General features: G+C 47.1%; 2 protein-coding genes and 2 long non-coding RNA genes across 4 annotated transcripts; all 4 read left to right on the top strand.

Annotated features, from left to right (window-relative positions):
• The first annotated feature begins 6,602 nt into the window (after positions 1-6,602).
• On the top strand, positions 6,603-10,283 carry LOC142560904 (sodium/iodide cotransporter-like). Its single transcript, XM_075673440.1, has 2 exons — positions 6,603-6,935; positions 10,263-10,283. The coding sequence occupies exons 1-2, from the start codon at positions 6,603-6,605 to the stop codon at positions 10,281-10,283; spliced, it is 354 nt and encodes a 117-aa protein (XP_075529555.1).
• A 2,628-nt stretch (positions 10,284-12,911) lies between these two features.
• LOC142570332 (uncharacterized) lies at positions 12,912-14,287 on the top strand. Its single transcript, XR_012825664.1, has 3 exons — positions 12,912-12,982; positions 13,927-14,084; positions 14,158-14,287. It is a non-coding gene; the product is annotated as an uncharacterized LOC142570332 (long non-coding RNA).
• A 3,312-nt stretch (positions 14,288-17,599) lies between these two features.
• Positions 17,600-24,969, top strand: LOC142570326 (uncharacterized). The gene is made up of 3 exons (XR_012825663.1): positions 17,600-17,707; positions 17,798-17,886; positions 24,866-24,969. It is a non-coding gene; the product is annotated as an uncharacterized LOC142570326 (long non-coding RNA).
• Positions 24,970-29,125: 4,156 nt separating this feature from the next.
• Positions 29,126-70,184, top strand: LOC142570317 (sodium-dependent multivitamin transporter-like). The gene is made up of 6 exons (XM_075678711.1): positions 29,126-29,189; positions 32,320-32,406; positions 33,297-33,457; positions 47,540-47,646; positions 68,522-68,616; positions 69,862-70,184. The coding sequence occupies exons 1-6, from the start codon at positions 29,142-29,144 to the stop codon at positions 69,940-69,942; spliced, it is 579 nt and encodes a 192-aa protein (XP_075534826.1). The 5' UTR covers positions 29,126-29,141; the 3' UTR covers positions 69,943-70,184.
• Positions 70,185-72,089: the final 1,905 nt, after the last annotated feature.

Here is a 72,089-nt window from a genome sequence, read left to right as displayed (position 1 = left end):
CATAAATACATGGCCTACTAGAGGCAATCGCCGCGGATGACAGATATAGGCTTTCAAGCGGATCTGTAGTGCAGTTGTGTTGCAAAAATGTATCATCATCACCACCACTATCATCATCATCAGCAGCAGCAGCAGCAGCAGAAGCAGCAGCATCATCATCATCATCAGCAGCAGCAGCCATTTTTATGTCCACTGTAGGACGAAAGCCTCTCCCTGCTATCTCCAGTTACTCCTGTCCTGCGCCAACGGATTCCAACTAGCGCCCGCGAATTTCCTAATTTCATCGCCCCACCTAGTCTTCGGCTGACCTCGACAGCGCTTCCCTTCTTTTGACACTCTTTCTGTAGCCCTAATGGCCCGCCGATTGTAATAATTAAATACCCGAATACAATAAAATGCCCCTACTTGCGCACGATGTCAAACATAAGTTGTCTCAAGAGTCGTTTCCTTCGCCGCCTAATGTATTCGTAATATGTGTCTAGTTATCTTTGTGAACTCCTCAATAGTGAAAGGAACTTCGCTAATATAACTTCTTGCTCCTTTGCTTAGACAACGGTAGTTCAGCTTAAATATTAATATTTTACTAAAGAAGCGGCTCGTTAGTCGCCAGAGCAGCGCTACGATTTTGCGTTTTTCGATGGTTGCACTATACCACTTGGCAGCATTTTAAAGCAAACCTTTCTTTTTTTTTTGCACGACCTCACGGACTTTCCTCGCCGTGGCTGGGTGCTGCTGTTTTGCCGAATAGCTCGCACGCAGGACCAAACTACCATCTTTACTACTCTTGCAGGTGTCCTGGCTGCTGCCCTTGGCTTTCACGGGTTTACTCAGCGATAAATGATACCGAACTATCCTTGTTGCATCAAATATAAGTCATCGAGAGCGCATGTACTTTAATAAAGCAAACTGTTCTTTATGCCAGCTTTCCTAGCATTACGGGTTTGGCACATCTGCTTGGCCTGTTTTTCGCGCAGTGAAGTGCAGTTCAATGTTGCGTTATCTCCAGGATCGGCCCACTGCAGTCGGCGCGGCGACCCCGGACACAGTGGCGTAGCGTAAGGGCCAATTCCGGAGAGAACATAATGCACGTCCACGTGGGTCACCAGAGGGGGGGGGGGGGGGGGGGTATCTCTGCGTCTTGCCCTCTTCACTGGCAGGCAAGTAACCTCTTGTGTGCGAAACGCGGTGTCTCATACAGGGTGTCCCAGCTAACTTTATCCAGATATTAAAAATATGCAAATGCCACGTAGCTGGACCGAACCATGTTTGCCGTGGCTTGGAGATACTCAAACTATCTTTTTCATACCACCTAATTAGATAATTCGTCTTAATTAATTATTCAGCCTCTGAAATATTATAATTAGATGAAAAGTGTCAATGAAAAAATTGTAGAGCAACCTAAGAAACTCCGGACACAGCTTTCCGTTGCTCAATAAGTGCTACAGAAGAGTGTTTTTCCGAGCGTGAAAGAATCCCGCAAATACATGCAAAATTGCCGCGCGACTGGCCGCTCGAGGCATTTTGGGCGTATTCGTGGGCTTTTACGCTCGGAAAAACACTGTTCTCTAGCACGTATTGAGCAACGGAAAGCTGTGTCCGGAGTTTTTCATGTTGCTCTACAATTTTTTCATTGACACTTTTCATCTAAATGTTATATTTCAGAAGTTGAATTACGACTGGTTATGTAATTAGGCGGAACATAAAAAATATTCTCAGTATCTCCAAGCGATGGCAAACAACATTACTCTGGTCCTGTCCAGCTACATGGCATTTGCATATTTTTAAACTCTGGCTAAAGTCAGTTGGGACACCCTGTATAATCAGTTGCATTGCATTTATTTAGCCATTTCGCTTCTCAAATTCCAACAGTTGGGTCGAATCTCCGTATTCTTCCTTCTCTGCATTCGAATGTACACGACGGTTTAGTCGCTAATATTGTCCACCTACGACCAAAAAGAAATCGTGTGAGGTTGCAGGAACGAGAAGATAACGTTTGAATGTTGCACAAAGTATCATGCGGGGATTTTTTTGCGATGCCATATCCCTTTCTCTGGTACCAACAAGTTCACTCGCAACTTGAATTTTTTACCCCAAAATTTTTTTATCTCAGCCACAAGAACACGGTTGATTCAGTTTCCATTTTATTATTATTTTCGAAATATTGTACATCGTCATTGGTGGGAAACCTATGTCCCACTGCCAACTCACAGCCCAGTGCGAAGTGGGACACCATCTGTCCCGTTCCCTAAGCAGACCGAAATGCGCAGGACCATGCCCACCTTACTTTGGCGCAATTGTGGCTGTGACAAAGACCGAAACGCTAGTACCCTGCAGGCCCAAAGGCTCACTGTAGCTGCTACATAAGTACTTTATACGCGCTTCGGTGCTCTTCGAAGGGAACCTGGCACCTTCTTAGACGTCTTGAAACCAGACCGATCTACAAGGCTCAAAAATAGGTCCTGTGCCTCTTCATTTGTTGCCCAATTTTTGCAAGCGGGACAATGCAAGCGAACGGCTGCTCGTTGCAACAAAAATGGGAGCGTGTACTGGGAGTGTGTACCTATCGGTCCCCGCTGAGCCCAACAAATTTTGCCGTGCATGCAAGTTATGAGTAATAAAAATACAGACTTCGCTGCCACAAGCGACAATTAGGTATAACAAATTCCTGGTACATTATTAAACGCCGGCAGTATGACTGCGAACTTACCAAATGTAGCAGAATAATCAAAGTCCTGTTAAGAACTGAGTTAGAAGATTCCCATTCCATGCACTGAAACAGTCACCCGGAGAAAACAACTCGTCAGTACTGTACAGTGACACCAAATTGCTAAAATAATACTGAAGCATTTTTCTGTGATCGTCGTAGACGGCGCTACAGTACAAAGTGGGACCACTAAAGTGTTACAATGAACCTAAAAAAATGACTTAAAATTTCGGTCCATTCCGGTGGGACATATCTATCCCACTGTCCAAAAAAAGGGATATCACCTTAGCCTTTTCACAAACACTCAAAAGCAGACTTCTGAAAAGGAAAGAGCTCTGTAAAAGGCATATATCCCTGATCTTATTTTGCGTTTGACATGTTGATTTCTGTCTCGTTGTCTCTCTTTGTATCCAGTCCTGTTTTACGTATGTATTCTTCTTCGGTTGCTACGGTGTCCCTCCGTCTCGGCTAAGTCGTTCGGGTATTCGGAGGCAGTAATCGAGCAAACTTTGGTTGTGAATGAGTTCATGCGTGCGGAGTTTAACTATGCGACGCGTTGCAGGGAGAGGCAGCAGAAGGCGTTCGCCCCCCTCGGTTTGCGCTCTTCCCCAAGCCACCGTTGCGACAGCGTATGCGCGGTCATCCAGTCAGATCGGTTACTGCTTGCCTGTGTGCCCTTGACACCATAATTGCTAATTTCACTAGTACGCGAATGTTTACTGCAATTATACGGCAGATAGAACTACGAACCTTACTTCGCATGTTTAACACTCCGCAATCGCTATCAATGCTTCCCCTTTCAGGCGAAGTTGCGACATTTATTGTGCCCTCGGGGCTGAAGCATTACAGAGGGGAGTGGCTTAGGAGAAATAAATCAATTGCATCGGACTCGTATAATACGCAATATAATAAATTGATACAACCTCTTAAAAAAGGCAGTGAATCCGGAAAGCATATAGGCGAAGAAAGTGAAACAAAGTAAAATGCAACAAGATGAGTGAACCAAGCAAAAACTTGAAGCTGTTAAGTAGAGTTAGTTCGCTTCAAACGTTGGCAGTCTTGAATGTCCGTTGTGAACGCAGGAAGGTGGCTCATCTCTCCAGGGTCGGAATACACAAAGCTTTTCGTTCGTAAGTGGTATTTGCCATTGGCTGTCGGCCTTCGCTTGTAATACGTCGAGCATTAGGAGGAGCTGGAATTTGCTCTTAGGAACCATTCTATAATAAGAAATTTTTGTGAATGCAGGCCCAGGGTCTGTATTGAGTCCAATGTGGGAATTGAGGCTAATGTGTTGTTTAAAATGTTTCTTTTATATTTTTTCATGGCGGCAACATACTCAGCAGAGACTTGTTCCTATGCTACCCAGTGGCCGTCTCCTAACTTTTATATTGTTAAACTTTAGACACGCTTTCTATTGTTGGACAATTCTTTAATGCTATCGTTTATTACGGTGGTACCATTTCCCGTTACTATTGGGAAATACAGCGCAAGTAAGTATGTCTTTACTTGTTAGTTTTCTGACTTTGGGTGAAAGTAAATATCAATTTGATTGCACGGTGATTTTTTCAAAATAACCGAGATAGCTGTCAATGAAAGTACAGTCGCTGCTACTGCTAGCGGGAGCACGGGAGCCATGCCATCGCTTTGCAGAGAGCCCCACCATCGGCGCCACATGAAGTCTTGCGCCGAAAGCGCAATTAAAGTGATTGGCGGAAAGTTGGCGAGTTGTGTACTATTGTGAGTCGTCTGCCAAGCCTTCATGAGGCGCACTTGATGGCACTCCGCGGAGGGCTGCTACGAGCTCCTGTGCTTCCGCTAGCAGTGGCCGCTCCTGTACAATGACCATTATTGACTGTCTCAATGTTGGCATTTTATACTCTCTAGGTTTCGTTGTGTTTTTGAATTTCGTTAGAGAAACATTAATGCGAATGACAGTGTAGAGTGGTTGCTTACACCAGGCTGGTGTGACGTTGGACACATATTTGGGGCGTCTTGTTGGTGCTAATATTTTGTGAACGTTCGGAAGAAACAGACATTCACCACTAAAGGTAAGGACGGTGGTCCCGGGATTGCTGAGGGCTTTTTTAATGGCTGCCCGCAACAAATGCTTGTCGTTGGCATACGAGCAAGGCGACTCTGAGGTTACCTTGCTGTTGATTAATGGCTGCCCAGCAAAAAAGGCGTCTTCAAGTGGACGGAAAGCTACGCTTGCGAGAAGAATGGGAGATTGATTTCCCAAATACGAAGCGCTGAAGTTTTGAAGCGAAAATAATTTTAGTGGAGATATTGCCAGGAATGTTGTGACGAAAGGAAAAGGCAAGATTTCCTTCACCCTTTCCGGCATACATTATCGAGCGTCACCCCAAGCGTGCAGCAACTGATAGTGCCTATTTCTCAATTGACTGGCAAAACATACCCTTTGAGATAGCACTGCAATTTCGACATCCCAGATACCTTCAAGATCGGGCTAATCAGCAAACGCAACCAACCTCAAGTTATTGCGCCGTGAACACCTTTATTGCCGGAACAGGCTGCTTATCTCGTCAGGTAACTTCAGAAACGCTGACAGGGTGCTCCTGGTGCTTTTAGCGCGTTTCTGCATTTTTTTCCCGGAAATATTTACTGCGTGCCTACTATAAACCATGTAGCCCTTATCACCCACGTCGTTCTGCTGTTTCCGTTCAGCCTTTCTCACATAAAACATGAGGTCACCAAACTCGTCTTGCAATCTTTTTTTTTTTCACAAGACAAACCATCCAATGCATGCGTCTTTGGTTTACGTCTTATACGAGGGGTCCACATACACAAAGTTGTTTTTGATCGTGAGCGCTCTTCGCCATCAGGCGTTCGCCTTCACTACGTACGATATCACGAAGTGTTCTAGCATTAATTAAAATTATGGGGTTTTACGTGCCAAAACCACTTTCTGATTATGAGGCACGTCGTATTGGAGGACTCCGGAAAATTCGACCATCTGGGGTTCTTTAACGTGCACCTAAATCTAAGTAAACGGGTGTTTTGGCATTTCGCCCCCACCGAAATGCGGCCGCTGTGGCCGAGATTCGATCCCACGACCTCGAGCTCAGCAGCCCAACACCATAGCCACTGAGCAATCACGGCGGGTAAAGCGTTCTAGCGTAAGAACTTGTTTTTGAACACTGGCCCAATTCTCCAGGCGTCAGGAGCACACTTAGGAATATTGCACAGAGGAACTCTCAGACGATATTTTGCACATCCTGTACTTATTCCAGAATGTGCGGCGACAGTGAGGTGCGAAAAAATTTCGCAGAATGGGAAATTGATATTCTTAGCAAAGGTACATTTTGCATCCATGTGGAATTCTACATGGCAGTCAATGCAGTTTGAATAAAGACACGAGTTGTCTCAGTGAAAATGCATTTAGTTTATTCCTGGGCATCTCGCTCTCTCTCTTTCTCCCTCTCTCTCCGCCTAACTTATCATATGGGATTTCAATTCAAATGGGTCTCGTTCCATGGACAAGCGCTGGTCCCAAAAAGAAAAAAACAAAAAACTGCCTTTCCACAGAGCACAAGCCCAACAGCAAAACAAAGCAAAATGAACAAATGCAAAAGATAAGCGTGAGCGAATTGATGATGGGGGTCGGGCTCTAGCGACGAAAGCTTTTGGACGGACGACGGACAGCTGTTGTCCTTCTGTCGCGTACAACCGCGTAATCCAGACACCGGAGTCACAGTTGGCGTTTTCCTTGATTCATCCTTCCGCTTTGTGGACAGAACTGCTCTCTCGTCGCGGCGTCTATACGCGGAGCTTCGCAGTGCCGCACATCACTCGTCGCACCTTCGTGCGCGGCCCTTTACTCAGCGACCTCTCCCAGAGAAAGCGCCACGCGCCGACTGACCAACCGGCCTAAAGAAGGATGGACACCGCCTGGGCCGAGTATGGGGTGTTCGCGACCCTCATGGTGGCCAACTTCAGCCTGGGTCTCTACTTCTCCTTCCGACGGCGGAGCCTCAAGTCGACTGCCGACGAGGTGTTCCTCGGCAGCCGGTCGCTGCACTCGCTGCCGCTAGCGGTGTCCGCGCTCGCTTCCATAATGTCGTCCATCGGCATCATAGGCATATCTGCGCACGTGTACGCCTACGGCACTCACATGTTCTGGAATCAAGTGCTGGCGCCCCTCAATGCGCTCATCGTGGCTCATGTCGTGGTACCCGTCCTCTACCGTCTCAGGGTTACCTCCGTATTCGAGGTAAGCCAATGCCTCGGAGAGGGAATACTAAGCATCGAGTCTACTTCCTTTCTGCAGTGTGTCCGCGTCTTAGGTGCGCTTAAATCTAACTCGAATATGAAGTGAAGAAAAACGCACGAGCCGTTCTCGTTGACAGTAAACTCTGAGCCATATGTGTTCCAGAACCACGGGAAAATAAAGTACGAAATAACCATTTACGAGCCACGTCTGTCGCTTCTGAAAGGGCGAGTTTCCTGCAACGAATGAGACGTGACGCTTAGAAGACACTCATTCGGCATCCGTCTACTTGCTGTATGATAGGGATATGCGGCGTTAGATTATGGGGTTTTACGTGCCAAAACCACTTTCTGATTGTGAGGCACGCCGTGGTGGAGGACTCGGGAAATTTCGACCACCTGGGGTTCTTTAACGTGCACCTAAATCTAGGCACACGGGTGTTTTCGCTTTTCGCCCCCCATCGAAATGCGGCCGCCGTGGCCGGTATTCCATCCCGCGACCTCGTGCACAGCAGCCCAACACCATAGCCACTGAGCAACCACGGCGGGTACATCTGGCGTTCATGGTTCGAAGCAATCTAATCAAATATGTGAATGGGTTAGAAAGCACCATTGAAACAGCATCGATAGAGCAGGCCTTATTTGTACGCAAGGCTGGCGCAACGCATTCTTTAGGGGTAATTGATGTGGTCAGTTCTTTAAAGACCATTCAAGGATGACTACAGTTGGTTGGTGACGTACGTTAATCAATTACGGAGACAGCTCACGGTGTTTTATTAATATTTTGCTTTAGTACGTACTGGCATCCCATTTAACTTTTTCACGCCACAGAGCATGCGCCAAGAGCTGTCTCCAGGATATAAAGCGGGGCTCATGCTGCATTAATCGCAATATCAATCTCGAAGGCAAATGGACTTGTGTTTCTTATAATCTAGAGCTTTGCAGTATTACTACTGATACAGAAGCCCCACAATACCTGATAGGAAAAGAATGGCTACAAAAACAATATCACCGCAAATATTTCGGGCACGCGCCCTGTCACAATTTTCTTTCTGCGATGGTCTCCTTTAAACATTAGCTACTTGATAATCGAACGTGCTTTACCCATAATTGCGCTGACAAAGTCCCGCGCACTGCTTCTTGAATTTGGTTTGCAAAATTAGACAAAGATAACGAACAATTGCGCATCGGACGCGTGTGTACAGTTCTGACACCAGGAATGACGAAAAGTATGACTTGTATTTGTGACACCACTCCTAATAGTAGGGTTTTTTTAATTTTTTGATTAACCAATGCACGTATGAAGAGATCCTGAAAGTACTGGTGATACGGTAGTTGATACGAACAAAACAAAAGTAGCAAGTGTCGGGTGTTTTCTTTTTCTTTCCCCAAACAAAACCGAAAAGAAAGCCTCATGCAATGATAAAAGCAACACACTACAAATTTCTGTTAAAGATTACTTCACCATAAACATTTTAAGGCCTATAATATGCTCTGCTAATGTGTAACCAAGAGGAGTCAGATTCGCCTAATTATCGCTTGGAAGAAGCCTTGGATCTAGATTTCACATAAATGGTAAATCCGTATCCTGAGTCTTCTGCGAGAGCCAAGATCGGCACTTGCCGTTTGGATGGACGCTCGATATGTAGGCCGGGAAGGGGGACAGAAACCTTGCCTTTTCCTTCCGTCACAAATTTCGTCGCCATACCCAGTGACGAAAGTTGTCTACTAGCTTGAGACACCAGGTGTGTGCTGGCAGCTGTCTCGCCCCGCTCAGACAACATAAGTCACTGAGCATGGGACCGAATAGGCAACTTGTTGCTGGCTTGCTATCTGACCATGTAGACAACTTGGGTCACTGGTTATGCGATATTGCGACGTGCCCTTTTCGTCCTATCCCCCAGAATGGATGTGCCAAGGTGGCGCAAGTATTATGTAGCCTTAAATATACCGGGTGTCCAACCACGTAACTTGAGCCAAACTTTGAAAATATGCAAATACCACGTAGCTGGACCGAACCAAGGCAATGTTCGCCGTCGTTTGGAGATGTTCAGATTAATTTTTTTTGCATTGAGTCTAAATTCATAATTAGTAATAATTAATCATTTCTCAAATATTATAATTAGATGAAAAGTGTCAATGATAATATTGTAGAGCAACATGAAAAACTCCCGATAGAGACTTCGGTTGCTCAATACGTGCTGCATAAAAATGTTTTTCCAAGCATGAAAGAAGCCCGCGAATACATGAAAAGTTGCCGCGGGACTGGCCGCTCGAGGTACATTGGCTCAAGCTACGTGGGACACCCTATATGTTAAAGTGATGGCGCCCCATTCGCAACAGACACTTCCGCGTCGAACGTGGCTGTGTGATGCAAGACCATAGTAACGAAGTCGTATTCAGGAGACTAGTGACAGGTCGTGTTTCTGCGGCGTTTCAATGGGGGGGGGGGGGGGGGGGCGGGGAGGCAGGGGTTACAACAAGATTACTGTGTCGTGGTGTTATTCGGCTTTGTGGTTGGCAGCGAGATTTTCACTTCGTGTGTCTGCTGATGTGGCCATAAGGGTTCGTGATTCACGGGTATTACAATAATCATAGTGATCAGCATAACATATAAAACATATTGCGGTGTTGTCAGAAACCCCGCGGCCAAAGTTACTGCTAAACAGGAACATTACCCAGGACGGCTTTTTTCTTCCTCTGCTTCGTTTTATTTTAAATCACGATATACAGGGTGTCTCACGTAACTTGAGCCGAACATTAAATGTATGCAAATGTCACGTAGCTGGACAGAACCAATGTAATGTTATTTGCCTTCGCTTGGAGATACTCAGATTATTTTTTTCATTCCGTCTAATGGAGATAAATAGTCTTAATTAATTAATCGCTAATCAAATATTAGAGTTATATTAAAAGTGTCAATGAGAAAATTGTACAGCAACATGAAAAGCTTTCCATGGAGCTTTCTGTTGCTCAATACGTGCTGCATAAGTGTTATTCTGAGTGTGAAAGCATCCCGCAAATATACGCAAAATTGCCGCGCCACTCGCCAATCGAGGCACTTTGCCTATATTCGTGGGCTTCTTGGTGGGCATGTGCACTATGCACACGCCCATTAAAGCAGGTGGCAGCAGGATGCATAGTTGAAAATAACCAGAATTATCATCGTATAATAAGCAGGAAGAGGCAAAAGTCATGGTTCTAGAGAATTATTACGTTAGATTACAGATTTCCGCAGTTTACTGCGCAACATTTTCTGAAGCTCTAATATTCACCTCTCTAACGTTTGCAAAACGTGCTCCTTACTTTTCCTGATTTTTTATTTTTACAGAACACATTGGTGGCGCTTTGATGGACTCGTGTTACTATTTAATTATTTATTTGTTTGTTTTCAGTACTGCTGCTCTCAATTGAGAGCATTGCAGGATAAGGCATGCAACAATATAAAAGGCAAAACGATGTGTCACAAATAGTTAACATAGAGTCAAATCAAGTCGACAGAAGAAAAGCAAAAAGAAAAAAGTCTCAATGGTGGTTATTGGACAAATTTTGCAACAAGTAAAGATTAGTTCCATAAGTAAGGACAATACACTTCTACGCAAATACATTTTGGCACTCTACACTTGCACTTACAAAAGTCCGGTGGGCATACAATGATTTGAAAACGCAAGACACTGGCACATGAGGCGGTTACATACAATGAAATTATGCCCAATTAGCGAAATGTAAAAAATAAAAAAAGCTTGAAACGCTTGTTATTAGCCAGATGCATCTACTGACATACATTGTACAGGCTCTGATCTTGGAAATTCAAATTGCTCCAAATTCAAATTCGACGCAGGTTGAATTGATTTTTTATATCTTTTTAAACCACGCAAAATATTTTCCTGGGCGTGTTTTTGCAGGCCTACTTCAAGATCGCGTCGTTCAATTTCCTTGTCACTGTCATTTCTACGGACGCCACTCAAAGTCTAGAGAAGCCAAGTTCGCAACTTTTCTATTCAGCTTGAGTGGCCCTTTGCTATCCGTCTGCCTAAATACACGCCGATCTTTCTCGCAAAATTTCTCGCAATTAACTCGGCTATCGGAAAGGTGGGTCTCCTGCGATTAACGCAAGGGTTATTACAGATGCTCCTCCGGTCTGTTGCCATAACTTCTGCTGAGTGGTCGCTCCTGATGCGTATATTTTGGGCACCTATGCGAGAAATCTATGGGAAGTACAGGACACTCTGGCGTCTTCCTAAACGAATCCACCGATTCTCTCGCGTGGTTCTCACTTAATGAACCGGTTTTAAAGGTTCCTGCTAAATTTTATTTGATTACATTTGATTATTTGATTACAAGAGCCTTTTTATACCTAAAAAGCACAGAATTGTCATCTCTAATTTTCTCTGATGATTCGAAGCAGCGAAAATTCGCGTGGAACACGACAATGCGACAATGCGAAGTGGCCTTATCAAGCTTCCACCGCTGCCTAAATATTTACTCTCACAGGTCTGGTTTTTCTTTGACTATACTTTGTTCTGTTTGTAATCAAACTCAAACAGTGGGTCAGTTTCTTTTTTTCTGCCACAACTTGTCATCCTTCCGTAGAACATTCCATCTGTATCCGACTAGAAATCTAGGCCTACGTCAATCGACATCAAACCTGTGGTCCTTTGGTGCCTGTCAGTCGGGCACAGGCCCCAGCTCCATGACGACAGCTCTATATGTGCTCGTTGAGGCGTCCGCAAGGTTATGGTGCTCGGGGTGCCAACTGTCACATATTTACAACTTTATTATAAAAAAATTGTAGTCCTGATGTCATGCAATGCTCCTTTTTTGTTGTATTTTTTCTTGTTTTTTTGCTATGTGTACTCATTACCTCCAGTGTGATCGGCCCCCTCGTGGGTATGAGCCATGTTTCGAGGCCACAACAACAACAAGTATACGTAAAGATTTTCTCTCGCCTAAATTCATGTAAAAAAATTTTAGGTTGTTACCTCCATTTTCTGAACACTTAAGCAAAGTCTGCCCGACTCTTGGCCAATCCCCGCGAGTGGGTAAGCGCCAAACTCATCAAGGACATCATCATCATCATCATCATCATCGTCAATGGCTTCAAGTGAACAGTGATGTTCGTCGCGCCGATGCGTCGATTCTGTTCTGCAGCTGATGCCTTTCTAAACACTGTGAGTCTGATTGCACGTAAGGTTGAGCGACCTTATTTATTACCGCGGCCGCGATACATATCACTCAAGGTGCCATTACCGCGACTAGAAACAAACATACTAGCTGTCATTGTACCAGCCGCTGCTGCTGCTGCAGTGGCAGCTTAGGCAAATGTTCTGCAATGCCAAGGGCCTCTCCCAGAGACCTCAGACTACCCATATAGTGCGAGAAGCGGTTCCATCGTACTATTCGTAACTTTCAGGATCTCAACAGCCCATTTACTATTTTATGGTCTATTAAATTTTTGCTCACTTAAGCTACATTTTATTGTAAGTTAAATATAGTCAAGTATACAAGAAGAGAAAGGTCGATGTGACAAAGTTTTTGTGCACAGTGAGACAACTCAACGAAATGTAAAAAAAAGTGTAATTGAGATTCTTTGTCGCAAGAACTAATATTCCAATTGCTTCTTGCAGTACCTTAGGATGCGTTATGGGAACAAAGTCGGACTCACCTCATGCGTCCTGTACTTCTTTTTAAGTGTGAGTAATGCTTTCTATTTCTCTACAGGCATTAGTTTTGGAAAACTGACACGGAGTAGTTTCAGGTACATCCTTTTTTTTTGTATTCTGCAGCAAACCATGGGCGCCGTAGCGATATTTCCGGCAGCGGCAGCTGTTGCGACAAGCAAGTACACGCAAACAATATTGCTTAATTGCTACTTAGCAATGCTCCGTGACACCGCTGCAGCAAATGCGGACAAACTGATTTGCCTGCAGCAAACGAGTTTAATGAATGCTTCATGGTGAGCAACATCTTCCTCTTCTTTCAGTTTTCGGCGTCTCGGCGAACTGGTGCAGCTTTACTATCGGCTTAGCAGGCTGCGTTTACACTGCTCTGGTGAGCTATTACTTATATCATATTGCTCTACATTTATATTTAATGATATAGTCTTCTATATTTAATATTCTTATTGTTCCATTTCGCGAAAGATCCAGGTATCTTGCTTAAAAATGATTTGTTTGAGCGCATCTCCATGGCCAGTGGGTAGGCGTGACTATCTGCACGGGGGTGTAATACACTAAACGTAAACGTGTGGTTATCAGCACGCCAGTCTTTCTTGGCACAGTACAGCGCTTTCATGATGCAACGATTCCCTTCTCTCGATTCTATTCTCTTCCTGTTATCCACCGCTCGTGACCAGCCGATTCCGGTGATGACGTAGGTGAAGCGGCACTCTGACCATTGGCGAAGGCCAATAAGGAGCAGCATTGAAATAGGATCGTTACATCATTCCAGCCAGTATTCCCAAGAAAAGTTTCTTTGGAATAGCGTTTGTAAAATCGTTCGTAAGAGCCTGATGCGAGCCGATCGTGGCGTCTGACACATTATTATCGAAGGTGGCCGACCAATGGCGAACGGATTTTAAGAGCAAAAAGCTTCGTGAATTCGGCCCCATGTTAGCACATACAGAAGGGCACATGTAGAAAGTGCCAATGTGTGTAATCCATAGTTACGGTCAAGGTACAAACATTAGCTAGCGTAAGTACCACAGCTAAGTGCAACTATACTCTGTACAAGGAGCAATCCTTAGCATAAAAAGAAATCCACATGTATACCTATTCTCATGGTACATTATACGCTTGCACTTACCCTTTATATATCAACGCTTCTTCAATTGCAGGTTTTCGTACCATCAGCTCTACCACGTAAAGTACTCTATGCAGTTTGAGGGGCGTTTTATCATGCTAACCGTTGCCGCGGCTTTAAAATTGCACTACAACAGAACATGAACGTTTGTCTCTCTGAAGGAAATATCCTGATAGCTGCGTTCTGTTTTGCAGGGCGGTCTGAGGGGCGTTGTATGGACTGACTGCGCGCAGGCTGGGATAGTGTTGCTGGCTCCAGCAACTATTATGATCAAGATTGCTTACGACGCTCATATGAAGGACTTGAACCTACGGCCATTCAGTGACTTCGCTGTCACAACTTTCATGTTTGAGTAAGCACTCGTTGTTTTTAAGTGCTCATTCTGTTCGAAAATGTGGAAAAGCGTTCTTTTTTTTCATTTTCAGAAGCAGCTTTGATTTCACAAAGGATGAAAATGTCTGGGCGTGCCTTATAGGTCTGTCAACAATGTACATCTACAGAGGAGGTGTTGATCAAATGATAGTGCAAAGATTTCTCGCTTCGAGAAACCTCAAGGAAGCACAAAGGTAATTTATGGGGAAGGCGTGCTGTTCCATTAACCTTTTAGCTAGGCACTCGTATCCAGGAGTAATTAATGTCTGTCCACAAATTTTAGCTGTGCTGTTAGACCAAACAAAGCAATTGTAAAAAATAATTTCCACACCAGTAATGAGGAGATTATCATTGAAAATTATACTGAAAATAACCAGTCATATCCATCACGTCAACATCGCGTAGTGAACTGAGGATTCTTTAAATTGACACTTTTCTTAACTGGCAGGTTTATTAACTTACGTGGTATCCACTGTCCATGTAGTGGTGACATTGCTCAATACTCAATTTATGAACTGCGGACCGCGCATGTGCTAGCGATTATATGTAGAGTAGTACGATGCACGGTGGCAAACTACACAAAAACTTACTTGCAAGTGATCCCAATCCCCTTCACACTCAACTTTTATTCCTCAAGCTCTGGGACTGAATTCACAAATATTTTATTTCTTAAGTACCGTTCAACCAGTTCCTTCAGCAGTCGGCCAGTCGCCTTCACTGATAATATGTTCAACATTGCGAATGGCTGGAGTTTGGTTTTGGAAGAGTCCAAAAGTTCACATTTATTGGCAGTATGGGCCCTGGTTGCCGCAGGTTTGCCAAACTGCTTGAAGCTTATAAGTGAGGAGTAATCGTTGCTTAAAATTCGGCAAGAAATTATCGAAGATGCTTGTTAACGTCAGTAATCGCTTAACCTATTATCCTGTTGTGATCTTTTTCTCGGACCGTCGGGACCTTCGTACTCCTATATGCGTGAAATCACCACCTGCACCAACCAATCACGCTCCTCCTTCTCTCCTGCCCCTCTTCCTCTGTGCATGTGCTTCCCTCTACGCTCTTTACTCTCGTCACCCTGCTGACTCTCTATTTCGTTTGATCGCTGTCTGCCAAAATAAAAACCCGGGGAAGCAACTAAAGAAACCTATCTCTTTAAAAGTGCATTACTTGTACCTCCCTCGCAGGGACGGTATAATATAAGGATTCATATCGCTCGATTCTATGCTTTTCTTATCTTCCACTGTTCACGGTATTCGCGGGGTCTTGATAATACCGTGGGCGTAGTGCTGCTCCCACCACTGAGGAAGTAGGAAAACGAGTAGCACTGGAATGCAATCGTTGCAGTGTCCCCTCGTTGCTCATACCTGTACACGATGCGAACCCGATGAAAGACTTTAGCTCTGCGCTCATCCTTCGGTAAACGTGCCTATATAACCGCGCAATATGCTGGCTTGTCAAGTTGTTGGAACGTTTTAGTGACTATTTGGTCTGCAATCACTTAGAAGGGGCAGACACATCGTGCTAATTTAAAGAAGCATAATTCTCTTCAGTTTCTTTTTCATGCGTATAAATTTAGGACGGTTTCGACGGAGAGACGCTACATGCTTTTCGCAAATACCAAGACATGCCGGCAAGGAAGAAAGATTAGGTCGAGGAATTAGGTCCTAGGTCAGGAACTAGGTCGGAACTAGGTCCGGACTAGGTCAGGAACTAGGTCGACCAGGAATTAGGTCGAAGGAATACATAACCACGCGCTCAGCGGTGTGGTTTCATGCGACACAAGTCTTTTCTTTTTCTCAAACACACGCATTGGTTTAACTATGTGGGTCTGTGGAAATAGCAAAAAAATAAAATAGAATTGTGGCGTTTCAAGTCCCAAAGCAACATACGGTGTATTAGGAACGCCGTAGTGCAGGGCTCTTCACTAAATTCTACTACGCGGGGTTCTTTATGGCGTATCTAAATCTAGGTGCACGAAATATTTTTGGATTTCAACCCCTTCGCAATGTGGGCTCCGTGACCGTTAATCGAACCCGCGACCTCGCGCTCAGCAATAGAAAGCCAAAGCCACTGAACGCAACGGGCTGTAGAAATGTTCGAATTTTCTTCAGAAAAGAAAAAGATAGTTCGCCAATTGTATACGCCATGGCACTGCGCGCGAAGGGAAATCGAGAAATGATTGCTTCACCAACAACGTAAGAATTTGACCAAAATAATTTTCCAGAACATAGTCACAAAAATATAGTGCAAGTGTATAGGTACTATCGTGAGCAATATGAGCGGGACCGCTCGAACGCGTGGCAAATAGCCTCGAAACCGAGTTGGGTCTATACGGGGATGGCGCTGTCTAAAACAGAGGGGAAAGGGGGACGCTCTTCCGCTAACTGTTGGCACTCCCACCGCGCCTGCGTTTGCCGAAAACGGCAGCTTACGGTACTTTACTGGCCACCGATAGCCGATAAGACGGTTACGTGCACAGGAACTTACAGCGAGAAATTCTGTTAGTCACGCTTATTTTTTATAGCGCAGCTCTAGGCACCGGCTCCTGCGTTCAGCGTAATGTATCTTCAGTATACCCCCATAGGACTTCATGTATATCTTATGGAGCGCATTTTGTCACGCGTTCCAGAAAGACGGACAGATTCCCAAGGGAAGTAGCTCTCAAATGTTTACGCTTCAAAACAGTGCTGCTACTGGCCGCGTTTCAGTGCACAAAGTTATCAGTAACTGCAATATCAAACAGCTTTACCAATGTTCGCTGGCGATGGGAAGTTCCGCAGTTTATATAAAGAGATGTATGGGGGGGGGGAGGGAGTGCTAACAGTTACTATAACAGCGTCCTGCTTTCCACTTTGTTTCGATGGCGGCCGCCACATATCGCACATACCAGGGTTCGAGGCTATCTGACACGCGCTCCTGTGTTCCCGCTCGTATTGCTCACGGTAGTACATGCATTCGCTAAAGAACCGGCACGGCCGTATACGAACGGTGGCGAGCGTTTGCGGCATCAGCCAATCAGATTTTGCGGTGATTAGAAACTGAGGAGGCTGGTTTGATTTAAACTCGTGTGTGTCGCGCGGATTTGTTTTCTGTTATGTCCCTAGTGATTCCAGTCGTTTCACCTATTCGTTGCATAAATTGGGTACGCCATGGCACTGTTCATATCACAGCAGAAAAAGAAAGGAAAGAAAGAAAATTGAATATCGGTGTTGAAATTTGAAATTGAATAGCGTTGATGGTTGCGGTGCGCCGCGTGGTGGGCAATGTAAATAAGGAACGGTATAATTTAATGATTCCTTTCGCCTGATTTTATTTTTTATTCCTTGTCATACACCGCTCAGGAACTGTCAGTTCTGGTGACAACTAAGGAGGAGCACGCAAAGTTATATGGACATGTCTACTTAATTACCTTGTGTAACCTGTGTAATCTTGTGTAATAACATGTGTACTGTTATTCCCTTGCTTTACGCACTCAGGACCGCGGTTGTCGGAACAGTTCTCGTGCTGATCTACTACGGAGTTGCTTCTAGTCTCGGTGTTTCGCTCATCTACTGGTTTCGCGATTGTGATCCAATGCTGACCGGTGCGATCAAATCCTACGACCAGGTGACTTCTAAACAGCGATGTACTGTTTACGAAATGCCGATAAGCGCTCCATGAGTGTTCACACTTTGTGTCTCTTGCGTATCTTTTCAGATTGTTCCCTATTATGTGAAGAAAAACCTCAACGAATTTCCTTGCTTCTCAGGATTGTTTCTCGCCGGCGTAGTGAGTGCCGCAACAAGGTAAAATTATGTATGCTTTCTACACTGCTTTCACAAATCGCTCATGTAAGTTTCGTGCAACGTGTAAGCGCCATTGAAATAAAGAAGGAATATGACATCTTTCAGCAAGATATCATTAATTCACGAGGAAAGCACGACTAAACAGATACCTAATTTTCGCACAACTGTAAATAAAGCCTAAAGTCAGAGGTCAAAATTACAAAGTTTCCTGTTTGTAAGCACTCTCTGCCATTTACCGGTGACCTTCGGTACTAGTTTGCCCAGCATCACGATTGGCTGACATCTGCTCTTACGAAGAAGTTTAACGTAAGAATGTTTTTATGAACACGTGCTCAGTTAATACTCTCGTTTAAGAAGGATTGTTCCTATGCAGGAGCCTACTGTTATGTCGCGACGCGTTACCAGCGTTCTAGAGCTTAGGGAAGGGAACCTTGCACCTTCATCGAAATACGGTCTAATTATACTGAACATCACAATGATGCACTGTTCTTTATGAAGTAATATACTTTATATCTAGCGGTTATGCAAAGTGGAACACTGCTTGGACCACCGGCGAAGCACACAAAAAAATACAGAAAAACATTGGAATAGAGTCGTTATGTCAAACGGACTATGGTTTTTAGCACGACGGTGACAAGCGGAAATAAAACTCACCCAGAAAGAATAGGACGACCAACTAGATCACTGAATTCTGAACAAAATTTTGAAAAGGAAACAAGCATGTATATACAGTCACCGTCAAAAGTTTACGGACCACTGGATCTGATGAAATGTCGAATTTCCGAGCGGGTTGTGACCGTAGTCAGTAAAACCGTACAAATCTATGTTTTTCGGATATGTGAGTGCAAGCTAAAAATTCGAATACCGGACTCTGTGTCCCGGTAGTAAATATTCAGCTTATTCACAGATCGCGTAGTCCGTAAGCTTGTGACGATGGCTGCACACATAGGTTTTCATATAGCCTGTCCGAAGCACAATGCGTTGGCGGGCTAGTTGGTGCGAATCCATGAATACTTTGTTTAGCGCAAAACAACACACACAAGAAAGACGACCCCCCCCCCCCCCCAGGACAAGGCGCTACTCTCAACTGACATCATTTTATTGCGTCACTCTTTTATAGAGCAGCTGAAACTAGAGGAACATGCGCAGTGAGCACCAAGCGGTGGAGCTACCAACATCCGATCCCAAGAGCGCACTCATGCGACAGAATCCAAAAAACCAAATTCAGCGCTGTACAAGGTTAAGGAAGGCACACTAATGCACTGTGATCCCAATGACTGAATGAAGAATGCTTCCGATAACTCTTGGGCGGTGGTGTCACGGCTCTTTTTCAAAATCGTGGTATCACGAAACATGGGTTTGCACTTGCATATTTTACAATGCTGAGCCAAATGGGAACCTGTGCCTGTTGGTATGGATCGCTCATGTTCTCTAAGGCGCTCGTTAACACAGCGGCCTGACTGCCCTACATACACTTTGCCACATGACAAGGGAATCTTATAAATCACACCGACGCTGCAATCTACAAACTTCGCGTGGTTCTTTTCACAATCTGGTTTTTTACTTGTTTTACAAATACGGCTGCACAACATTGACAGTCTCTGTGGAACGCAAAACACTACCGGAATTTTGTATCTAGTGGCAACATTCTTTAGATTGTGAGCCACTCTGTAGCAACACGGCACAACTTCAGGCCTCTTCTTTTGAGTGATGCATTTACTTTTGTGCCGCTTCCCTTTGAGTTTCTGAAGCAATACCGCTGAGACTGACGACACCACCACACTTGGGTAACCAGAAGCCTGCAGCCTATTTAACTGTGCAATGAAACTCAGGTTCGCAGAGTGATGACAAGATTTCATTAACGAAGATTCTAGACACATCAAAGCAATGGCGCGTTTCACAGTCTTTGACTGCGCAGACGCGTAAGGTAATAGTTCCTTACGTGCACGTGGCGAATACATCCAACAGGCGTGGCCTGTTTGTAAGGATAGCTGCAAATCTAAAAAACTGGAGTTCACCGTCCCTAGATAGCTCATGTGTGAAAGTTAAACCTTTGCCATTGTCATTGAACAGAGTTAAAATGTCAGCTACCGTAACGGAGCATTAGTTGTTAGTCTGTTTTATCACAACAATAAAATCGTCAACATATCTAAAAATTTGAACTGAGTCATTGTTTTAGACACTCTTAAGAACGCGGTCGACAAACGATAAAAAGATATTACAAAGAGCAGGCGCCACACATGAACCAATACACACACACTTTTTTGTGATAGCTCCGTCTGCGGTCTTCAACAAAAAAGCCATTCAGGCTGTCAACAGGAACTTCATTCTGGCAAATGAGAAAGCTCAGAAGGTAAAACGCAAAGCCATTTCTTTGTTGGAAAATATAGGCCTCACCAAGATTGTGAAAGATGTAAAACAATGTAAGGTACTTGCTCTAGAAGTTTTTTTCACTGCAGAAACGCAGAAACCGGATGTGCCTTTCCGTACAATAGTCAGTGAAAACAACTGTTGGCGGGTTTTGGTTAGCCGCTTCTTGCAAAAACAGTTGAAGCGCTTAACTATTGACGATCCTTATGGCATAAAGGATTCTTTCGATGTTGTTTCCTTTCTGGAAGACAGCCATTCAGTAGCCGACATCTTTTCTGTTGACGTCGAAGATCTTTACTATTCAATACCGCATGATGAGCTATTTCGCAGTGTGATGACGTGCATAGAAGAAAGTGGCGAGGTAGATTTTCGCAATGCGACCGGTTTGTTTTCGGAAAGTTTCATGTCCCTTCTTGAATTTTATTTAAGTGCAACTTTTATCCGGTTCGAAAATAACCTTTTTATCCAGAGAAATGGTGTGTGTATTGGTTCATGTGTGGCGCCTGCTCTTTGTAATATCTTTTTATCGTTTGTCGCGACCGCGTTCCTAAGAGTGTCTAAAACAATGACTCAGTTCAAATTTTTAGATATGTTGACGATTTTATTGTTGTGATAAAACAGACTAACAACTAATGCTCCGTTACGGTAGCTGACATTTTAACTCTGTTCAATGACAATGGCAAAGGTTTAACTTTCACACATGAGCTATCTAGGGACGGTGAACTCCAGTTTTTTTAGATTTGCAGCTATCCTTACAAACAGGCCACGCCTGTTGGATGTATTCGCCACGTGCACGTAAGGAACTATTACCTTACGCGTCTGCGCAGTCAAAGACTGTGAAACGCGCCATTGCTTTGATGTGTCTAGAATCTTCGTTAATGAAATCTTGTCATCACTCTGCGAACCTGAGTTTCATTGCACAGTTAAATAGGCTGCAGGCTGCTGGTTACCCAAGTGTGGTGGTGACGTCAGTCTCAGGGGTATTGCTTCAGAAACTCAAAGGGAAGCGGCACAAAAGTAAATGCATCACTCAAAAGAAGAGGCCTGAAGTTGTGCCGTGTTGCTACAGAGTGGCTCACAATCTAAAGAATGTTGCCACTAGATACAAAATTCCGGTAGTGTTTTGCGTTCCACAGAGACTGTCAATGTTGTGCAGCCGTATTTGTAAAACAAGTAAAAAACCAGATTGTGAAAAGAACCACGCGAAGTTTGTAGATTGCAGCGTCGGTGTGATTTATAAGATTCCCTTGTCATGTGGCAAAGTGTATGTAGGGCAGTCAGGCCGCTGTGTTAACGAGCGCCTTAGAGAACATGAGCGATCCATACCAACAGGCACAGGTTCCCATTTGGCTGAGCATTGTAAAATATGCAAGTGCAAACCCATGTTTAGTGATACCACGATTTTGAAAAAGAGCCGTGACACCACCGCCCGAGAGTTATCGGAAGCATTCTTCATTCAGTCATTGGGATCACAGTGCATTAGTGTGCCTTCCTTAACCTTGTACAGCGCTGAATTTGGTTTTTTGGATTCTGTCGCATGAGTGCGCTCTTGGGATCGGATGTTGGTAGCTCCACCGCCTGGTGCCCACTGGGCATGTTCCTCTAGTTTCAGCTGTTCTATAAAAGTGACACCATAAAATGATGTCAGTTGAGAGTAGCGCCTTGTCCTGGGGGGAGGGGGGGTCGTCTTTCCTGTGTGTGTTGTTTTGCGTTAAACAACGTATTTTTGGATTCCTGTCCGAAGCAATCATATTACGAAAAAAAAATGCGGATCTATCAGACCAAAAACACGGAAAACAAAAAACTAATAACAACGGCGAAATAATGGGGAAATAAAAAGAAACATCACCTTTAAACATCGAGCTTCCGCAAATCAGTCAGGTTACTTGTCAAGGTGAAGATTTCTCATGCGACATTATTAAGAACAAGCTGGTTCATTTTCCCCACAAAAGTTTGTGTGCAGAATACTGCTATTCTACTTCGCCTTCATATTTTCTTTTCGATAAAAATTCATTGTCTCTTCAAAAACGCTTGACTCCCGCACACCTTGTCAACTCAACGAAATTCGATGTCTTCTTTATTTTTCAAAGTTAGCGCATGCTATCGCAACATTTCGTTTACACGACGTCTGTTTTGTCCAACATGTGCACTTCCTCACGTCGACATGTGACGATCAACCATAGTAGTTCCGCAGGAACTGTACAAAGAGTTGTGTTTCATCCTTCATGTTTTCGTTTTCGTGCAACTCTTTCTACTCTCTTGTTGATTTAAAAAAAACCAAACTGCACAATTTCAAGAGCATTCAGCGTATGGGGTGGAAGCTTTCATGTGCAATTAAATTGGTTGAAAGCTGTACGGTATAGGATTCTGTAATTACCATTTGCAATAGAAAACTTGTTCGAACATGTAAACCGCGGCATTCACTAAATTGTCTTGAAGAGCAAGGTGAATTTCAAGAAAGGCCTGTTCAAATTCTTCACATGCATGCTGTTTACATTTCAAATGGGGTAAAAAAAAAGTAAATGAAAGCGTTAATGTTCGTTTTGTATTCTCAGTGTCGCACAAGGTTGAAAACATGTGCAGTTGGCAACAATTCACGCACCTGCATTCAAGTGTCAGGCACATACAGGGTGTCTAACCTAAGCTCACGCAAGCTTTAATAATATGCAGATGTGCTCTTGCAGGACGCGACCGAATGCATACCATTGGTGTTATATGGAGCAAGTCACGCTACGTTTTCTGCTCTGCTTAATTGCACAATTTGTCGAGCGTAATTAACAAACTTCGCAGGTATTCACTTCGCGTTATAATTAACATCTAAGTCAGCAGCTTCTGACATTCCGTTTGTCACGTCGTCATTTCTGCGTCCCAATGAAAGCGCGCGAATTATGAAAAAAGAAAGGGGGAAGGCAATTCAACCTCCAGTTGAAGTCGGTGGAAGCAAACTCTTCCTGAGCTAGTTGGGAAGGAGATAGGGGCGTAGTCACTGCGTACCAAACTTTATCGCGTCACTCCTCGCGTGAAGGGAGTAGGACGAGCGTCTGACTCAAATTATTTCACTGCACCATCTTGTGGTTCGGCGCACATTTAACGTATGACGACGCGTTAATTATTTTAAGTATATTCTGGAATTTAACATGTTAAAACTACGATCCGATTATGAGGGACGACGTTAAAGGGGGAAAAGTGCCCGTGGCGTAATAGAGCATTGGGCTTCTGTGCCAGAGGTCCTCTGTTCGAGCCCAGTCGTTGGATGATTTTACTCGTTTATTTATTTAAAAATCGTAACTACGCCGCACGCGCGAAACAATGAATGCAATATCAACATGTTAGAATGTTCCCCGAACTAAGGCTCGCAGCTTTGGTGGCACTGTGAACTGCGGCGAACATAAGCTGGCTGTATAAACACGTGTGGAATGACGTGCGCAGACACACATTAATGGAAAAGAACTCGATGACCGCGAGCAGATTCGGTTAGAAGTACAGGATCTTGGCGGCGTCGTCGCCTTGCGCCGGCCTCTTGTACTGCGGCCCGCTCAAGGCGGTCGCGCTTTTGAACTACACGGTCTCGTAGGAGTGGTGGACTTAGCCTCGGCCTCCCGTTAGCATGGCTGAAATGGAAATCGCAGCGTTAATGTGAGTAATGTTCTTCGTAATACGGATTAAAACTAAAAAAGAAGTCTGTATTTTTATGCGTAATTATTAGCGGCAGCGAAAGATGGCGTCGAGCGTTTGTATTGAGATAAAACGCACTAAGCCCCTCAACGCCCTGTCTTGCAAGCCGTAAATGCTTATATGCATGTTTCATTACAACTGCTGAGGCTTGCTGGCGTCACGGTTAGGGAGTCGGGCTGATGGGCTCGTTGTTCTATGTTGGAATGCTGCCGCCGGGCAATTTTATGTATGCTTATTTAGTACATGCAACATATATATATATATATATATATATATATATATATATATATATATATATATATATATATATATATATATATATATAGGACATCACGGCGACCTATATCGACGCAGGCGTTGACTGCGCATGCGTGATTTACGTCAGGGATGTGCCGGACCAGATTAGGCAGTACACCGAGCTAAATGCGCTGTTGGTTCGCACGCGGCACATTTGACAGCACTGCAATCGAAGTGCACAAGCGGGCGTGCCATGTGCTTTTTCACTGTTTTCTTAAAATATGGCTGGTTTTTTTTAGGGCGCAGAAAAAAATGATTACTTACCATGTAAGAACTTAGAACCTGCTGAATTACATGTTTCTTAGAACGCTCGAGAACTTTCTCGTTGCCAGTTTTGCCCTTAATTTAGTATTTCAAAATTGATTAATATCGTGTCATTATCTAATTAGGCAGGATACAAAAATAGTGTGACTTCTCCATACAATAGCAAAGAATACTTTCGGTTGCGTCTTCCTTCACAACTCCGGCTTAATTACATAACCTTCGCTAAGTGCACCCTGTATTTATAATATGTTTCACTATTCATGCATCTTTCTTTAGATTTGTCCTGCATGAATCTGCAAAGTTGCTATTTAATAACGGCTGTTGATCATTCATCGTCCTACGTGCTATTCATAACAGCGTATGCGTTTCGCAGCACAATTTCGTCACTGATCAACTCTCAATCAGCAATCATTTACGTCGATATCGGAGCACGATACTTTAACGTGGACGAGAAGCACTCGGCTGCAGTCACAAAAGGAATAGGTAAGTTTATTGTTGATACTACTTGGCGGAAACAAAAATATTTCAGTTTAAACAAGGGGGACGTACCGTGTCTGATGAGATGCGGTGGCATTTCACAGGCTGGAGAATACGCACGCACGTCACAGATTTTCGGCAGCGCCAGTGAGGCGTGCGCCATCTTTCCTATCTGTAATAACATGACGTTTGTGTATCCGACATCCCGCTTAACCACCAAAAGACCGAACTTTCATTCCACATGAAGCAAAAATAAATCAAGTTCTTCATCTTTAGCTCTTGCCATGGAAAGTACATTCCTACAACAAAACAATAATATGTTGATTTAGTAAAAAAAAATTATTAATTGCAGTAAATTATTAATTGGCTTTGTGAAGTATCTGCAAGTGAAAACTCGCTGCAGCGTATCAAGAACGCTACTATGTGGTTTCTGTTACGTTTCCCGCGAACAAATACAAATTTTCGGGTTTCATGTTCAGAGTAAAGTAAAAAATTATATGTTGGGTCTTGTGGGGCTAAAATATGCGCCGTGCATTATCTTATGTTGTAGACAAAGTCTGACAACACCGCAATATATTTGTTTAATTCACTCAACTCGAACATCACGTGTCTCAACTGCATAAAAAAAAAGTCACCTTTACACTGTGTACAAATATTTTAGGAAAGCTGTAAAAGGAGTTGCACGTCTCTACGCGCCTAAGGCGCCACAGTAAACATCAGGCCACCATCCCTGATTTTTATGCGAATGTGTTCCCTCATTGCCGCTATGCGAGCGAGGGTTGAGAGGCAGTCAATGAATAACAAGCACGAAAACGGGCTAACTATAGCAAAAGCTATAAACTAGGAGCGTTCAGTAGATGTGGATATTTGTAACGCGCGTTTGCAGTTACCAGAAGCAGGATGACAATTGCTTCACGGACAAACTAAAACCCGTTCTTAAAGATCACTTTCGACTTGTCCTTCATAAGTCGTTAATTACGTTATTAAACAACAGAACTATCCACGTGCAAGAACTCGGTACACCTGCGTTAGCTTTGGCGCTCCAAGTCCATCGAAAATTCAAAATTAACCCTGATGGCGCATAAAGGGGCGTATGTTAGCGTGACGAACAATCTGTTATTTCAGCATGAACAGCAAAACAGTATAACACCCCACGCGGTGGAATATTGGAGCCAGTCAAGTCACCTTGACTCAATCTCGGTGTGCTCTCTCCGCTTGTCCACACTGATTAGCGATGGCCCATGTCAGAGCTTAGCCTGATGATAGAGTTTATATATTTGCGCTACAGATTTTAAAGGGACACTAAAGGTTACTATGAAGTCAAATTAAAATGATAAAGCAATGCTCTAGAACGTCTAAGGCGTCAATATAATCGCGAACAGAGCTTTAGTAACCGAGAAATTGAGGTAAATGCATGATACGATTTGAGAACCCCCAGCGACATTCCCGTACTAGCCCGATGACGAAGGCACTCCTCATCATAATTAATGTCACTAGTAGTCAACTACTCGTATTAAAAAGATCATTGCATTAGGTTATAGGAAAGAAGAAAATGCTACTTGTCTACTTCTGTTCGATTCTAAGAAAAAATAACGTTTTAACGTTACCCTTCAGTAGTACGGGTGATCGATTGGTTTCGTTTTCGCTCGACTCTGCGCGCTCAACTCTGCGACGCGCGCGCTTTAGATTTTAAGTTGTTTCGTTATCGCGTCGTGCTGCGCTGGTTCTGCTGGGTCGCGAAACTTGCATTTGGAACAAGCAGCGAGCATGCCACGTCCATGTGCTGTCGTGGGATGCGCGAATGATCCGCGGAACTTGACGAAGCGCAGTTGCAGCGGCGAATCCAACGTTACTTATCACTGTGTGCCAACAAGTGAACCTCTTCGTTCGAAGTGGTTAAGCGCCGTACCTCTGCCACAGCGCGTTGGCAAAGTGTGCTCGCTGCTCTTTCGTTCAGAGGATGACGAGTTCAACGCCGACTTACTGAAGTCGTGTGGACATTTAAAGCAATGCTTTCCCGTAGCGCTGTTCCGTCGGTCTTGCCTGCATTCTCCGAAGCGCAAGTGCGGCATTTAGTTTTCTCGAAGGAAAAGCTACAATGGGAGAATATGTACAGCCATTACATACAGTTGCCCTCGTAGTAGTACGCAACGACGCCGGCAGCGCGAGCCCTCAGCAGCAAGTCACGTTCATCAGTGCTTAAATCGCTGAAGTCGAGCCCAGCATCGCGAGCCAATGTGTAGTTGTCAGGGTTGTCCATTGCAACGAGCGTCAAAGTTGGCGTGATAAAATAAAGAACCAGCTGATCGTCTCGCGCTTTCCCTTCCGCTAGCCACCATAGTTCCGCTTTCGCGCTGCTGTCGGCTCTGTCTTGGCTCTGTTTCTGGCCGCGCGTTTGCGTTTTGGGCAGAAAAGCCGCAGCGCTGTCTGCGGGCGCCGTTTTACTCACCGACGGCGCAACGTCACCATGAGACCATGACGTCACCATTCCTCGATCGGAGGGCGGGCGATTTGAACTGGGCTAGAGGTACGCGCACGCTTCAGAACGCATTATCTCTTAAAATAAGTCTCTTCTTCGCATGAAACAAGTGTTTAGATGTTTCTGGGATGGTATTTCAACAGTTCACGTTTACTTAATGTTAACCTTTAGCGTCCCTTTAAGAGCCTGTTATTGGGTTACACAGTTCGTCGCAGTGTTCACGCGAAGTAAGAATGCTGTCTTTAGTCTATGCCGACAACGCAAGAACGTTAGGCCGGTGTCTGAAAATTGTTTGACAACACACAAACAATCTAGCACATCACATGCGTAATTCCGATGTGGTTAGTCATAAAACGACGTTCAAACTGCGAATTTGCTCTTGCAAAGGTTTGTACCGCCAAACGCAAAAGCTTACGGGACGCAGGATCTGCTAAGAAGCTGAATTCTGGCCAAGAGTCGCCACAAAACCCTGAATTAAATGTTCCAACATATAGTAGCCTTCGCCACCTACACAATGATTCCTTAAATTAGAAGTAGCATGCCTTAAGAGTGCAGGAATTCACATTTGCATGGCAAACCTCATCCCGTAAACTTTTGCTGTTGACTGTAGGCAGTGCGTAACTTTTTCTGCCACTGACGTCTCACCCGCAATGGCATAAAAGTGACAAAAACAGCAAGTTTTGAACAACTTCTTGTAGGTGCCGAGGCGTCTTGTTGCAGCAACTTGAAAGCTGCGCCTTTGAACTTACAGAAAAACCAGAATGGAGAGGGGGGGGGGGGGGGGAGGGGAGTAATATGGTTTGCACAGTGAATAGTTCGAAATTTTTTGTTTCTTAAGAGATGGCTAGAATGTTTGACAATCCTAGACTACTATGGCCCAAGCTTGCCATGCAATTCGAAACAAGTTTCTGACCAAGGGACCTACTACCGTTAATGCTTGATGTACCGGCTAGAACCTCGTAGATTCTATTTCTTACGGATATTTTCGGTTAGTGGCCTCTGCGATTATTCATATGTAAAAAAAAGGCACTCTTCTACAAAAACTCAGCTTTTTGCCCGCTCGAAGCCACTATAAGAAGCGTCTTTGATGGTGAATTTGGGTACCGCTGATGTACAGCCGCAATCAGACTAAACCCAGACGACCAAGACAAATGTACAGCTACCCAAGCTCAGCAAACGCAGGCTAGGAAGAGCAAACGTCGAATGCTTTCAAGGGCAGACGCACGAAGCTATAGCTCTTTCAGGGCCCGCCAAGCAGAAAACTCCAGCGCCAGCCGCAGGAGAACCCGAAAGGCACGTAAGGCGTGTTCGCGTCAAGTATGACGGAGACTTTGCAATCCTCGGCCAGTGTAGTGTACGGCCAACTCACCGTGTGGCGAAAGCTGACCCAGAACACTCTTTCGGATCTCCTCAGATTGCCCATTCAGCATCCCGTGTCGCGACAGAAGAATGGCAACGCAGATGCTTCGTTGTCCAGAGTTTCGCGACGCACGGGCGATGCAACGGGAGCTCCGTTATAAACAGCTCGGAGTCAGCCTTTCGTTGCACACCGCGAGTATCGTACACCCTTTCGACAATGCCATGCGTGACTTTCAAGGGGCTGCGCCGTGCCGTGGATCAATTGGCCCCGATGCATGCGCGGCGCTACGACATTGTGTCTTTTTTTTTTTCAGCTCTCGTCGTCGGTGCAATCATGACAGCGTACGCCATAGCAGCACCTCACTTGGGATCAGCGGCAAAGGTGAGCGCCTCGCAGTACTCATCATACTATAGCTCGCACGTTTTGCATACACGAGGTCTTATTTACTGGCCTCCTTGAACGTGTGCTTCACTTCCTGCTATGTTGGGTATCGTTATGATGAGCATGGGATTTCATGAAATGTAGCAATGACTCACGAGCGCGGGAGAGTAATTGCTAATTACATGGATACAATGTTTTGTCAACTTTAGTACTTCACACATTTATGAGGCGCCTGCTACCTACGTACGCGACACGCCCGTAACAATTACTGAAACGAACTGACTCTTGCTGTTATGAGGTTTGTTTTCCGCTCAAGTAAACGAGAGTTCTGTATGCAGAACCGATACGTAATTTAAGCGTTTCCAACCCCATCTCTGTTGGCATCCTGATAATAGTACATTTACTTAACAATCAGACGAAGTCACAGCATCAGTTTGCCGCTTCGTTACCTAACTCGTGGCTCAGAGTATCATTAGTGACTTTCGTTCCTCTCTGCCGGCTCCCCTTCGAGAAAGCGCGAATGGCACCGCTTTCAGGAAACGCTCGTCGCACTTGCCAGTGCACCTTGTTTTTTTTTTTTTTTGAATTTTCCACATAGAGTTCTTTCTGCAAGATATGTGCGTGTATGGTAAAATAGCACGTGCCTGCTAGCGCGAAAGTTTGATTACCGGCGCGAGCGGAAGCTAGGGAGTCTGGTGCTAGAGACCTTGCATTCAGGATGAGTAGAGCAGGAAGGCGACGTCGACAAGCCAGTGATAGAGAGAGAGAGAGAGAGAGAGAGAGAGAGAGAGAGGAGAGAGAGAGAGCAAGGAAGAGAGAACTCTAAGTGGAGTACTATACGTGTGGCGGCCAATCAAACACGGCGTATTTGGCGAAGTCTAAAAGGCCAATGGGTGAGGGTGAGTGCGAAGGAAGAGGGGGCGCTCGCAAGTGTAATTTCGCCGGTGCCGTTCGCCGTGTCTACAGAGAATGACGTTCTTGTATGCCACCAAAGAATTAGAGCCGTGGCTTATGCAGTCTACCTCTGGGTATTTTTGCGATGTGCGTGACCGTTACACAAGAGGCTCGGCTGAAGAAACTTCAAAGCGTAAGCGGTCGATGTCAGAGGTCAAAATAAAAAAAAAACACTCCTAAAACTACTTTCTCCTCGGAATCGTGTGATTTCATTAGCCAGGCAGCATATCTAAGTCAAAGGATATATTACCCCACTAACAGTAACCACGTGCGTACCGTTGTTCGATATCCATGCCAATGACGGTTTATGATTCGAATTCAGCATGCAGCTTTAGACCTTTTCATCGGGCGCGGAGGAAAGGGTGCGCGGCGAGTCTTTCCTCCTCTCTGGCTTGTGCGATCCGGTGCGGCGCTGCTTGAAAGTATTGCTGTCGCGTGCTGCGGAACGATTTCGAGATGTGTCAGATCGTACTTTGTGAAATTTACGCAATGCCCGTTCATAGAAGGTCGTCAGGGAAGCCTTTCGGTGCATCGGTAACTACAGTACGCGGATATATCTCTTGGGGGCACAAACATGCGACACGCATTATCAGCCCCGGTGTGTGTATGTGTTGCGAACTATTTTGCGTATATCGGTTTTAATTAAACAAAGAGAACCGGCGTCACTGTATTACCAGCATGAAATGGTAAATATGCTCACTATCCGATCGCTTGGTGTAGGGATTAGAACATAAGAGTGCATGCTCGTGTATGCCCTGCCTAAGGCAACCCCGAAACATCTGAGCGGCAGGCAGTATCAAATATTTATGATACACCGACATCGTTCTCACGTATTTGAAGTATAGTAGGCTTGAAATACCGATATGTCTACTCTAGCCTCCTGCATGAGGCCGATGACGCTGCTCAATAGAGCGCAAACTGCGGTCGGTCAACCAGCATGATACATATGAGCTATGTGCTTCAGCATTGCCTTTTGACCCTGTAAAGTCATAATATCCGAGATGGATCGTATAAAAAGAATGCGATGGCTATTTCTGAGGCCAAAATTTCCGTATTACGTGTGAGGGCGTCGTAGAGAACGGAACGAACACAACCGAAAAAAAATTTGGTTATGATCCTCGTTCTTGGAAAAAGAAAGAGAAAACGACCTTACGCCGCAGTACGACCTCGCATAGTCACGCCGCACAGCGTTTATAGATCTATAACCGTTGATGCGGCATGCTTGGACCATGCGCTATATAAAACAAAGATATCTGTAATCCAGCACTTACCTCTGCTTGGATGCTCGCGCAGTTCGTAAACGGTAGCTTTGCTGGACAAGTATAATTCATACTGTAAGGTATGCTGTTATTACTAAGCAAAACTATTTCATTAAATGGTCGAAACCTCATCCACCGAACCAAGTAATCACGCAATGTAATCTGCAGCTAGCAGTTTGAACGCTTGTCAAAGTATAGCAGCAAGGCCCCTAGCGTAGCAGAAGGGTACTCACGCTATTACGATCGTCGTGTATGTTTCGTTGCTCCTAAACGGCAGCTTAGAACTAGATGATAATACTGCAATAAGGTCACATCAGTGAATGGAACTTTGAGAAATACACAATTGATCTCCGAGGCTGATTGTAGGCTCAAACATGCGCGCGCACATCGCGCTGCGTGCTCCGTCCGCCTCAACGCCAGCAGGAAGTCCGGCCATACCGACTTAAACCACTTCAGCACGTCTCACAGAACCGTTTTCCACGCAGAAGATGTCACGTAATACTAAATAGACCGCATGAGCACGAAAACAAACGCCAGAAACAACCGCCGAGCGTATACCTGCCATGCAAGACGGAGGGCTCGCCCAAGCCAGCATACCGGCAGCCCATAGATGGCGCCACTGCGTAGCAATATGGTGGCGGCCATGAAAAAATGGTCTATAGAATCCACATTGCGGGATACCCATGTGCATGTTAGTGTAACTTTTACATGAAGAAGTCGTTTCTTATGGTTAAAACAAGCTCTTGCGTGAGGATTACTGCTGCACAAGTGCCCCCACCAGTATTCTCTAGCAACTTCCTTTTGGAAAACAAAAAAAGCAGCAGCTGTTCGCTTTCGCTTTTAGCTTATGGCCGCATAACGACCCGCCATGTCACAACAGAGCATATTTTTAATAATTTTATTATCATCTCTTGCAGATAATCATGGTGTTCTACAACAGCGCAACAGGACCTTTTGTCGGCCTCTTTTTTATGGCGGTTGTCTTTCCCTGGGCTAACGGCATTGTACGTATTGATAATTTATAATGCGACATGAAATAGGCACGAAAATTGGCTTTCAAAGTGTCTGGAATGTTAGCCGCTGGGTATATATGGAAGTACACTTAGTGGAAATTTAAGTAAAAAAAAATGGGACTCCAGGGATAATTTATAACGAAACCATTAGTGCCGAACTTCAGTGGTGACATCATGAAACACACCAACCCGCAATTAAAACACCACATATTCCTTCGGTATATATATTTACTGCGTCATTACGTAACTAACGCGCACTGCAAGCGGGACACAAGTAGAATTTCTTGCCAATGAGCTGTAACTATTGTCATAGCGAGCTACTAAGTATGACACATTTCTATGCTACAGGCGAGTTAAATCAATTCTACCAAGCAACTTTACGGTCTCTCACAAAATAGTGAAGCATGGCGCATGTTTGGATTGACCAGAGTGCATGTGGTCGGCATTCTCAAGAAAGCGCTACGAAAAAAAATTAATAAAATAATATGAAACAATCATGAAGGGCGTGAGCGTGCCCCCTATATTATGTTTCCTCTTTAGTTGAATGCCTATCTAGACGTGACACGAGTACTTGGCATTACTATTTTTATTTTTATTTTAACTTTTGTTGCGCACCACCTGCCTCATGCTGGAGGGGAAGAGGGCCAACCAAGCTATTTATACGCTTTCTTTTCTCTCTCCTTCATCGATTATGTGAATGAAGTTATGTATCTGTATCTCGGTATTCTCCTACCCCCCCTCACCCGCCCCCCCCATTTCCCACTGCCACTTAAACACGACTGGTTCTTCTCCATCTGTTAACATAATTCACGAGGTCTATGTTGACTTACGTTTGCGCACCTAATATGTTAGAATACTACGTGTACACTAAACATTCGCAGGGCGCCGCAGTTGCGACAGCTTTGCTGAGCTGCTTGACATTATGGCAAGCAATCGGGAAAACATTGAGCGGTGTGCGCTTCCCCAAGATGCCCGTCACGACCGAACTTTGTCCAGCCAACCTGACGCTGCCTGGTGTTCCCGTCAGTGAAGAGAGCAGCGTGTAAGTTCAGCGTCCTAATGGGACAGTTTAGTGCCGATGACGACAGCGAGCGTCCGCTCTCTCTTTTTTTTCCGGGGGAGTACGGTAGCGCGATTAAAAGACGGGACAAAAGGAGACACATAGGGACACACACAGCGCTGTGTGTGTCCCTATGAGTCTTCTTTTGTCCCGTCTTTTAATCGCGCTACCGTACTCCCCCTGAAGATGCATTGCCAACAAGCCCACATTGCAACCCTTGTGATCTTTTTTTTCCTTTTGTATTTATTGATATTCACAGTTATGGATTTATTGTAGCGCTTTGTTGCATTTTTGTTGCACTTTGTTGCAGACACTTTGTTGCATTACGGCTTATAGTTAGATTTACTGTCTATTCTTTTATACTGTCATATATAAACATTGCCTTAGGCTGAAACATTGTAATGCCTAAAAAAATTCTTCGAAAGTTTGTCAAATGAAAAACAAAAGCAAACAGACAGTGCAAACTACGGTCACCGCGCACTACATTTGCTCAAGTGCAGGTAACATAAAATGAGGGCTTTAACGACCCTAAATTGTACAGAGGGCTATAAGGGACGCCGAAAAGAAGGTTCCGATTTTGACCACCTGTGATTCTTTAACATGCACCGAAAGCACGGTGCAAGTATCCACCCCCATAGGAATGCGGCTGCCACGGTCGGGATGGAACCTACAACGTCGCGCCTATAGCAGCACGACGCCATAACCCCTGAGTTACCGGGGCGGGTTTGCACATTCAACTAAATAAAGGCCCTGTAGCCATTTGCTCTTGTCATCCTCCCTTTGTGCTTGATCGTCGTCACGTAAGGAAAGAGAAAAAAACATTAGGAGAACGCTTAAGCTTCGCCTTTAAGAGTGGAACGCTATAGCATTCTAAGATCCCTGACTGCTTCTCACGCTTCCCGGCAACTGCTGCTTATGTAACCGTAATGTTTACCGGGAAACGCTTGCGGTGAATGCTATGCACGAAGGCGAGCTGTCAGTGGCTCGCCGCTCCTACTAAGATTAACCTCAAACGGCAGCTGGAAAAGGGGTTTGTGTTTGAGTTTCCGCGTGACAGAATTATGTTTTCTCGTATATTCTAATTGCATACCGACGCTATCATGTACGGATAGTGTGTGTAAGTCGTACTTTACGAATTTCCTGACGCATTTTACTTTGAGAAATTCAATTAGTTCAGTAACGCCTATGGGTCATTCCACGCCAACTGTCCCAACCTTGGCGCTCAACCGTCAGCGATTTATTTGAAAAAAAAAAATGAGGACTATCTATTTAAAGCAAGAAGTCTTCCTGTAAAACATTTTTGCGAACAAAAAAGTTTTCAGCACCGCTAGGAGCATGTGAAGTTTTTTAGAAAGCTCGACAGTATCAGTCGTAAAACGGATTGTAAAAAAAATTTCTCTTCTTAAATTAGGCGAGCACACAATTTTTCCTTGAGGATGAACATAGGCTTTTCACTTAAAAAAGGTGTTATTGATTTTTACCTTTCCGTGAGTTTTTCATACGGCACTAAATATGCAAAATTTTGTGCATATTAGGAATTTTTTGTAGAAAGATAACTTTTACCGAAAGGTCATATTTCATAGTAGCCAATTGCCAGCAAGTTATACTGTAAGCGAAAAATAATTTGCGACGAATATAACGTGAAATGGGGGCCTGTACAGCTGGCAACAAATTTGCAAGAAAGTTAGTTTTAGCCTATGTTTAGTCGTAAATTTAGCATTGACATGGTCTGGGTAAAAATAAGCTAAATAGTGCATTTATTACAAACATTCATTGTCTACAAACGGAGAAATTTTATCAAATTAGTTTTTGTTTTAAGCACGAAAAACATTTTTGAATTTGTGTTATACCGGTGTCTGCGCTTGCACGTGCTTCCCCTTCGTATGAAAACGTTATAGCGGCAAGTACAACTTACGCGGACGCAAAATTTCCTGAATCGATGGAGGAACATCTAGACAAGATAATCAGCTCCTCAAGTTTTTTCTTGAGTGCTTTATTAGAAATTATTATGCCTACCCAATAAAAAAACGCGAGCCCCAATAGAGCGAATTTAACCGGATGTCGCCGTACAGCGACGGCCTGCATAGAGTCATCACGCATCATCGGAAAGTAACGCCGGTGAGTACAGAGTGCAGTTACGTACACTAAGATTTAGAAATGGGCGAAAACTTTGTGAATAAGAAAACAATCTGTTGCTTTATTGCGGCAAATATGTAGCAAATATCAGCCAACACAATCGTGTTTCATCGACCATGTTGGCAATGATGTTAGAGGAGTGATGTCGACTCGTCATTAAATGTTTTGGCATGCTTAAGTTCAAACTACTGCATTTAAAAGGATGATGGAAAGAAAGAAATACGTTTAGTTGACCGCCCTCTCCGTTTTTCTTGTAGTTAAATGTTAAATTCAGACCGAATGAGGCAGTCTGCGGACCTTTGTGAAGCGCAGGATTTAACATCAAGCCTGAAAAACCGAAGAAAAGAAATAGGAAGGCTCGCTCGAGCTATCGACTTCCGCCACACACTCTCCAATACGTTCGTGCTGATCGGACCTGTCCTCGGTTTCCTTACTCCATGTCGGATGCAATAAACGTGAGCGAAATCAATAGCATGCGTTTTCTTATTCCTGGGTTGTGACATATGAAAGAATGAGTGCGACCACTCTAAACACGCATATACAAACAGACTATTAAGCACAACCGCGAAGAAAAGTATCTGATGCCCTTCTTATCCTATAACGCAAAAGTGGCACAGTCAAAACTGTCATCCTCTAGGCGGATCTGGATGAGTCTTTTCACGCTTTAGCATATATAGTCTGACTTCTCTGGCAAATATCACCAATAAAATTTCTGATGTCTTGCTAGACCCACTACAGAAATACATTGTAGCTGTAGGTACCGGAAATATTGGCACTTGAAATCTCCCTCATTTTATTTAGAGAAATTTTTGTGGCCTGTTAATGCTTAAGAGGCGCCATACTTACCTTATTCTGAACATTGCTACAAGACCACCAGGGGAAGTGCAAGCACTGAAACATACTAGGTTTAGTGTGAAAAAATATAATGCATCTGAGGAGCATAGGAGCGCATTTTAGGATTATAGCCGCAACCTTTTTACAGTAGATAACTCGAACGAGCCTTCCAATTTTTTTTTCTTCGGGTATCGCAGACTGGATGTTAAATCCTGCGCTTCACAAAGGTCAGCGGACTGCCTCACTCGGTCTGAATTTAACATTTAACTACAAGAAAGACAGAGAGGGCGGGCAACTAAACGTATTTATTTCTTTCCATAATGTTTTTAAATGCAGTATTTTGAACTTAAGCAAGCCAAAACATTGAATGACGAGTCGACATCACTCCTCTAACATGACCCGCCGTGGTTGCTCAGTGGCTATGGTGTTGGGCTGCTGAGCACGAGGTCGCGGGATCGAATCCCGGCCACGGCGGCCGCATTTCGATGGGGGCGAAATGCGAAAACACCCGTGTGCTTAGATTTAGGTGCACGTTAAAGAACCCCAGGTGGTCAAAATTTCCGGAGTCCTCCACTACGGCGTGCCTCATAATCAGAAAGTGGTTTTGGCACGTAAAACCCCAAATATTATTATCCTCTAACATCATTGCCAACATGGTCGCTAAAACACGATTGTGTTGGCTGATATTTGCTACATATTTGCCGCAATAAAGCAACAGATTGCTTTCTTATTCGCAAAGTTTTCGCCCATTTCTAAATCTTAGTGTACGTAACTGCACTCTCTACTCACCGGCGTTACTTTCCGATGCTGCGTGATGACTCTATGCAGGCCGTCGCTGTACGGCGACATCCGGTTAAATTCGCTCTATTGGGGCTCGCGTTTTTTTATTGGGTAGGCTAATAATTTCTAATAAAGCACTCAAGTAAAAACTTGAGGAGCTGATTATCTTGTCTAGATGTTCCTCCATCGATTCAGGAAATTTTGCGTCCGCGCAAGTTGTACTTACCGCTAGGACGCTTTCATACGAAGGGGAAGCACGTGCAAGCGCAGACACCGGTATAACACAAATTCGAAAATGTTTTTCTTGCTTAAAACAAAAAGTAATTTGATAAAAGTTTCTCAGTTTGTAGACAATGAATGTTTGTAATAAATGCACTATTTAGCGTATTTTTACCCAGACCACGTCAATGCTAAATTTACGACTAAACATAGGCTAAAACTAACTTTCTTGCAACTTTGTCGCCAGCTGTACAGGCCCCGATTTCGCGTTATATTCTTCCCAAATTACTTTTCGCTCACAGTATAACTTGCTGGCAATTAGCTACTAGGAAATATTACCTTTCGGTAAAAGTTATCTTTCTGCAAGAAAATTCCCAATATGCACCAAATTTTGCATATTTAGTGCCGTATAAAAAAACTCACGAAACCTAAAGATCGATAACACCTTTTTTAAGTGAAAAGGCTATCTTCATTCTCAAGGAAAAATCGTGTGCTCGCCTAATTTAAGAAGAGAACATTTTTTTTTACAATGCGTTTTACGACTCATACTACCGAGCTTTCTAAAAACTTCACATGTTGCTAGCAGTGCTGAAAAACTTTTTTTCGCAAAAATGTTTTGCAGAGAGTCGTCTTGCTTTAAATAGATAGTCGTCAATTTTTTTTCAAAGAAATCGCTGATGGTCGAGCGCCAAGGTTGGGACAGTTGGCGTGGAATGACCCCTATACGACCCGCGGAGGGCCTGCGTGGATCGGTATGCGTAGTTCGGGATGATTTTTCTCATACGGACAACGTCGGCGACGCCGACACCGCCGCCGACGCCAACACTGACGGCGGATTTTTTGCGACACGCAACCGTGTGGCAGATAAAGCCATCATAGGTGATTTTCAGAGTCAGCGATAGAGTTTTTGTGTTGATCTTAGGGGTATATTCGCGGATGACGTACGTAATTCGCGTCTTCGGAGCAGTTAATCTAAAACGACGCTTTCCTAGCGAACTTTAGTAGGACGTTCTGCCGGGCTAGTTGGTTGGTGAAGCGTCTAAATATTAGCGAACCAATCTTTCCCCTCATTACTCCTCGGCGGCAGTGGCCGCTGCTGTTGTCGTCTTGCCGAATAGCTCACGCACACTGTACAGCACGTATATAACGAATCGGCTTACATAGCCATATATGCCCGACCCTTACTGATGTGCCGCTGACCTTCTCTGTTCTCTGCGGAATCACGTAATGAAACAAAAACGATATATGAATGCCCTACTTGTAACAAATAAATGTATTCTGAGGGCGTAATTCCATTATTATAGCGAAGCATCATAAGCCTTCTTCTTAGCCTGGATTCGGCACGTCTTGTGGGTTGATCTATCGCCGTGTTAAGTGGGCCGATTTGGACGACAGTGTATACTACCGAAGTAAGCCGATCCCGCAAATGTGTCTTTTTTTCTTTTTTAAAAAACTGGGCTGGTTCCGGAGGCAGTGTAATCCGGATCGCATTGGTTTCGTGGTTGAGGTCGCGTCTCCGTCTGACAGTCTTGTCCAGCAATCGCGTAATCACTATGCCGCAAAATGCAGTGCGAAAGATAAATACTCGCATGCGCGTTACCGCGAAGCTAAATGACACAAAACTTGTGCAATGGGTGGAGAACGTGAACAGTTCCTTGTGCATATAATAAGATTGTGCAAATAAGATTTCACCGCACCATGTGTCTCTTTGGAGAGCATTTAGTTGCAACGTTTCACGAAAGCTTCCCTTTTAATGTTGATTCCCATCGCTTTCGTATTATTGTCGCAATTTTTTCTTTCTTAGTCGCGGCTGGGTCAAGTCAGCGACGAGTCTCGCGTCGATGCCGCAACGCCCTTGCTTTTCCTCCGCCTCGATGGCAACTCACTTTTTTTCAGCATCCTTGGCGCTTTCGCGTTGTTTTGCGGCTTCTTTCATCTGTCCATTTGCCTCTCCCGTGCATCACCCTGTTTGGTAGCATAGCTGAGATACACCACTTCAGCACGACGTTGCTTTCTCTCAGCTGTCGATCTTATCGGGTGAGAGAATGCGCTGGGGAGGCATTGCTATTGGGGGCCAGCTCCACCACTGGAAAAGCTGGCGCCACCGTCGGCGTGACGTGGCATGAGGGATCACGCGGACACAGCGGCCGCGTCGGCTGTTTCGGAAGCGCCGAAGCGAGCTGAAAACGAAAGTTTAATGCCCCACCTGGGCTGCGGTTCTGATTAAGTCCTGAGGCTTTCCCGCCTTGTGTGTCTTCTTGACAACATTTGAAAGCACTATAATAGGAAGCGGCCGCCTTTGGAGGCGTGCAGCATGGTAGGCTGCTGCTCGGTGCTGTAGTGCCAGACGTACGTAACGGAGCCCGGTGTCAGCCTTATTCACACGTAGCCGCGGGACAAGAAGCTGCGTGAAGCTTGGCTCACGAAACTTAGAACCGGCAGACAGTCATAGGCTACAAATGGAGTGTGAAGCAAGCACAGACGCGAGGAAGATTTATAATACGGCATCGGGGCTGCGATGTTCGGTGAGCAGCAAAAAGCGCGCACTTAGACGCTCGCCCGCACGCGCTGCCCGGCTAATGTTATGAAGTTTTGGCCTATGAACTAGTTGATGCTACATACTGGCAAATTCACAGTAATGGAAAGGGAACCATAAAAAGTACATATACAAAGCACCAAACAATGAAATGTACTGGATTAAATAGACGAAGCAGTGGATAATTTTGCTCGCTGAGAAGACCGATAAATATACAGTGCGAGGCAACTTGAGAAAATTTCCATATGGAAATTAAAGTGGATGAAAAAACAACTTGCCGCAGGTGGGAGGTTCTACCACCTGCGGCAAGTTGTAACGAGGGTCTCGAATCCGGCAACATTGATGCCTTCAGGTAGCATATGTGGGTTTATTGACCAGTTGCCTTTCACCCTAAAAGATCACGTTCTCGTGACGCCTGCGGCAAAAAAGACGTTCCACGACCGCCGCCAAGGTCTGTGAGTGGTGGCGCTGGCTAAAACTCCCAGGGTTCTACTAGGACACATAAATACCCAAGAAAGTGGATGGGAAGACTACACCGCGGTAGCTCAATTGGTAGAGCATCGCACGCGAAATGCGAAGGTTGTGGGTTCGGTTCCCACCTGCGGCAAGTTGTTTTTTCATCCACTTTAATTTCCATTACTTCATCGTTTCTTTATTTCATTTATTAAGCACAAGTAATTTCGCCTATGTTGTCCTTGGTGTCAGTGTTTCTTGGCTTCTTATGATATGACTAATAAAAATCGGGCCCCTCGGTTAACCCCCTTTCTTCTCGTGCATTACATAACGAGGGTCTCGAATCCGGCAACATTGATGCCTTCAGGTAGCATATGTGGGTTTATTGACAGGTTGCCTTTCACCCTAAAGGATCACGTTCTCGTGACGCCTGCGGCAAAAAAGACGTTCCACGTCCGCCGCCAAGGTCTGTGAGTGGTGGCGCTGGCTAACACTCCCAGGGTTCTACTAGGACACATAAATACCCAAGAAAGTGGACGGGAAAACGACGCCGCGGTAGCTCAATTGGTAGAGCATCGCACGCGAAATGCGAAGGTTGTGGGTTCGGTTCCCACCTGCGGCAAGTTGTTTTTTCATCCACTTTAATTTCCATTACTTTATCGTTTCTTTATTTCATTTATTAAGCACACGTATTTTCTCCTATGTTGTCCTTGGTGTCAGTGTTTGTTGGCTATTTAGTTGACCAAGGCATTCGGCTAAGAAAAAGTTTTTTTTTCTCCTTCCTATGAAAAACCGCCAGGGGGCCGAGGAGCACAGTCATACCTCACATGGGCTCCTGCTTTTCTCGCTATATTGTGAAGGAATATTGCTTGGAAACTCAGCGAATTTGGTAACCTCGGATTCCTGAAGTTACAAGGCATCGTTTGACACCAGCCACGACGCAGTGAGTGGACCTTTACTCGAATTATCGAACGCTGAACATTGTGTGACCGTGCGCTCCAGTATAACCCTAACGCCGGGGCACCCGTGGCACGAGCGGGAGACCAGCGGCTCGCGCCTGCATGCCCGCGGTGCACGCGCACGGCGCTCTCGCAGTAGGAGTGAATCGCGCAGAACCAGCATCTGAGGCGAAGCGCGCCCGCTTTTCTGGAAACAGAGATGGCGAACGCTTTACAAGAAGGGCCGACAACGGCGCGAATGGAGGTGACCGGGGCTAACACCGATACCATACCACAGTGGACATACGACGCGAATAGCGGCAAAACGACGGGTAAAGCCCACATCGAGTGGCTACAAGTTGGTCGTAAAGGCAGATCAGCAAAAGAAGACAATAAATCCACCGAGGAAAGAGCCATGGAAGTCCTGAAACCAGACCCCAAACCTCAAGCACAACCACTGCCGCAGCGTCAACGCATTCTGAAGATGCGCCCCTTCCCTACTGACGACTTCAAGATCGTCTTCCGCCCTCAAGCAGGTCTTGACCTCTCGAAGCACACACTCATCGCAGTGACACATGCCATCGGAAAATCCAGTGGTTTGGTCCAGCAAGACTTTCACGATAATGTCCGAGTACAAGTGCAGAAACTAGAGAATGTGATCATCGCGAGCACGGCAAGTACGGAACGAGCTTCCAAACTGCAGCATATCAACACCATACAACTCAGCGGAACCGTCTATCAAGTAAATCCCCACATCCGGCACCCAGACGATGTGTGCCGCGGAGTGATATACGGCCTCGAACCGGGTACAAGTCCCGCGGAGATTGTTGCCGGCCTTCGAGTGGACTCAAGATACACGGTTCTCGGCGCGCGCATGCTAGGATCTTCAACAGCCGCGGTTATCACCTTCGACGGACAGCACGTCCCTTATTACGTAACGTACCAGAGCGGTGACTACAGATGCAAGCCCTACCGAAAATCCGTCCAATACTGCAGAACCTGCGGCGCACTCGGACACAGACAGGATATATGTCCTCAGCCGAGAGCCAACTTCTGCTACACATGCGGGCGCGATGGGTTCACGGAAGAACACGATTGTCACCCGAAGTGCAAAATTTGCGGCGGAGACCACGAAACGGCAGGCAAGGAATGTAAGAAGAAACTCCGTAACAACCCGCCTCCCTACCAAGTAAGAAGAGAGCAACTTGACAACGCTCGCGCCCGAGAGAATCACTGGAGCTCGAGCGCCGAATACTTCCCCGCGCTGGTTACCACATCAGATAGCTCCACGGGGGCCCTCGCCTCGACAAAGACCTGGCCGGAGTCACTCTCGCTCTATCCTAAGATCGCGCTCTACATCCCGCTCTCGATCACGGTCTCGCTCCATTAGGCGAACCACTTACGTCGCCGCGGCGAACGGAAGCAGCGCCTCGAATTTCTCACGCAACCCGAGCAGTTCGGGTGAGACAGCGACGATACGCACTCTCGAACATAAAGTACAGGATCTAGAGAGGACGATACAACGACAACAGGTAGCCGAGTGCAACATGTCAGAACTCGAGCAAAGAGTAGCGAAGAGAGTAGAAGAAAGCATACTAAAGCATGTAGAAACCAGAATAATGAAGCAGGTAGACGAACGGCTGCAAGCACATGAAGCGAAGATTCTCGACCTTGTGGAACGACGCCTTCAAGTCTTCGAGGAAACCCTCACTACAAAACTTCTCGCATCAGTAGACAGGACCATACAGACAGTGATAACTAAAATCATGGAAAAGGTAGAGCCACTAACCCGTACGGTCACCACACTCGACGCCAAACTGGATGGCTTCATGGCACAACAACACAACTTCATGACCTATGCTTACAAGAATTTCGTTACTCATGAACATCTGCGGAGCAGTTAGGAACCAAACGAAAAGGACGGACAGTACGAGGGGGATCCGCGGAGGATTCTAGCTCGCAACGCCAAACCACCTACTCCAGGTGGAGGACAACCACCAACATGGCGGCTCCCAAACGTAGACATACCGAGCCGCTTCCCACCCTCCGCATTTGGCACTGGAATTGCGGATCCTATAGACCCCGCTCGGCCAACCTGCAAGAATATCTCAAAGCAAACAATCCTGACATAATCGCGCTACAGGAAACTAACACCATGAAAATAAAGCTCCCCGGCTACAACACTATCGCACAGACTGCCCGCACCGCAATTCTTGTCAAGAAGACACTAACCGCACAGCCTCACGAAATTGAAGACACTGAAATCGAACACACCATAGTGGAGGTGTTGCCGACTCGCAAGAATCAACAGAGCCTATACCTGGCCAATCTCTACAGCCCGCCGCGGGAGCAGCTACTCCACTACGACCACTTCGTCCGGGACCTTCGCAAGAACGTAAACGGCAACCGGCTTGTTGTAGTAGGAGACTTTAACGCCCCACACGCGGCCTGGGGCAACCCCAATACTACCAAGAAGGGGGCACCGGTTCACGATGCCGCACAGCAGCACGGTCTTACGTTATGGAATGACCTGCTCCAACCCACCCGAGTGGGCAACAGCGTGTCCCGGGACACCAATCCTGATCTCACGTTCACTCGAGACGTGCGAAATGCCACGTGGACCCGACTCCCGGACACGCTAGGGAGCGATCACCACATAATTCAAATCGAGGCTGAACAATCTCACCGCGCGCACAAGACAGGAAAGGCGCGACTCACTGACTGGAATGCGTATAGGAATGAGCTTGACAATGATTCGGACATCGAAGACGTTGAATCTTGGCTAAACGGTATCGTAGGTGCGGCTGACGGCCACACCAGGACGATTCAACTAGACGAGGACAACTCGGCGGTCGATAACCACCTACTGCACTTATGGGAGGCTCGGCGATGGCTCCTCAAACGATGGCGACGCCAAAAGCTCAACCGCAAGCTCCGGTGCCGAATTGCCCTATTAAGCATGCAGGCACAGGAGTACGCTGAACAGCTAGCGAGTCAGAACTGGCGATCCTTCTGCGACCAACTTCAAGGAACCCTCAGCACAAAGAAGACTTGGCATATACTTCGATCCCTGGTCGACGACACCCACACCAAAACCCAACAAAGACATACAATTCACCGACTAATCCACAACTATGGCGGCACAGAGGATCAGCTACTCCAAGAACTTCAGACGAAGCTACACGGCTCAGCTAACCCGCAAACCACTGCCACCAACCTTTCCACCCCCAGGGAGTACCAGGGAGCGCCGAACGAAGAGCTAGATCGGCCTTTCACACAGGCAGAGTTGCAGGCGGCCCTCTCTAGGATAACACGCAATACGAGCCCGGGCAAAGACAGAGTAACCAACAAGCACCTTCGACAGCTACCCCCTCGGGCGTTGACGGCTCTCCTTCGGTGTTATAATGACTGCTGGATTAAGGGCGAGCTACCAACAGCCTGGAAACACTCGGAGGTAACCATGGTACCCAAGCCAAACAAACCCATCTCCATCGAAAACCTCCGCCCCATCTCCCTTACGTCTTGCGCCGGGAAACTGTTTGAACACCTGGTCAACGAGCGGCTCATCACACATCTCGAGGGAAACGATCGCTATCCGCACACCATGTTCGGCTTCCGCCAGATGCTCTCCACGCAGGACGTCCTCTTCCAGCTAAAGGAAGATATTCTTGACCATTTGAGCGAACACAGCAAGTCTTCCATTCTAGCGCTAGACGTAAAGGGCGCCTTTGATAACGTGAGCCATGAAGCCATTCTCCGTAATCTAGAAGATATCGGCTGCGGTGCCAAAACATACGCCTACATGCGCGCTTTCCTCACCAACCGTACGGCCACGGTGGGGATTGCCAACCTCCGAAGCAAGTCATTTCACCTACCTAACAGGGGTACGCCACAAGGTTCGGTAATCTCGCCACTCCTCTTCAACGTGCCCCTCCTCAACCTTCCCCGCGTCCTGGACACCGTCCCAGGGATATCCCATGCTCTATATGCAGATGATATAACACTGTGGACGAAAGGCGCGAGCACGGGCGAACAGGAGACCCGTCTTCAGGAGGCGGTCAACATCATCGAACGGTACCTCAACACCTGCGGCCTCCACTGTGCCCCAGATAAATCCGAGCTGTTAGTATTCGGGGCACGCACCCGGGGCCGGCCCCCAAGCCACGACGCACCGGACCCGCAAGTCCTTCTTCAGGGAGTCCCGATACCGAAGGTCGACTCACTTCGAGTCCTCGGAGTCCATATACACAAGGACGGGTCCGGCTCCGCCACACTCCCCAGACTGCACAACACCGTGGCACAGCTTACTCATCTGATACGACGGGTGGCCAATCGCCGCAATGGCCTCAAAGAGCACGAAACTTTGCAAATGGTACAAGCCCTCCTTTACAGCCGCATTATATACGGAACTCCTTACCTTAACCTGAAGACAGCCGAGAAACAAAAGCTAAACCTTCTAATACGAAAGGCCACGAAGCTCGCCCTAGGACTACCGACAACCGCCTCCACTGACCGATTGCTTCGCATGGGAGTTCACAACTCCTGGGAAGAACTCGCGGAAGCGCACCTCATCAACCAGATCGAGAGAGTCAAGCTCACAACCACAGGCCGAGCAGTCCTCCGACGCACAAGATACGTAACCAACATAGAACACGATGGCGAACGTAAGGAAAAGATCACATCGAAGCTGCGAGAATGTTTACAAGTTCTTCAGATCCCTCGGAACATGCATCTAGAACACCATCGAGGCAGACGGCTTGCCAGGGTAAACGCCATCAGACACAAGCACCGTAACGACCCGCAGGCTCGCTACGTGGACGCAGCCAAGTATCCGGGCCGAAACGCCTTCGCCATAAGCGTCACAGACTACAGGGGGACGACACTGGCGTTGGCGACAATTCTCGCCAAACGCGCGGACACAGCTGAGGAGGCCGCTATAGCACTCGCCACCCATACAACCGAGGATCCCATAGTGGTCTTCACCGACTCTCAAACAGTGGCACGCAACTATATGAAAGGCAGGGTCTCCACCAAAGCGATCAACTTACTGAAACGTGGCGATACTCCTCCCCCCTACACCTGCATCATGTGGGTTCCGGGACACGAGGGACTCGAGGGGAATGAAGCGGCACACACCGCGGCCCGCGCAAGCGTCAACCGGGCTTCCCAGCACGGTATTCTAGAAAGGTCCCACCCACACAATTCAGCGGAGGAAACGGAAACAATACCGTTAACTTACCAAGCACTACTACAACACTATCGGCTTGGACGCAGGGTGTACCCTCCACCACATCCCAAACTAACAAGAAACGAAGGCACCGACTACAGGCGACTCCAGAGCAATACCTTTACCCACGGAATCTTGCTGCATCATTTCCACCCGACGCTATACAGCTACACCTGTCCACACTGCAACGTGCCTGAAACCCTGGCGCACCTCCTCCTGCAATGCAAGAACACCCGAGCAAGCATCACAGCGACACAACTAATAGCAGCAGACGCAGATCCAAACCTCCTCGCTGAAACGTGAGAGGCTGCGATCTCCAAGCCGGACCTGGTCGACCAGCGCGAACTAGTCGCCCGGGCCCGGAGGGCGATCCAAGCCAGAGGGTTCCTGGAATAAGGGACCCTCCCACCTCGACTGACAAGTCACGACTTCAAATAAAGGTTTCATTCTCTCTTCTCCTTCCTATGAATGACGGGAGGTCATCCATATTACCCAAATATCTTATCATTTCAATCAAAAACGAATAATTTACTCTTCGTCTTCCTTTATTTTATTGTCTGTTGGCTTCATATGATTGTGACTAACAAAAATTCGGCTCCTCGGTTCCTCGATATCTTCTTCTAGTTCAAAGAGCGTCCATGTTTGTGAGTGGCTGCTGTTCATGTTGGCGGATGCAAGTATGCGAAATCGAGCCGCCAAGCCAGTCGTGCCCTCTCGGTGACCCAGGCCTTGCGCACTATAGCATATGAAATTGCAGCGGCAGACAATTCTGCTTTGAAAAATACTTTGTTATCACCCGATATGTCACGCCTCTTGCTGTTAAAAAAGATATATTTAGTTTATTCGTAATAGAACGTCGGCTCACTTACGATCATAGGGCTACGTTACACAACGAGTTTATTATTGTTTTTTTTTACGGGCTGTGCATTTGCATCTTGCAGGATCCTGGACGATCTGTTTCCCCTCTACAAATTTTCATCCTATTGGAGTGGCTTTCTCAGTGCAGCTCTTACAATAATCCTTGGCTTGACGTTGAGCCTAATAACAGGTACGAATGATGTCACTCTTTTCTTTCGCTCTTTTTTTTCGTTGCAGTGTATACCTACAGGCGGATGTTGTGTAAAAATGTTTGGCAAGCTTGTTTTTTTTTTAGAGAGATTGGTTTTCAAACCCTTATGGCTGTCAACCAAACCACGATATGAATACAGAAGTTCATATACTTTGAGGTTGGTCGTAGCGCTAAATAGACAATAAAGAGGAATAATGAGTGAATCCTTGTTACTAAGACGTGTTTCTTGAATAGAAAAACGGCCACTCTTACCCTAAGTAGAGGCTTCTTAACCGCGAAAAGAGATGTACAAAAAGGAAGTCGGGCGGCAACAACGCTCTCAAGTTTCTCTACAGACTCACCGTGATTTACGGCACCTACACAGGTCTGGCAAATTAGTTTTGAATGTGGGCAAGAACTAATTTGCATGCTAAAGCAATCTAGCTGTTCATCCACAGCAACAACTGCTATTCCTTCTGGCGGAGCGCCTAGCAAATTACTTACATGCCTAAAATAACCAGGAATGTCTGCTATCACGATATGGGATTTGCGTTTATGTCTAATTGGGGAATGTGCATCACCCCAGTTTTAACCTGTGTAACTTCCAGCAGTAGCGTCAGATTGTGGGGTCTCACGCGTGCTCTTGGAACAACGGAACGACAACACAGTAGTGCAGACAATCACAAGGGCATTCATTGCACCTTTCAATCACTAATGCCTGCTAGCCGAATGAAACATGCCGATGGGCGCGCGACAAATGGAGGACGTCAGGCTCACCGCGACCGGATAGCGAGCGAATGTACTATCGGCCAAAAAAGTAAACGGACCACGGCACCGCTGGCCGGAGCGGCTGGGGGGCCGCACCGGGGCGTTGCTATCTCGCTCCGCGCGCCGACGGCGAGAGTGCCCCGAGTGACGCCAGACTTCGCCCTCTCTCTCTTACGGATCCTTGTCACGCTTGATAAATTTCTAGTGCGCCGTTCGGTTGCTCTGCTGCTGACGGTCGCGACGAAGGGGACTGTGCATCGCCGGTAGTTTAGCACATGGCGCTGTCGAACAGTAGTGGACGGCCGCGGGGCGTCAAACCGCGCCACTGAGAAGGAACGAAGACTCGTTCTTAATGTTGTTTTGCTTATATTCACCATACCTCTCATATGAGTGCATTTCGCTGGCGTCCACCGCTGTTCGATTTTAGACAACACAACGAAACCAGCCGCAACGGCGGCTACGGTGACGCGCGCTTGCAGGTGCCAAGCTTTACTGCCGGCGCGGGTTCTCTGTCGATATTACTTTTCCGGCATTGTCTCCAGCAGTGGGTTTATTAACTATAGCAGTGCGCCTCTTCACACTGCTTTAATTCGCTACTACAATACACAGTCCGTTATGAAACTTTCCTTGTAAAAGTACCGTCAGAAAGAGATGATTGGAAAGACTAATCGGAAAGACAAGTCGCTCGTGAAAGTTTATTCACGGAAGAAAATAAAAATTGGGTTTCCATGCGTTGAAGAGGTCCTCAATGGGATGAAAATTCGCCGTCGTCCGCGATGACTTGGCCTACTCGCCTTGGCATCGAGTCATAGAGCGCGGCCACTAGCTCCGGACGTCCGCGTAGTGCTTCCCACTCTTCCTTCACGGCATGCCAAAGCTGATCCGCTGTGCCACCACACAGGCGCCGTGAGGCAAGAGTCTTCTTCAACATTGCCCAAATGTTCTCGATGGGGTTAAGATCAGCCCCGTTAGGCGGCCACGGAAGCTGACGCACGGCGTAGCTCTCCAGAAGTGCACTCACAGCGCGGGCTTTGTGCACAGGGCTGCGGTCGTGCTGGAACATGTAGCACCCGGCCCGGAATGGCCCGTCCAGAACGTATGGAATCAAGTGCTTGACGAGGAGTTCGCAGTACTTCGACCCAGTGAACGAGCCCTCAATCCGCACGAGTGGGCCAAGGCCGTCCTTACTGATGGCGCCCCAAACACTAACCGAGCAGCGGCCGCTGCTGAGCACGCTGTGGATGTGGCCGGGGTCATATCTGGGCATATGAGAGAGCAGTCATTAACATATGTCGGGTACAAAACTTAACGCGCAGCCACCTCACTCTGCTGTAGAAAAGAAAATAATGAAGGCTTAAATCATACCCTGTCTAACATTCAGCTCGCTGATATGCAATGACGCAAAAGAAACACTTCGTAGTCAATACTGCGCCTACGTGTAGTCATGCAGTAAGACGAGAAATGAGGCTGTACAGCATTCTTAAGGCTAGTATGCGTTGCAAACAATCCCTATTTTTTAGCACTGACTAGCTATGCAAACTTTACCCGCAACTTCCCTCAGCTGCAAGGATGACAGGTCGTACCTGCTGTTCAACGGACGCCACAGACGCTGCTGTTGCTCCCAGCGTGTGCTGAACGTTGACTCATCCGTGAAGATGACCTCCCGCCACTCCTTTGCAGTCCATTGCTCGAACGCTCGGGCAAAATTCAGTCGCTCTTCCCTCTGCTTCGTCGTCAGGTGCGGCTTCTGAGCGGCAACGCAGTTCATGAGACCTGCCTCTCGCAGTCTGCTCCTGATAGTCTCGCTGCAGCAACTGAGGTCCAGTGCGTCGCGAATTTCCCTGGCGTTCAGAAAGGGGTCAACAACAGCGGCAGCAACTATCTGTTGGTCCTCTTCCAACGTTGTAAGCCTTGGCCGCCCACTGCGCTGAGCATCAGCAATTCTGCCGTATTCATCCCTATAGGCTTGAATAATGCGGTTCACCGATGTTCTGCTCCTCCTAGTGCGGCGGCAGATTTCACGCTGAGGGACACGTTCTATGCTAAGCCGCACTATGCGCCTTCTCTCCTCGATCGGCACCCGGGATGGCATTTTTGCGACGAAACGAATGCGACCGTTCTCGTTTTTAAACATTTCCTAGTCTTCCAGTGTCCAATGGCTGGACACAACCATATCTGGATAGCAGCGCGCACTACAAAGCGCGTCGCCGACACCGTTCCAGAGAATAAAAAGGAAATATTGAACGCCGGTGTCCTATTGGCCCCTTTGCTGTGGCACCGCGGATCAGCTGCATCATACCGCGAAAGAAGGGTGGGAAGCACTACGCGGACGTCCGGAGCTAGTGGCCGCGCTCTATGACTCGATGCCAAGGCGAGTAGGCCAAGTAATCGCGGACGACGGCGAATTTTCATCCCATTGAGGACCTCTTCAACGCATGGAGCCCCAATTTTTATTTTCTTCCGTGAATAAACTTTCACGAGAGACTTGTCTGTCCGATTAGTCTTTCCAATCATCTCTTTCTGACGGTACTTTTATAAGGAAAGTTTCATAACGGACTGTGTATTGTAGTAGCGAATTAAAACAGTGTGAAGAGGCGCACTGCTATAGTTAATAAACCCACTGCTGGAGACAATGCCGGAAAAGTAATATCGACAGAGAACCCGCGCCGGCAGTAAAGCTTGGCACCTGCAAGCGCGCGTCACCATAGCCGCCACTGCGGCTGCTTTCGTTGTGTTGTCTAAAATCGAACAGCGGTGGACGCCAGCGAAATGCACTCATATGAGAGGTATGGTGAATATAATGTTGAAACCTCAGCGCTGACGCCCGTTGTTGCACCTGGGTCGCAAGCCCCAAGGGTAGCGTTGGCCTGGCGGCCTGGGGCACAACTGGAAGCATCCGAAGGTCCCGGCAAAGCATGAGTCGACTGGTAACAGAACAACTTGTTTATTCTAACATCGCATAAGAGTGGGCGGTCAGGTCGACCGAAGTAGAGAGACGGGAGTGCACGTTACTCAACAGAAGAAATCGGAGCCTCTCCCTTGGCGTCCGGGGGCAGCTGCTTTTATACTCTCGCAGTTGAGGGCAAGAAGGAATGCCTCTATAGACGCACACGTGACTGTGCCGCTCGGGCACGTTGGGAAGAGTAGGTGACGCATCCGCCGGGCCGGCGCCGCTCGGACACGTTGGGAAGAGTAGGTGACGCACACGCCGGGCCGGCGCCGCTCGGACACGTTGGGAAGAGTAGGTGACGCATCCGCCGGGCCGGCGCCGCTCGGGTACGTTGGGACGAGTAGGTGACGCATCCGCCGGGCCGGCGCCGGTCAGACCCCCTCGCCTCACAGTTGGGGGAGCTCCTCTCCCCGGCTGCCGCGCTTTGACAAGCGTGGGCACCAACATGCACACACACACACACGCACACCGAAGACACGTGGCATTGGAACATGCCTGGACGCGCTTGGCGGGGAGGCGTAGCGGCGGCGCCGAACGGGCCAAAATGTCTGCCGCTTTGAACGAAGCCCCGGCGTCCGTTGCATCCGCGCCGGCTATACCGCGCGTCGTAGGCGAAACGTAACAGACCGCCCCGCCGGGGGAAGGAGATCCCGATGGTCAGGGGACTGCATCCGCTGTCCGGAGGGATGTCGCTCGATGATGCTCATAACCGAAGTCGGGCGTCCCTCGACGTTTCTTGAGCGCAGCGCACAGAGAAGGCCTCGTTCTCGTTCAGGTTCACACAGGACACTGCAAAGTGACTTCGGGAGAGTTCACATTTTTGTTCTCGTTCCCGGCAAGCGTTAGAACTACGCCGAAACTCAACCGCTCAGTCAGCAAGCACGGCACAACCTTCACTAAGCCCTGCCAGGCTCTTTCCCCTTCTATACCACTGCCTAGTTCCTTACAGTAGTCTAGCAGCACTCAGACCGCGTCCACAAATTGGAAAATTGCACTAGAAAGCACGTCATCACTTTGAAACACTAAACAAAAGCAATATGTTAAAAATCCTGCCTCAGGAAGAAAAACATCAGTAACAAATAATTTTGAGGCTGATTCCTACGTTAGGGGCTTCGACTTAAGCCATCGGCGTTACCGTTGAGACTCCCCTTTTTGTAACGCACCTCAAAGGAATATTGTTGCAAAGCGAGGCTCCAGCGCAGGAGGCGGCCATTTTTGGGAGAGATGGTCTGCAGCCATTGGAGAGGGCAGTGATCCGTCTCAATGATAAACCTCGAGCCGGCTAGATAGCATGATAGTTTCTGAACGGCCCACACGAGACACGCACACTCTTTCTCGGTGGCGCTGTACGCCTGCTCACGACTGGTCAGCTTACGACTAGCATACAGGACGGGGTGTTCCACTTCTCCATTTTCCCGTTGGCACAGTACAACGCCCATGCCTCGCTCACTAGCATCGCACTGAACAACGAACCCTTTTGTATAGTCTGGGGATCGTAGCACAGGCTGGCTTGTTAGGGCGCTCTTTAGGGCGCTAAAAGCTCTTTCCTTTGTCTCGTCCCAGACGACTGTTTGCGGCTCTGTCTTTCTTAGAGCATCCGTCAGGGGAGCCGCGATATCAGAGTACCTGGGGATGTACCTCTGATAGTAGCCGGCGACACCTAAGGACGACCGAATATCGGTCTTCGTGCGCGGTTGCGGGAAGTCTCGCACAGCGGCCACCTTTATTTCAGAGGGGCGGCGACGACCCTGACCAATCACGTGACCGAGGTAGACAACCTCGGCCTGTGCTAACTGGCACTTAGGAGCCTTGACTGTCAAGCCCGCTTCGCGCAGGCGGGTTAGCACTGCCCGCAAGTGTGCCATATGCTCAGACCAGGATGCGGAAAATATCGCTACGTCGTCTAGATACGGTAAAGCGAATTCTTGCTGTCCCCGCAACACTTTATCCATGAGGCTTGAAAAGCAGTATGGCGCGTTCTTCAAACCAAAACTCAACACTTTAGGACGGAATGTTCCCATTGGTGAAATGAACGCCGCATACCTACTAGCCTCTTCTGTAAGTGGAACCTGCCAATAACCCCTGACAAGATCTAGGGTGGAAATAAACTGAGCGCTACTAACTTTCTCAAGGCGCTCCTCGATGTTAGGGATCGGATAAATTTGATCCTTAGTGATGGAATTAAGCCTGCGGTAGTCGACGCAAGGACGAGGTTCCTTGCCCGGTACCTCAACTAAAATCAAAGGGGAGGTATAATCACTCTAACCAGCCTCAATAACACCGAGCTGTAGCATTTTCTTTACCCCAGCCTCCATAATATCGTGCTGGCGGGGTGACACCCGATACGCCTTGGATCGTACTGGCTCTGGGGAGGTAAGTTCTATGTCATGAGTAAGGACAGAAGTCCTACCAGGCCTCTCAGAGAACAGACCTTGAAACTCTTGTAAGAGCTGGTGTAGTTCGGTTTTCTGCTCAGGCGACAGCGGTGCTTTACTGATAAGGTCACTAATGACTTGACCGGTGTCTTCCCTGTTCGTCACTGAGCCTAGTCCCGGAAGCTCGACCGGAAGCTCTTCAGAAACGTTTACCATCATGCACACCACTGCTTCCCGTTGTTTATAGGGTTTGAGCAGATTACAGTGGTAAACTTGCTGTGCTTTCCGCTTTCCTGGCAGACTCACCACGTAGTTGACGTCCGACAGTTTTTGAACAATTCGTGCTGGGCCCTCCCACTGCACGTCTAGTTTGTTTTTTAGCGATGTGCGCAATATCATGACCTCATCGCCCACCTCAAAACGACGGGCCCTGGCTGTCCGATCATAATAAACCTCGGCCCTCTGCTGGGCCTTTGCCATTGCTTCACCTGACAACTCCTGTGCCCTTCTTAAGCGTTCGAGGAGCTTAAGCACGTACTCCACCACGACTGGGTCGTCGCCCCTGCCTTCCCACGATTCTCGAAGCATGCGAAGCGGAGATCGCAGCGAGCGACCGTACACCAGCTCAGCTGGCGAAAACCCCGTAGCCGCATGCGGCGCGGTCCGTAAGGCAAACATCACCCCAGGCAGACACAGCTCCCAGTCAGTTTGATGTTCAAAACACAATGCTCTCAACACGCGCTTCATGACGGAGTGGAGCTTCTCAACGGAATTCGACTGTGGGTGGTACACTGAGCTGTGTAACAGCTTTACCCCACACCTTTCGAGAAAAGTTGTCGTCAAAGCGCTAGTAAACACTGTGCCCTGATCTGATTGGATTTCCGCAGGAAAACCAACTCGCGCAAATATGGACAGTAGTGCATTGACTATCTCAACTGAGCTGAGTTCTTTAAGCGGCACTGCTTCAGGGAACTTTGTCGCTGGGCAGATCACAGTCAAAATGTGTCTGTACCCCGTGGCTGTTACCGGCAGAGGTCCCACTGTATCAATAACGAGCCGTCTAAAAGGCTCCGTAATGATAGGTACCAATCTCAACGGCGCCCTCGATTTGTCCCCTGGTTTGCCCACCCGCTGACAGGTGTCACATGTCCTCACGAAATGGTCTGCGTCCCGAAAACACCCTGGCCAATAGTACTCTTGCAAGAGACGGTCCTTAGTTTTCTTAACTCCTAGGTGTCCGGACCACGAACCCCCGTGCGACAAGCGCAACAGATCCTTACGATAGCATTGAGGCACGATCAGCTGATCGAACTCCACTCCCCTGCGGTCTAGATACTTCCGGTACAGGACCCCACCTCTTTCCACAAAGCGAGCATTTTTCTTGGCGATACCTTCCTTGATAATGCAGCGTATTTTTCTAGGCTGCCATCCTTCTTTTGCTCGGCTACCAAAGCCGACCGGCTGACTTTTAGCAACCTATTAAGTCCGTCTAACGTAGGCGCGATGAGCAAATCTGCAGATAGCTCTTCTAATTTTCCCGTGTCGGGAATTTCCTCTCCAGTATCTGGTGCCTTTAACGTTACAGGCTCAATTTTATTCAGTTCAGGCGTGCTCTGAATATCAGCTTGCTGCGCCTCTGACCCTTTTTCACTGTTTGATAACGTCGGCCCCGCAACTACCGCCTTTGCAGCGAGCTCCCGAACTTTCGATCTGGTTAAGGCCTGAACGCTAGCCTCACCAAACAAAAGCCCCTTCTCGCGCAGGAGGTGATCGGACCTGTTCGAAAATAGGTACGGGTACTGGGGGGGCAGCATAGATGACACTGCGGCCTCCGTCTCAAGTGCTCCGAAAGGTCCTTCAATAAGCACTTTTGCTACGGGCAGACACACGCTGTGAGCTTCCACGGCTTGCTTGATCCATGCGCACTCGCCCGTGAACATATCGGGTTCTACGTAAGAGGGGTGAACTACATCCATCGTAGCTGCGGAATCGCGAAGCACTCGGCACTCTTTCCCGTTCACGAAGAGGTCTCGCATGTAAGGCTCGAGAAGCTTCATGTTCTCGTCAGTGCTGCATAATGACAAAAACACGACTTTTGTTTTTGTTTCTGGACACTGCGCCGAAAAGTGACCCGGCTTCTGGCACGTATAACACACGCGCGCTTGCCTCATCTCGAACCGCTTTCTGCGTTCGGCTTCGGCTGCCGCCGTCTCCTTACGTTCTGTCGGACTGCTTTCACTCGCATCCGCACTACGTGTGTCCCCCTTTAATCTCATGGGCGTGAACTTCGGCCTCTCAAACTTCGAGCCAAATTCACCCTTTTGACCGTCCTTAGCTCCGCGAGCCCGACGCGTCACAAACTCCTCGGCTAGCTCAGCGGCTTTAGCCACTGTACTAACGTCTGGCCTATCCAAGACCCAGTACCGCACGTTCTCAGGTAACCGACTATAAAACTGTTCTAGCCCGAAACACTGCAGAACTTTCTCGTGGTCACCAAACGCTTTCTCTTCTTTGAGCCACTCCTGCATGTTTGACATAAGCCTGTACGCAAACTCTGTACATGACTCACTTTTGCCTTTCTCATTTTCCCAAAACTTCCGACGGAACACCTCCGCTGACAGCCTGTACTTTTTTAGCAGACTCGATTTCACTTTGTCGAAATCCTCTGCCTCCTCTCTATTCAAGCGAGCGACTACGTCGGCCGCCTCGCCGGGTAACAAAGTGAGCAAGCGCTGTGGCCACGTTTCCCGAGAGAACCCCTGCTTCTCGCACGTTCGCTCAAAGTTAACCAGGAACAAACCAATGTCCTCTCCAAGCTTAAACGGCCGCATCAGGTCAGTCATTTTGAACAATACTCGTTCTCCTGCACCGTGTGCCTGACTTCCATTACGAGCGTGTTCCATCTCTATCTCGAGACGCTTCATTTCCAGAGCGTGTTGACGGTCGCGCTCTTGTTGCTCTCGCTCTTTCTGTTCTTTACGTTCACGCTCTTCTCTTTTTGCCGTCTCCCTCTCCTCAATGGTCTCAAGGCATTCCGACAGCTCGTCATCGTCAGCTTCTAACTCAAGAATAGCCCTTAGCAGTTCTGGTTTTCTGAGTTTGTCCGAGACATCCAGACCCAACTCTCTTGCAAGCTCCAGCAATTTCGGTTTGCGCAACGACTTCAAATCCATGGCTGCTCTGAATGCTGCTTTCTCTACTGCCTATTATTGTCTTGCCGCAAACTAACCCGGCAGCAACGACAACCACAATTACCAGCTCTGTTTCTGACACTAACAAAAGCCTGGCAAAACTCAGAAGAAGAAAGTCCCGCACTCACCAAACCTCGCAGCCAAGAATTCAGCGCAGTCGTTCCGCTGCAGGCAACCAGTCATCACACAGGGCTCGTTGCACTGCTCCCGGATGGTCGTTGTGCTGCTCAGCATACAGTCAACTGCATATCTTTGCTGCTGGCCTCCGTTGTCGCGATCTCACCGCTGGCAGACAGTTGTTGGAACCTCAGCGCTGACGCCAGTTGTTGCACCTGGGTCGCAAGCCCCAAGGGTAGCGTTGGCCTGGCGGCCTGGGGCACAACTGGAAGCATCCGAAGGTCCCGGCAAAGCATGAGTCGACTGGTAACAGAACAACTTGTTTATTCTAACATCGCATAAGAGTGGGCGGTCAGGTCGACCGAAGTAGAGAGACGGGAGTGCACGTTACTCAACAGAAGAAATCGGAGCCTCTCCCTTGGCGTCCGGGGGCAGCTGCTTTTATACTCTCGCAGTTGAGGGCAAGAAGGAATGCCTCTATAGACGCACACGTGACTGTGCCGCTCGGGAACGTTGGGAAGAGTAGGTGACGCATCCGCCGGGCCGGCGCCGCTCGAGCACGTTGGGAAGAGTAGGTGACGCATCCGCCGGGCGGGCGCCGCTCGGGAACGTTGGAAAGAGTAGGTGACGCATCCGCCGGGCCGGCGCCGCTCGGGAACGTTGGGAAGAGTAGGTGACGCATCCGCCGGGCCGGCGCCGCTCGGACACGTTGGGAAGAGTAGGTGACGCATCCGCCGGGCCGGCGCCGCTCGGGCACGTTGGGACGAGTAGGTGACGCATCCGCCGGGCCGGCGCCGGTCAGACCCCCTCGCCTCACAGTTGGGGGAGCTCCTCTCCCCGGCTGCCGCGCTTTGACAAGCGTGGGCACCAACATGCACACACACACACACGCACACCGAAGACACGTGGCATTGGAACATGCCTGGACGCGCTTGGCGGGGAGGCGTAGCGGCGGCGCCGAACGGGCCAAAATGTCTGCCGCTTTGAACGAAGCCCCGGCGTCCGTTGCATCCGCGCCGGCTATACCGCGCGTCGTAGGCGAAACGTAACAATAAGCAAAACACCATTAAGAACGAGTCTTCGTTCCTTCTCAGTGGCGCGGTTTGACGCCCCGCGGCCGTCCACTACTGTTCGACAGCGCCATGTGCTAAACTAACGGCGATGCACAGTCCCTTTCGTCGCGACCGTCAGCAGCAGAGCAACCGAACGGCGCACTAGAAATTTATCAAGCGTGACAAGGATCCGTAAGAGAGAGAGGGCCAAGTCTGGCGTCACTCGGGGCACTCTCGCCGTCGGCGCGCGGAGCTAAAGCCCCTCGATAATTTGAAAGTAGCGACACTCTCCTCCTCACGGCGCTTTCCTCCTCGATTCTCCTCACACGCCGGCTGCGCACGGCACGCTTTTCCTCCTGGGCTCCCGCGGACGGGCCGCAGGATTCTATGGAGGCGTGTTCTTTTGGGCCAGTTGCGCGCCCCACTGGGGTTCAGAATTTTGAGAAATGAATGCTAATAACAGCATCGATAATGCTGAAGGCAACGTTTATGAGGAGGTTGGTTTTTTCTTAAAGCCGCATGAACGGGGTATACCCATGTAAAGGGAGCTTTGGGGCGAGTTCTATGCTCCAGACAATTTTTCTGCCACATGATCAGATGCTTTACTTCGTGCGTCTGATCTAGTATTGCTTGTGACATCCCTTTGTGCGTGGTTTATTAAGCGAAAGCCTTAGACCTTGTTTTAAGGTCCCGTTGTGAGCTACAGAAAATATCACGTGACCGAAGGAAGGCGGGAAGCGAACCAAAGCATGTGCAGCCGCGCATAGGAGATGATTATTGATTAGCAAATTAATGATTTATTAGTGATTGGATTAAGATGAAGTCGGGTGTATTAAGGAGCATTAAGGTGGATTAAAGTTGATGAAAGTGGATTTTAATGGATTAAGGTCGATGAAGGTGGATTAGGGTGGACGAAGGTGCGTTGAGGAGCATTAAGGACGATTCTAGTGGATTAGGGTGGATTAAAGTGCATGAAGGAGGATGAGGGTGGATTAAGAAGGATTAAGGTGCATTAAGGAGGATTAAGGTGGGCTAAAGTGAATTAGAGTGAATGAAGGAGGATAAGGGTGGATTAAGGAGGATTAGGGTGGACTAAGATAGATGAATGTGGATTAAGGTGAATTAAGGACCATTATAGCGGATTAGGGTGGATTAAAGTGAATAGGAAGCAGTAGGGTTGATTAAGGAGGATTAAAGTGCATTAAGGAGGTTTGGAGTAGATTAAGGTCGATGAAGGTGGATTAGGGTGCATTAAGGAGGACTCTCGTGGATTACGGTGGATTAAAGTGAATGAAGGAGGATTAAGGTCGATGAATGTGGATTCGGTGGATTAATGTGCATTAGGAGGATTATGGTAGTCTAATCGGTCTTAATACTCAATGAACCCTAATTCACCTTAGTCCACCCTAATCCACCTTGATGCTCCTTCTTCCACCTTAATCCAGCTTAGTACTCCCAATCCGCCTTAATACAACCTAATCAACGTACATCGCCCCTAATGCACCTTAGCCTACCATATACAGTCCTAATTCTCCTTTATCAATCCGCATCCATCATAATCCGCCTTAATCCTCCATCCACCTTAATCCTTATTCATACACCTTAATCCAACATTATCCTGCCTAATGGTCCCAATCTACCTTAATACACCCTAATCCACCTCTATCAAGCCTAACCCAGGTCCATGGTCCCTAATCCACCTTAATCTACACTAATCCATTCTAATCGGTCTTAATCCTCCTTTATCAACCCTAATTCACCTTAATCCACATTAATGGACCTTAATCTTACTTTATCCACCTTAATCCTCCCTAATCCTAGTTCATGCACCCTATTCGACCCTAATCGGTCCTAATACCCTTTCATCAGCCCTTCACCGTAATCCACCATAATCCGCCTTAATCCTCCTCCACCCACCTTAATCTTTATTCATGCATCTTAATCCTTCTTAATGCCCTCTAATCCACCTTAATCTTCTTGAATACACTCTAATCAACCTTAATCCTCCCTAATACACCTGATGTCAATTACTAATGATTCATTAATTAACTTGGGTAATCATTCTCTTATACAGGGGTGGACATGATTTGGGTCACCTCTGGCCGTACTTGGGTCACGTGATACTTCCAGTTTACAACGCGACCTTGAAATATAGAGATCTAAAGTCTTTCCGCTTAAAACTAAAAAAAACTCAATGTTGACTAGCTAACGCTTATCACCTGCAATATACGGGTATATTTGCCACTAATTTTTTCAGGGCGCAAAGCAGAATCTAGAATGCTGCACTTCCGACTGAATAAGAACAGTTAGCGACGTGCGAGGGAAATATTAAGCATACTGAGGACAACCGCAACAAAAGCGCCGGTGAGCAGGCCGGAAGAATGAAAAAAAAAATGCAGCATTACGAGATGCTGTGCTACGAGCACATAAGAAAGACGCCTCAGCTCGCAAACAACGCTGTTCTTTGTCAGAATAAAGTTCTTTCGGCCAATGTCACGCAGCCACTGCTTCCTGCGCAAGCCGTCACGCTTTCCTTGTGGTATCATAAAAACGGCATAACCATCTTGAGGCTTCTTGCTGCAATTATATGCGCAACAGCCCGGCATAGCGCTAGCACAGAGAGCAGGAAACACGGCGTACAACGTTCGCTACGCCGAGCTAAAGCGCCGAGCCAGCCGTGCTCAGGAGGAAAATGGCGCGAACGAAAAAGAAAAACGCAAGCAAAACCCAAGATACGCGCGTTTCCAAGGGCAACGGCAGGGAGACCAATCGGCGTGCCGAAAAACGGGGGCAAAACTGGTTACCGCGGGGGGAACGCACAAGAGGCGAGGAGGAGGCGAGGAGGTCGCGCGTCGGCGGCAGAGTTCAAAGAGTGTCGTTACTTTCAAATTATCAAGGGGCTTTACGCGGAGCGAGATAGCAGCGCCCCGGTGCGGCCCCGCAGCCGCTCCGGCCAGCGGTGCCGTGGTCCGTTTACTTTTTTGGCCGATAGTACGTGTTCGCCCCCATGCTGGACACCGGCGCCTAATCGTTGGCGTGTGCGGTCACGCGAACGGTGGCGCGTTCAAACGATCATGTTCGTCCATTCCGGTGTCTGGCTCCTAAGCCTTTCGCAGGATGGCCCCGCGAACGGCGGGCAAACGCGCGAAAGGCCCGCGCCCCTCGCCGATCTCAAGCCAAAAGAGCAGCAGCCTTGCTAGGGTGGCTAGAAGGGGAGGTGTGAATACCGGCGGCGCAAACGTGACCCCACAGCACACCGATGCCGCGGGGCGGCGCTGTTGACCAAGGCGGGGTAAGCACGCAGCCGAAATGAGCGCCTCGCCAGCCTCGCGTCGGCTGCATCTCTACCACCGAAGGGAACGTGAGCCCGTTTCGGGTATCGCGCGCTTTCTGCGAGCGTCAAAGAATTAATCTTTATCATGACAACAATGTTATGTCAGCCCACATCGTTACACCTGCGAAATTTTACGGGCCCAGTTCGCACTGTATCGAGATTCAAACGCGTTTCGTCTGTGCGCATTTCGTGAGCTGGCTTTGAGTGTTAGGGGCTAGTGGGGGCTTCGAAATAATTTCGACCACTTCGGGTTCTTTAACGCGCACTGACATCATACGGGCCACGGCGGCCGCATTTCGATGGGGGCGAAATGCGAAAACACCCGTGTACTTAGATTTAGGTGCACATTAAGGAACCCCAGGTGGTCCAAATTTCCGGAGTCCCCCACTACGGCGTGCCTCATAATCAGAAAGTGGTTTTGGCACGTAAAACCCCATAATTTTTTTTGACATCATACGGCGCACAGGCGCCTTGCTTATCGCCTCCCTGAAAATGCGGCCGTCGTCCTCGAGATTAGCAGTCAATCACCCTATGCGTGCCGTAAGACCTGTAAACTGCAGACATTACCTGATAACGTCTGGACGTGTTTACAAACCACTTTTTGTCTGCGCTTGCAGACCTGTAGCATGTCATTTTGACGCTCATATAAGCAATTTACTATAATTGCAGACGGTGAAGCAACAGATCGAAATCGTTTATTTACAAGTGAGGAAAAAAATTTACAACACACAAGGTTTCAGTGTTTTCCGTTTCTTCTCACTGCTCTGCTGATTGACACCTTTAAGCAAAAAGTGAATCTTTGTGAGGCAATAAAAACGTATCACTGAGGCTGTCAGGGTAGCAGAATGGTCTAGGCAACCAATCTTTGATGTTTAACCAATTGACTGCAAAATCTCGGCCACAGATATGGCATGCCAGCGTGTTACACTGAATTAAAAATTATGGGGTTCTACGTGCCAAAACCATTTTCTGATTATGAGGCACGCCGTAGTGGAGGGCTCCGGAAATTTTGACCACCAGGAATTCTTTAATGTGCACCTAGATCTAAGGACACGGGTGTTTTCGCATGTCGCCCCATCAAAATGCGGCCGCCGTGGCCGGGATGCGATCCCACTACCTCGTGCTCAGCAGCCCAACACCTGAGCAACCACGGCGGGTGTTATACTGAATAAACGAGTGTTTGTTTTCAAGGGCATTGTCCAGCTTATAGAACGATTCTGAGGGATATAAAAGGCCCTCAAGGTGCCACTCTTTGGATGCCTCTGATGGAAGTTCTCTGGGGATATTGCCTTTATCACTAAGACATGCTGCTTTGCAGTCTTCACAATGTGTGGGCAAAACACGTCTTCTCGCCCCATAACCTGCAATGTAATAAACTTTAAGCCGTGCGTCGCTGCGGTGCTCTACATAACTTTGGTGGTCCACAGCCACTTGCACGGCATCTGTTGGCACAGCCTTCACGCTGTCTTCACTGTGGCTTTCTTGTTCAGCCAGCACCTCTCCAACAAGGACATCCGACGACACATTGCCGTCGCTCCTTGTGAGGTTCTAGAAACTAAGACACCTGGATGTGCGCAAGCAACATTTGTTACTTAAGCATGCCGAACTTCTGTAAAACATTGGTACTATTTACCAAGCTTGCACGTATACACACCTTATGACTAGAATGAATTGAGGTGGGGTAGGATGATTGTTTGCCCCACTCGCTTGTCTCACAACGCCAAAACATTGCTCTAGGCGGTCTTGGCTCAGTTTCGAAGTCATCATGTACATGATGTCAGCATTGTCGGTAAGGTACTTTAGAAGGTGTTTTGTTGAATGGATGGTCATCGTCAGCCCCTCAGAAGTACTGTTACTAAGAAAGCCGAGCCCATTGGAGTGAGCCTCCCATTCATCAAGAAACGGAAGAGTTTCATCAAGGGTGGCCTCTTTCTTGCTGCCCCATCTGAAATACCAAAGAGAACAATCATGCACATTTTGAGAGAAAAACTATGTTAAAATAACCTCATGACTTCTGCAGGGAACCTCGACGTCATAGCTTCAATGAGCCTGGCCTGACCATTGGGACCACTCGATCCCGTTTGGCAAATGCTTGTTTGCAGGCAGGGGCACGGAAGAGATACCTTTTCTGAGGTTTTCTTGCACCCAGTATCACATCCGGGCACAAAGCTCCGTCTTCTTTTTCGCTGCCGACTGCATCTCGCCCTCGAATTACGGATTGTCGCGAGGAACACTCCAAAAGGGGCGCCGAGACCAACTGACAGCGGAGGCGCAGGCCAGCACGGCTACGAGTCCCCCGCCGCGAGCAGCAGCGCCACGTTCCCCCTGGTGGCATCGGTGCGCAAGGGGGTCACGCGCGCCCGAAGGAAAGCGCCACCGGTATTCACACCTCCCCTTCTAGCCACCCTAGCCTTGCGCCATTTTGCGGCCGAGTAACCCCGCCATTAGACGGCGTTAGCAGCTCGCAACACGCGCGCTATCTTTCGTGCTAACCTGCAACCCCACCGCACGCCGCCGGTTCTTTGTTGCACGGAGAAGCCAGATTACAGGAGATAAGTGAGAGTCGAGCGTCCCCGCGAAATTCATCTAGTACGCATCGACGCATCGCATTGTATAGGTGAAATGTGAAAAGCGGCACAAACAGAAAGCTACTTTAACCTCGGAACAGTTCGCACACAGATGTACGGACGCCTACGTGCCAGCTGTATTGCATCAAAGAAGCACCCAGTTGCGAGTCGCCTTTCAGCGGCATATTTAAATGGCGCTGGCAAGTATATATATCCACGCTTTGGCTTTCATGCTGCAGCTGTTAAAGAGAATAACATGCCCGACGAAATTCCGGCCCTGGATACGCCACCCATTGACACTCAAATTACAGAGCACGTACGCTTCTTCACTGAAACAAAAGCTGCTCGAAGCAGTGTTAAATTTCTTTGACATGGTGAATGCGCTACATTACTCCATAGCGAAGGATACAGAACACATGGATCACAGGAGACGGATCTCAGCGACCACAGCTGGCCTCTTTTTGCTGTCGTATAAAACAGCAAAGAACAATTGTTGTCTTGTCAGCGGTGGTGCAGTACCGCGGTGAGCTGCATAGCCATCTTGAAATCTAGTCGGGTGGACTGATCAATCTATTTTGGTGCCATTCCATTAGGGCACTCTGGCGAACCCGGCAGCGCGTTTCATTAATGCAAAAAATACATGTGCACGTATGTCCGCATATTAAAGGGACACTAAAGGTTACCAGAAACTCAAGTTAAAGTGGTAGAGCAATGTTCTAGAACGTCTAAGGCGTCAATATAATCGCGAACAGAGCTTTAGTAACCGAGAAATTGAGGTAAATGCATGACATGATTTGAGACCCCCCAGCGACATTCCGGTACTAGCCCGATGACGAAAGGACTCCTCATAATTTGTGTTACTAATACTCAACTACTCGTATTAAAAATATAATTTCATTCGATTATAAGACGGAAAAAAATGCTACTTGTCTACGTCTATTCGATTCTAAGAAAAAATAACATTTTGACGTTACCCTTCAGTAATATGGGTGTTCGAAAGGTTTCGTTTTCGCTCGACTCTGCGCGCTCGACTCTGCGCTGCGCACGCTTTGGAGTTTCAGTAGTTTCGTTATCGCGTCGTGCTGTGAGGGTTCTGCTGGCTCGCGAAACTTTCATTTGGAACAAGCAGCGAGAATGCCACGTCCATGTGATGTCGTGGGAAGCCCTCGTTGCCTTCCCGCTCCGGAGAGCCGGTGTCGAGGCCGCCGTCGTAGTACGCAACGACGCCGGCAGTGCGAGCCCTCAGCAGCAGGTCGCGCTCGTCGGTGCTCAAATCGCTGAAGTTGCGCCCACCATCGCGAGCCAATCTGTCGGTGTCAGGGTCCATTGCGACGAGCGTCGAAGTTAGCGTCATAGAATGAAGTACCAGCTTATGGGCGTCTTGCGCTGGAGTTTGAGGTATAGTAGCGGCGCCTGGTGGCGGTGCGGGAAACGACATCTGGGTCGTGCCAGCTTGGGTCGTATTGAGCCCTGGCTGTGGCGAAGCACGTTTCTAGGCCGAGTATTGCGTCGATTCGCACATTTTTATGCCCTGTTGCGAGTGCGAAAAGGCTCGTCGCTTCTCATAGACCACGCTGACCACGCTGCGAGCTCGCCGCAGCCTATAGTTTAACGAAAACGGACTCTCCGTGTGCCGTGGGACGTAATATGCGACGTAATTCGTTTCTCCTTCCGCTAGCCACCATACTCCCGCTTCCGCTCTGCTGTCGGCTCTGTCTTGGCTCTGTTTCTGGCCGCGCGTTCGCGTTTTGCGCAGAAAAGCTGTAGCGCCGTCTCCGGACGCCGTTCTACTCACCGATGGCGCAACGTCACTATGAGACCATGATGTCAGTACTCCTCGATCGAAGGGCGGGCGATTTGAACTGCGCTAGAGGTACGCGGACGCTTCAGAACGCATTTTCTCTTAAAATAAGTCTCTCCTTGGCACGAAACAAGCGTTTCGAGGTTTCTGTGATGGTATTTCAACTGTTCACGTTGACTTAATAGTAACCTTTAGTGTCCCTTTAAGTAAGCAAGACTGTCAGCAAATTAGCTAAGCGTTGAATAGACATTTTACTAAGGCTACGCGCGTGCCCTGAAGTGAACAAGGGCGCAAGCAGTGTCGAGCAACAGCGTCTCGCTGATGGGTAATGAAATGCTCGCGAATTGCACTTTTTTTTTTGCACAAATATCGCACTTAACTGCATCATTGTATGACGTCATGACACATATAGTTTTCTTTATCATAACATTTCGGCAACCTCGGGGTTTTCGACACAAAGTAAGCCGTTATTTTTTTTTGTCTCTAGTACTTCCACAGCGAGCTCGCTACCAAACGGTCTCCTTAAAGTAGGGAAAGGCGAATCTTTGAAGTTTCGAATACGAATTGAATATTACACACTAACTATTTGTATTCTAAAGAGAACTATTCGTTACTTCGAATGTTGAAACTGACCTTATATTTTGCAACAACCGGCTGTTGAAATCGCCTGGGTTATTGTTCTCCGTCTGCCAGACAGAGTATCGCAAGATATCATAAATGAAACAAGGAAAGAAACTCTTTGAAACAATGCAGAAACAAACTGGACAAATTAAGCTGCGTTTGCGGTTTCACGGCGGTAGCCTACATGGAAGCCTGTGGTTTTCGCTTGGTAGTCTGTAATTTAATGTTTCATGCTGTCTAGTCATGTAGAAGTTTTGTTTTTCATGCTACAACCAGTGATGTGTTTCTTGGAACGGGCCCCTTTACATGTGCCTATGGAACACAAGCCCTTGTGCAGTTTTTCTTTCTCACAACGTTTCACCGTTTCTTTTTTATCAGCTACTTATTTGGCGTTTTTGGAAAGCTAGTCACAGCCACCATTCATTAGTGAAAAGTTTGTTTGCAACCAGGCTCTAAAGATGTTGAAAGGCTATTTTTGCACTGACAATTAGTGCTCTACTGTTTGAAACTGAGGCTAATTGTCCGTCACAGAAGACTGTTTTTTCACTAGTCAGTACAAGCTTGGTACTTACTTATCCCGCAATGAATCTTACTGCTATAAATCTGTGCTTCTTCGTCTGACTATACAATATTCCATTAGATATTCGACATGTACTATTCGTGTTCAATTAGTATTAAAAATTCTATTCGCCCACCTCTACCTTAAAGGGGCATTGAAGAAGAATATTAGGCGGAAGGTTCAGCAGGGCCCAACTCCGATGCCGTCTATTCAAATACATGTAAAACAGTGAAACGCTTTTCTGACATAACCACTGGGCGAACTTAATAGAATTTGTTGCATTTGAGAGATAAAGATAAAATCTAGTGACTGTTGGAAGCGGAATTTCGATTTATGGCTTGAATTATTTTAATGGAATTTTCAAAAATTGGTAAGGTTGAAAAAAGTACACGCAAGAAGTTTACAAATTCATTGTTCTGCACCTAGAACAGACATCGCAGTTCTGTGAACTCCGTCCATTAGAGCATCCAAAGCGGACAAATTCGATTTGTCAATTTATATCTTACGTGAATTTATTACATCGTTTACAAGGGTTTTGCAAAAGTCCTCCTCACAAGTTAGTGGTTGACTTGAAAGCCATGTGGAATATAACAATTTTCTCCGCTTTAGATCTGCCATTAGGAGCAATTCTGCTATAATTGTCATTGCTGAGTTGCAGAGTTGCAAGCTTGATAGTTTCGTTTCCTGAAAATTTGTGATTTTTGTCAATTTCTATTAAAAAGTTGACGGCCTAAATAAAAAAATCGGAACCGGCAGTCACTAGATTTTAACTTTTTTTTCTTTTAAACGAAACGAACCTCCTCAACTTTGGTGAAGTGGGTGCCGAGAAAAACGATTTTTCCTTTCCATGTATTTAAACCGGAGGCCCCGAGTGAAAGCGTCCTCTTAAGTCGAACTAGATTGACAGAGCATTCGTCTAGAAGTCTACCATCGTTTTCTACCTGAGCGGCGATATATCACGTTGTCGCGTAGAAAATTGCCTCCGAGTCGCCGCTGTTGCTCCTCAATTCAAAACCGTCCGCGTCAAGACGAGGGATTTGATGTAATTCCCACGTGACCTACCTCAACGCCAGCTTTATGTACATGTCTTTTTAGAAACTCTTTATAAAGTCTATATGTAAAACGTACTGCTGGGCGGCTGCAAGTGTTCTGCTTGCGTGAATCGCACTGCGTCTATGCTTCGGTTCAGGATACCGGACACTAGGGCTGAGGATACTGGACTTGAGTCTCCGCGACCGGAGCGGGCGAGAGTGGTTTCCGCCTCGGTGCCGACATTGAGACATTGCAGCCGCTCTCTCACACACACACACACACACACACACACACACACACACACACACACACACACACACACACACACACACACACACACACACGCACACGCACACGAGCACACACAGACACACGCGCACGCATGCACACGCGCAGACACACGCACACACACACGCGCACGTGCTCTATGGTAGGACAGTAAACCGGGTCTGGACAGAGAGATCCTTGAAACCGCAGAAGTTTTCGACTGCATAAAATGTCGTTTCAGGTGGTCGCAAGCAGTACAGCCAGAATATACCCTTGACATCGAGCTTATTTCTCACTTTGTGGAGGAAGCTCGGACTGATCAACGAGACCGAGTCGGTAAGCTTTGCTTGCGAGTCGTGAGCCATTGCCTCGTATTATTATTATTATTATTATTATTATTATTATTATTATTATTATTATTATTATTATTATTATTATTATTATTATTATTATTAGTTGCGCAATGCCTGCGCTAGAGAGTCGTGGACCAGTTATTACGATTTACCACTTCCAGCGCAGCCTGTCGGTAGTTTATTTCTAGCAATGCAGGGAATTCAAGCGCTGCCTCGCCATCTTAACAAACCATTTCGTCGGCGAACTAAAGTTATGGTTATTTTTGTGCGTCTACTGCGATATGGGTAGTATTTGCTCCTGTGGCCTGGTTCAGAATGCCAGAGCGATTCCACTATACTTAATTTTGCACGTGTGTGTCTGTGCGCGTGCGTGCATGCAAACTCAATCCATGCTTTTTTTTTACGCATTGCTTGTGGTGACACCACTGGTCCAGGTTGCCAGGTCGAAGATTACGCCTTATCTAAGAGTGGAATTTTGCATCTTTTTTTTTTGCCTGTACATGTGCGAAACAAATTTCATTATAGCAGGTGTCTTTGTGAGCCTAAACAAAATAAAAAAATTAAATTATTGGGTTTTACGTGCCAAAACCACTTTCTCATTATGAGGGAAGCCGTTTTAGTAAAGGACTCCGGAAATTTCGACCACCTGGGGTTCTTTAACGTGCACCTAAATCTAAGTACACGGGCGTTTTCGCCCCCATCGAAATGCGGCCGCCGTGGCAGGGATTCGATCTCGCGACCTCGTCCTCAGCAGCCCAACACCATAGCCACTGAGCAACCACGGCGGGTCGAGCCTAAACAACAACAAATACAAAATAACAAGGAAAGACCGGTGTTTCGTCCTTTGCATGCTTAATTTTTATTCTTGTTGGTAGGTGGGGCATAAAGTTCTGCGCGACCAGAATTGTGTCGGGCGACATTTATCGCTGGATGCGATCCTCACGAGACACCCATAAGCAGGCCACTGCAAAAATAAATAATTAAATAAATAAATAAATAAATAAATAAATAAATGCGAACTGTAACTGGCATTGCGCGTTCATAGAAATAAATTTTCTAGATTTCCGAATAGGAGGCAAATACGCTTTGTGCATGTCTTGCAGTAACAAAAAGAAAACAAAAACAAACTTTGTCCTCCACGTTTGGATGCTCCCGGGGATATGTTCTTTCACGTGCAAATCATGCTATTTTACTTTTTCTTTCTTTCTTTTTGGCGGACACCACACAGGTATGCCAGCCAACCACTTCTTTCTTGAAAAACACTGCCTGCCACGTGCCTCCAGAGGAAGATTCTTCGACGGCTGTTTAACCTAATTTTCAATTACCTGCCGTGCTTTGAAGAAGCTGTATATGTCATCAAAAAAAGAAGAAGAAGAAGAAGAAAAAGAAGCGTTTTTGTAGTGACTTACCCATTGTCAAGTATGAGAAGATATGTGAAACTGCTCGGCGTGGTTAAAAAAATGGCGTAGTTGGGGACTCAGGGTTAATTTTGACCACCTGGGGCGTTCTTTAACATGCACCCAACGTACGGGAATTTTTCGCATTCCCCCCCCCCCCCCCCCATATCCAGCTGTTCTGGATGGATAGATGGATGGATGTTATGAGCGTACCCTTTGTGGGTTGCGCCACCAAGCTCTTGCTATTCTACTGCCTAGTGTCCTACCTAGGTTAAAAAATAAAAAAAATTAAAAACCCACTATGAACTCCCACAATCAAAATTTCTGACCCCTGTGGCGACGCCTGTTTCTCGAACCTCGACCGGCATTATTATTGGGTAGCGTGGCGTTGTCGGCGGGCTGCAGGTGTCCGGTAGACCATAGTGACCAAACATGGACGAGTCTATTTCTAGTGCGAAACTTGAACTGTTTATTCATTGGTTGGTGAAGGATAAGAAGGAGAGAATAAATGAATAAAAAAGTACATTGCGGGGCCCCTTAAATAGACCCGCTAAAATCGTAGGCGCGATCTTGCTCACGTCAACGCCACGTGACAGGCACTGCGTCTGGTTGTGGATGGGCGGCTGATCCCTTCTCCCAGGTGACGTTTGCGCGAGCTTGCCTCCTCTGGCGGCAACCCGCGCGACCGGTTTGTTCGCGGAAAAGGTATCCCCTAGAGTTGGACTGTTCGCAGAAACGGTGCTCCCCTGGATTAGCACAGTTTGTGAAAAGGGTTCTCCCCTAGAGTCGCACACACAAAGGGGCCTGTCATCACTGCAGGGCGCCTGCCAGACCGGCAACCACTCGAGACAACCATAGCAAATTATGAAACCACCCTTCGATTCGATTAGGCACGGTCTTTGAGCATCCTTTTTGTCCGGGGTGTTGCACGCCAACCGTAGCACTCCCTACTGCGAACTTTCCTTTTGGACGTCTCCGTTTTTCGTCGTTTCCCTACTCTTCTTTCACCAATCTTCCGATCGTCTCTTACTGGGCACGTACCAACTAGCGCCCAAGCGGTCCCGGCACTTAGCTAGCGTGTTTTCAATGGAACGAGCGGGGTTTTCGCGAATAACAAAAGCTGCAGGTCGATTATTGAAAAAGGCAGGGGATAGACATCTTATGGAAGACAATCCACACGAGCCAAATGCAGTGATCACGCTGTGGCTAGCAAGAATTTTGTCCCTAGAGCGGCTAAAGTTTCAGCAATGAAAGTCTATGGAAACGACGAAAATTTGTACTTAATTTTCGAGACAAAAACGGTAGCTGTGATAAAACTACAGCGTCTATCGTAAAAGTCAATGCAGCGTATGTAGTCCAGGGACTCAGCTTTCGATTGATGCCTATCTTGACTCTCTACACCTGGCGTAACACTGTTCCCAAAAGCGATTTTTGACACACAGTCGTGCAAGTTAACGTGGTATATATAAAAACCCGAGCGTATCCCTCGCGGAAACTTTGGAAGGCATGGCCGAGTCGTTTAACAGCTGGCATCTATCGTTCCGCGCCATGTTGGCAGCAGTTCGATGCCGTGATACTTTCGTTACGCCGCGTAAGACGGAGTTCGACGGTCTTCCACCAGATGGCCGAAACACAAAACTCACGATTTGGTATCAGTTTTCGTTTTTTCAGGAGGGCTCCTGAAATACTATATTTTCTACTTTTACTTCCTAAAACGTAGGAATGGGTTGCTTATTTGTTAAGTCAGTGCTTTTATGATCATATATTATTCCTTGGACAACATAACAACAAGCATGCGCATGTCTTTGTGTTACGTTAAAAAAATATACTGTCGTGCCTTGTAGCATGGATGTTCTCAGGAATTCTGGACATTGCACCTTGACCATCCTGTGGATCTTCACGGCGACTCATATGCGTACCTCAATGGGCAAAATTTTAAACAATTTTATTTCTATATAACAGCCGGGTATCAACAAGTTTCAACTGTCTGCGCCAAGAGGGTAGTTTTTTATAACAACATATGCATTTATGACAGTCGGAACACTGGGGGTGCGTTAAA

The sequence above is a fragment of the Dermacentor variabilis genome, chromosome 1 (genome assembly GCF_050947875.1).
Source record: "Dermacentor variabilis isolate Ectoservices chromosome 1, ASM5094787v1, whole genome shotgun sequence".
Taxonomy (NCBI): Eukaryota; Metazoa; Arthropoda; class Arachnida; order Ixodida; family Ixodidae; genus Dermacentor; species Dermacentor variabilis.
The sequence above is the reverse complement of the archived record's forward strand: the minus strand, read 5'-3'. Positions and strand labels throughout refer to the sequence as shown.

Bases quoted from the DNA above. Each gene is read 5' to 3' on its own strand.
- LOC142560904 (XM_075673440.1), top strand. From the start codon at position 6,603: ATGGACACCGCCTGGGCCGAGTATGGGGTGTTCGCGACCCTCATGGTG. The intron at 6,936-10,262 runs GTAAGCCAATGC...TTATTTTTACAG, and splicing joins GGGTTACCTCCGTATTCGAG to AACACATTGGTGGCGCTTTG.
- LOC142570317 (XM_075678711.1), top strand. From the start codon at position 29,142: ATGACAGCGTACGCCATAGCAGCACCTCACTTGGGATCAGCGGCAAAG. The intron at 32,407-33,296 runs GTACGTATTGAT...AAACATTCGCAG, and splicing joins TTCCCTGGGCTAACGGCATT to GGCGCCGCAGTTGCGACAGC. The intron at 68,617-69,861 runs GTAAGCTTTGCT...GACACCACACAG, and splicing joins TGATCAACGAGACCGAGTCG to GTATGCCAGCCAACCACTTC.